The sequence below is a fragment of the Cherax quadricarinatus genome, chromosome 45 (genome assembly GCF_038502225.1).
Source record: "Cherax quadricarinatus isolate ZL_2023a chromosome 45, ASM3850222v1, whole genome shotgun sequence".
In the NCBI taxonomy this organism is placed as follows: domain Eukaryota; kingdom Metazoa; phylum Arthropoda; class Malacostraca; order Decapoda; family Parastacidae; genus Cherax; species Cherax quadricarinatus.
In genome coordinates this window covers 21267551-21331184 of record NC_091336.1, presented here as the reverse complement: position 1 = coordinate 21331184, position 63634 = coordinate 21267551, and the positions used below count along the sequence as shown (strand labels likewise).

General features: G+C 38.0%; 2 protein-coding genes across 6 annotated transcripts; one reads left to right on the top strand and one right to left on the bottom strand.

The window, feature by feature from the left end:
• Positions 1-5893: 5893 nt before the first annotated feature.
• On the bottom strand, positions 5894-41122 carry LOC128694900 (facilitated trehalose transporter Tret1-2 homolog). 5 transcript variants are annotated; one of them, XM_053785263.2, is made up of 11 exons: positions 40970-41122; positions 38675-38802; positions 32734-32833; positions 27791-28039; positions 25940-26068; positions 24010-24219; positions 22201-22397; positions 19431-19581; positions 18062-18205; positions 16664-16767; positions 5894-15076 (listed from the first exon to the last, which is right to left on the bottom strand). In XM_053785263.2, the coding sequence occupies exons 2-11, from the start codon at positions 38768-38770 to the stop codon at positions 14900-14902; spliced, it is 1557 nt and encodes a 518-aa protein (XP_053641238.1). In that variant the 5' UTR covers positions 38771-38802; positions 40970-41122; the 3' UTR covers positions 5894-14899. The 5 variants fall into 5 exon arrangements, with proteins under 5 accessions (XP_053641238.1, XP_053641236.1, XP_053641235.1 ...); XM_053785261.2 differs by having other exon boundaries at positions 38675-38815; positions 40970-41112; XM_053785260.2 differs by lacking the exon at positions 40970-41122 and adding an exon at positions 40888-40961 and having other exon boundaries at positions 38675-38815.
• Positions 41123-43150: 2028 nt separating this feature from the next.
• Positions 43151-60547, top strand: Edc3 (Enhancer of mRNA-decapping protein 3). Its single transcript, XM_053785266.2, has 7 exons — positions 43151-43269; positions 45645-45848; positions 46498-46836; positions 50704-50932; positions 52472-52640; positions 52843-52996; positions 59827-60547. Exons 2-7 carry the CDS (start codon positions 45685-45687, stop codon positions 60410-60412), a joined length of 1641 nt encoding a protein of 546 aa, XP_053641241.1. The 5' UTR covers positions 43151-43269; positions 45645-45684; the 3' UTR covers positions 60413-60547.
• The last annotated feature ends 3087 nt before the right edge of the window (positions 60548-63634 follow it).

Here is a 63634-nt window from a genome sequence, read left to right as displayed (position 1 = left end):
GTTTAACGTGGCCCGGTGGCCTGGTGGCTAAAGCTCCCGCTTCACACACGGAGGGCCCGGGCTCGATTCCCGGCGGGTGGAAACATTTCGACACGTTTCCTTACACCTATTGTCCTGTTCACCTAGCAGCAAATAGGTACCTGGGTGTTAGTCGACTGGTGTGGTCGCATCCTGGGGGACAAGATTAAGGACCTCAATGGAAATAAGTTAGACAGTCCTCGATGACACACTGACTTTCTTGGGTTATCCTGGGTGGCTAACCCTCCGGGGTTAAAAATCCGAACGAAATCTTATCTTATCTTAACGTAAGTGTAAATAATCCAAAAAAGTCAAAGTGACTTAATTCCAATTTGGGTTCCTGAATTTGTCTGACTTTTTTTTTTTTAGGTTATTCTAGGTAATTTATACATATGTTACTATTATTGTGCCCACTGCCCACGAACGAGTAGTATTGACCAATAATGAGTTTTCGCCCACCATGAGGCAGGCCAAAGCAGTATGGGTTCGAGTCCTTGGCTAGTAGCAGAGTTGTTATATGTTACTATGTATGATAATTGTACTCATTTATACCTGTACCTAAATAACTTACTAAAGCTACTATGTGGGGAATTAAATATATGTGTAAGACCTGGGTATCTTTATTTGAAGGCGTTTCGCCAACCAGTGGCTGCTTGAAGTATAATTCCTCACCTTGTTGGTATTATAATAATACCACCGTATAGGTAATAAATATTTAGTACAAAATGAGTATCTTATTTCCATTGTGGTCCTGTGGTCCTCTTGCCCAGAATGGGACACACAACAGTCAGCTACAGATGCATAAGGTTTAATTAATAATACATGCTCCAAGTATCCACACTGATAAAAGGATTAAGTAATTCTAGGTATATATATACTAATATATTTAAACTCATCTTTGTATATACACTGCTGCCATCAGCAGATACACATCAAGAAAGACATATTCCAGTCATATTCCATTATGCAGGATGAAATACATAGTGTTGAAATCTGTCGACCTGAGTTGGGAGACTTCATTAGGATAAATAATTAGATATTACAAAGACCCAAGTGGAAATAAGCCACTTTGTCTGACTTTTTTGGGTTATCCTAAGCAATTTGCACATATGGTACTAGTATGATAATTATAGTTATGTGTACCAGTATCTAAATAAATTTGCTTATTTTTTCATTATGGTATCTTCGGCTACAGGAACTCATAGGCTTCGATCCAGAGGAGCAGGAGTTGCTATTACATGGAAAATGCTTTTTCACCCAATGGAAATAAGTCACTCTGTCTGACTTTCTTGGATTATCCTAGGTTCTCTACACATATGCTGCTATGCATGATAATTCTATGTAACTGTATTTGTGTATACCTGAATAAACTTACTTACTTACCAATCACATGCATAAGAAAAATTGAATATTTAAAGAGAGATCTTCATCATAAGAGAGCGAGGGCAACATAAATTACATATAGAAGACAGGACATATGGTGAGAGAAAAATTTGGACAACATAATATATCGAACTGTAAGTACGTTTATTCAGGTATAGGTACACATAAATAGTTACATAAATTATCATACATAGCAGCATATGTGTAGATTTAGATACTGGTACACATAGCTATAATTATCATACTAGTACCATATGTGCAAATTGCTTAGGATAACCCAAAAAAATCAAAGTGGCTTATTTCCACTTGGGTCTTTGTAATATCTTATTATTTATCAAGCTGGCACTGGACAAGCACCTAAAGTCGGTTCCTGACCAACCGGGCTGTGGCTCGTACGTTGGTTTGCGTGCAGCCAGCATCAACAGCCTGGTTGATCAGACTCTGATCCACCAGGAGGCCTGGTCACAGACCGGGCCGCGGGGGCGTTGACCCCCGGAACTCTCTCCAGGTAAACTCCAGGTAGCCCACAAAACTCAAAGTGACTTATTTCCATTGGGGTCCTTGCGCATACAATAACATGGAAATAAGTAACTTATTTGACAATTTTTTGGGTCATTCTAGGTAATTTACTGTGTTACTAGGTATATTAATTGTACTTATGTACCTGTAACTAAATAAACTTAATGATCGCTTCCATGGTTTGTGTGCGTCAGTGTGCGCTCAACACTGTTAGCTTAACACCAATGCGAAGGGACGCTTGAAACGAACATTTTCAAAACGAACATTAGAACTATAATAATAGTTGGGTTACTTGACTTAATGTCTTCTTCTAAGGTGCTATTAAAACATTCAGCAATTTTAAAATAAGCATTATTTTGACGCAAATGTAAAAAAGTTTTTAATTTTTAGGTCATTATTCCATTCTGACCTGATTGATTTCCCTGAGCGAAACTTACTGAAATGAAACAAAAGAAAAGAGAAAATTTCTCTCCATAGAATACGAGACTTCAATTGAGGGGAAACTTGTATATTTTTAAGCACGCACACTTGTATACATCATAATATCTTTACTTCTAAAATAGTACAGAATACAAGTGATATAGGGTTAGTTGATAAAAAATTAGTTGAAGCTTGCCCGAAATGGCAGAAAACATGCGTAGTTCCTTTGTATAAAGGCAAAGGGGACAAAAGAAAGTGCAAAAAATGATTGAGGAATAAGTCTATTTAGTATACCTGGTCAAGTGTATGGTAGAGTTATTATTGAAAGAATTAAGAGTAGGATAACAGGTGAACAAGGAAGCTTGAGGAAATGTAGGGGGTGTGTAGACCAAGTGTTTACAGTGAAACATAGCTGAACAGTATTTAGATAAGGGTAAAGCGATTTTTGTGGCATTTATGGATTTGGAAAGGGCGTATGAAGGTATGGTATAGGAGGTAGGTTATTGAGAACTGAAAAGTTTTTACGAGGATAGTGAGGCTCAGGTTAGAGTATGTAGGTGAGAGGGAGATTATTTCCCAGTAAAATTAGGCCTTGGACAAGGATGTGTGATGTTACCATGGTTCAATATATTTATAGATGGTATTGTAAGAGAAGTGAATTGCTCGGGTGTTGGTAAGAGGTTTGAGGTTAAAAGAAAGAGGACTCTAACATAAAGTGGGAGTTGTCACAGTTGCTTTTTGCTAATGACACTGTGCTTTTGGGAGATTCTGAAGAGAAGTTGCAGAGGTTGGTGGATGAGTTTGGTAGGGTATGTAAAAGAAAATTAAAAGTGAATATAGGAAAGAGTAAGGTGATGATAACAAAAAAAAATTAGGTGAAAAATTGGACATCAAATTGGAGGGAGTATGGAGGAGGTGAATGTATTCAGATATTTGGGAGTTGACATGTCAGCGGATGGATTTATGAAAGATGAGGTGAATCATAGAATTGATGAGGGGAAAAAGGTGAGCAGTGCACTTAGGAGTCTGTGGAGACGAAGAACTTTGTCCATGGAAGCAAAAAGGGGGAATGTGTAAGAGTATTGTTATACTAATGATCTTTTATGGGTGTGAAACATGGATGATGAATGTTGCAACAAGGAAAAGGCTGGAGGCAGTGGAGATGTCATGTCTGAGGGCAATGTGTGGTGTGAATATAATGCAGGGAATTCATTGTTTGAAAATTAGAAGGAGGTGCAGGATTACCAAAGCTATTATCCAGAGGGCTGAGGAGGGGTTGAGGTGGTTTGGACATGTAGAGAGGTTGGAACAAAATAGAACGACTTCAAGAGTTTATAAATCTGTAGTGGAGAGAAGGCGGGGTAGGGGTCGGCCTAGGAAAGGTTGGAGGAAGGGGGTAAAGAAGGTTTTGTATGCGAGGGGCTTGGACTTCCAACAAGCATGCATGAGTGCATTAGATAGGAGCAAATGGAGACAAATGGCTTTTAGGACTTGACATGCTGTTGGAGTGTGAGCAAGGTAACATTTATAAAGGGATTCAGGGAAACCGGCAGGCCGGACTTGAGTCCTGGAGATGGGAAGTACAGTGTTTGCATTCTGAAGGAGGGAGTATTAATGTTGCAGTTTTATAACTGTAGTGTAAGTGCACATTTGGCAAGGCAGTGGAGTGAATGATGATAAAAGTTTTTCTCTTTTGGGCTACCCTGCCTTGGTGGGAAATGGCCGATAATTAGTGGCTTTATTTTGTGTCTATTATTGTACTAATAAATTTATGTACATTATTTGTACAGTTCAGAGTAATAAACGCTATTACACCCTCTCCTCACTTAGCGATGTACTTGTTTACTGACGACTCGGACTTATGATGGGCTCTCTGACCAGTATGCATACCTAAATAATGTGTTTTAGAGCTGATTTCCTCTATTCTATTTACTACTGAAGAGAGGCTGTATTATTATTATTATTGCTACTACTCTTGCCACTATTATTACTCTTACATCTAGCATTAATTATGTAGCTATAGCATTTCGTAGTTAAAACACAAATGTTGTGTGTGGCACATAAATCGGTTTTCAGTTTAAACTGTTAATAAATTTTTTTTTTTTTACTTCAATCAACCATAAGAGGATTTATATCATAATGCTTTTTAATTCTCCATTATAAGTTCATATTTTTCCTAGTAGTACAAACTATTTTTTTCGTAGGGGTCCCTTGTATATTATTATAATAATCAAAGCTATCGCTAAACCACCAGTCACACAGCACTGCAGGTCCCTTGTATAGCAAACATTCATGTACATACCTATTATTGTAAGTTGATCCTCTCTTTAGTGTTAATGCAAATAACTCATTTAATCTTATTCCTAGTATATCTCCTTTTATTGCAATTGATTTTCACACAGTTGAGTTACTTAGCTGTTTTAACTTTTAAGGTTTAAATAATATATTGTAAGGACCCCAATGAAAATAAGTCACTCTGCCTGACTTTTTTTTGAGAGTTACCCTAGGTAATTTACACATATGTTACACATGTATGATAATTTGTGTAACTGTATTTATGTGTACTTGTACCTAAATAAACTTACCATGTCTGGTAGGTACCTTTTGCTACTCCTTAAATCCGGCCCTGCGCCCCATTTTCCAAAACCTCTCCCACTCTCTAATGCTTTTCCAAACCCCTCCCTCTTACACCCACCCCACTCTCCAAAACATCCAAATCCCTCTCACACCTCTTCTGTTCCTCTCCCAGATTTTTCTCTCACCCTGAAGGATGCCTAAAGGACACTTTCGGGGGTATGGGGGGGGGATGATGATGATGCCCCTGCAACCCAGTTCCAGATCAGACTTCTTGATGGACCAAGGCCTGATCAACCAGGCTATTATTGCAGAATGCACACAGTTGAACGTATGAACCATAGATCAGCTGATCAGGAACTGACCTAGGAACTTATCTGCCATACTCTCACAGAATCCTCAAACTCCTCCAGAACACTTCCAAAACCTACCAGTGGAGTATGTTTTTTGATTGGGGATACTTTTTTTATATAACCCATATTAACTACTGAGATTTTATACCTCAATCTTGGAATCTTCACAAAAAAATCTTTAGACAAATGCAAAAAAAAAGTTTGCTGCTGATCATGTACAGAAAAGAAAGGATTAAAAACTTGAGAGCAAAGGGTCAGATGACCAAACATTGATGTTGTGTATTTCCTAAGTTCTTGATAAAACTATTTAAAGCTGTATGGTAATGTGGTACATATTTTTTTTAACACATTGGCCATTTTCACTGAGTGCAGGGTGACCCAAAAAAGAAGAAACACTTTCATCACTCACTCCATCACTGTCTTGCCAGAGCCATGCCAATACTGCAGTTCAGAAACTGTAACATATCTCCACCTCTCCTTCGGAGTGCGGCACTGTACTTCCCACTTCCGGCTAACCGGTTTCCCTGAATCCCTTCATCAATGTTACCTTGCTCACAAATCTACAGGTATATTTATTAGCTACTAATTATCAATTAATCCTGCAAGGATGTTATGAAACTCTCAGGAAAAAACATACAATTTTTATTATCAACCATCACAAAAAAGTCGTACATTTGGTGATTTTAAAGAGAGATTGTGTGAAATTTGACTACAGGGAACTTACTGAAATAAAAGACAGTTACTGCTGTTTCATGATCATAATAGTAAGAAAATATTGGAAAGGCAGACATTTTAACCCTTTGACTGTTTTGGTCGTATATATACGTCTTATGAGCCACCGTGTTTGACGTATATACAGTATACTGAAAAATTCTAGCGGCTTCAAATCAAGCGGGAGAAAGCTGGTAGGCCCACATGTGAGAGAATGGGTGTATTTTCGTATAGTATTTATGGTTGTATTCTCGTTTTCTTGGTCTCATTTGATAGAATGGAAAACATATTATAGAAATAGAGGTGATTTTGATTGGTTTTACTGTGAAAAGAACCTTGAAATGGAGCTCAAATTAGGGGAAATGTTTGATTTTTGCTGTTGTTCAAAAGTAAACAAATGATGTCATTGTCCAATAAATGTCCAACTAGCCATTCTAATAAGCAGTCATGAATGCATTGACATTATTTATACAATTAGTATTACAATATTGCAGTAGTCTGCATAACAATAAATCTTCTATTTTTTGTTTGAATAAAAATTCAAAATAGAAAGCAAGAGTAATATCAGAGGGGCCTGGAGACATGACTGATGAACAAAGAAAATGTTATTTTAGAGCCAGGAATGTCTGCATTGTTCATTCTGGACCCTGTTTTGAAATTGGCATATTTTTAATTTGCGTGAAATTGGCCAGATTGCAAATTTCTGACCACGTTCTTGGGTAGTTGAAATCAGTAAATGGGCAGTTGTCAGCATAGTTGCTGATCCCTGTGTGGTATAGCATATCAGTATCATCCATGTGCTTTAGATAGGAGATCCCTAGGCCTGTGACTGTTTGTGTGACGTCACGGGATGCAGCTTGAGTGTCAGGCGAGCTACCTCGGTCTCAGTCGGCGTTTGACATAGGCTAGGACAGGCTGAGGCTGGGCTCCATCTCCCATCATCACAGTCTGACAATATATCGTTACCATCCAACCAGTGTGTCTACCTTCAACCCTCGATATCTCCATTTAAGAACCCCTACGATAGAGTTTCTTGTACTCAATCAATAGAACAAATGGAGTTCCAAAGAAACAGCTATGAGTTTGGTTGACTGGAACAATGGAATTAGTTGAATATAGGGCTCAAAGTGTGCAAAATCGCCGATTCGTAAATATCGCCAAGGTCGCTAACTTTGCGAGAGCATAATTCCCTAAGTTTTCCAACAAATTTCATTCTTTTGGTGTCATTACCATTGGGAAAAGATTCTGTATCATTTCACAAGAAAAAATAATTTTTTTTTTTCAAAAATTTTTCGACACCAGGAGACACCTCAGGAATTGGGGTTGCGACAGTCAAGGGGTTAAAAGATGTCCTAGAATAAAATGGAATACTGTATATGGAATGTATGCAAAAATGTAGCACATTTCAGGAGTTAAAAAAAAAAATAGTTTCAGTACTTTTATCAGAGAATATTATACTGAATAATAAATAGTTAGATGAGTACATTATATTTATTATTATGTCCCTTGCTTTATACAGTAGATGTGTTTCAGGCCCATGACCCCTGTAGTAATCTTAATCAGCTCAGTACTTAATTTTTAATTACAGAAAGCTTCATTATGGCTTGTAAACCTCATTTACTGCATAGGCAAATTTATATAGCTAATAGGGAATTAATGGCAGAAACCTAGCATTGAAGGTAGAAGGTGCAGTATGATGATACTGAAAGATGGGTGACAGGACACAAGTGCATATACTTAGGATATCTTTATTGGTCATATTTCAGTCCTGGGACCTTCATCGGTCCAAATTATTTGGACCAAAATATATCCTAGACATATAAACTAGTGTACTATCATTCAAACAGGGCATTATGTATCACAAATTTGCATAAGGCAAGGGATTACTGTATGTCTTAAATGATATACAACACCGGCACAAACACTGGTATGTACAGTATGTATACACGTGTTGAATGAATCTCCATACTGACTTAGCCATCACTAAGTAAATGAATGGCATTTTATTTGTACTATATCATATTTTGCTAAAAAAAATATTCTTATTTTGATAAACCATAAAAAATATGATAGTTTCCTTGATGGCCTCAATTTGGCAAGAAACTATGATTTTATTTTTTAATCTGTCTCTGGGTCAAAAAATTCTGATAGTGAAATTTTTTCACATCTTTGGTTATTGTTAGTGATGATTTATGTCTTAATTTTCTCCTTGACGTTTTCTTTTTTTAAGTGTATTTATTTTGGCAGAGACAGTGGTCACTTGGTCAACATATGGTAGTATAATTTTTTCTTTGGCTAGTAATTGTTCAAGAAATGTGGATATGATATAAAGTATAAAATTGGACATGGTAATATTCATCCAATTTTTTTTCAGTCTATTTAATTAAATTTATTTATTTTAAGCATGATCTATTTGGAGAATGTGTAGCATGTTCATATTTTTTTGGTAGAAGAAAAAATATTTTTATTTACACTATTTGTTTGAGGATCAAATCTATTGAGGCTTTGTATAAAAATAGCTATATGACCTGTCTAATTATTATTAATTTTTTTGCCAACAAGTTCCATAAGCCAAAAATTCCTTACATTGGAAGATGCTGATACTTCTTTATTTTGGATAAAAAATTATCACTGTATATGTAAAATGGAATCATAGCCATACAGTTTAAAAAATCAAATATTAAAAAAATGTACCACAAAAAAATTATTATTCAGAGAGATATTAGACATGTTATAGATAACTACTTAAAACTTTAATTTTTAATTTTTTTAATTCATTAAAAAATTCTCTGCAACAGTTTTCACTTGGGCAATAAAAGTTTTCCAAGGACATTAATATCTACTACAACATATAAGTAAAAGAGTTTTGTATAACCTCTTAATTCAGATAAGCACAGACTGTGTAGTTCTTTGATAAACACAAACATCAATGCTTATACCCAGAATGCTAGTTAAGTATGTATGATAATCTCTTTATTCCAGTAAGCACAGACAGTGTGGTTCAGTGATAAACATCAGAACATTAATGCACCTACCCAGGATGCTAGTTAAGTATGCATGATAATCTCTTTATTGAGATAAGCATAGATATCATAGTACGAAGATTACTATCTGAACCAAGAGATCCCCCACCAGTATAAAAACTCAGAATAAATATATATCCAAATTTTATATAGAAACCATCTCTAACTATATACTGTATATAGAGTATACCCTCTCACAACACACAAATTATAGTCCTGAAAATTGATTCACAATTTAAATTCATATGTAAGATTAAGGCTATAGTAAGTGGAAAATAGGGTTACTCTTCATACACCTCCAACTTCTTACCACTGTACTAGGTACAAATTACTATGGTATAACTTACATTACAGTCTGGAAGTGCTTTCCTCTTGATATCAGGTGTGAAAATAGTTAATGTGGGATTACTGGGATGTAGTGGATGGCTGTGATTCTTTGGGCTATTGTGGATGCAGAGTTGTACTGACTCTGTAATGCATGTGTGTGTTTTATCCTGCAGTATTTTATAGCACTAACAAAAAAGCTTTATGTCATACAGATAACTGCTTTTTTTAAAGCTTTCAAACCATCCAGCAGTAAATATACAAAGAGTCTTATGGCATGATATGCCTTTGTACCTTTTTTTTTTTTTAACATTTTGGCTGTTTCCCACCGAGGCAGGGTGACCCAAAAGAAAGAAAAACCCAAAAAGAAAGAAAAAAACTTTCATTATTATTCAACACTTTCACATCACTCACACATAATCACTGTCTTTGCAGAGGCACCCAGATTCGACAGCTTAGATAGTCACTCCAAACTGCCAATATCCCAAACCCCTCCTTTAAAGTGCAGGCATTGTATGCACAGTGGACCCTCGGCTAACGATATTAATCCATTCCAGAGAGCTCATTGTTAGATGAAATTATCGTTAGCCGAATTAATTTTCCCCATAAGAAATAGTGGAAATCCAATTAATCCGTTCCAGACAGCCAAAAGTATTAAAAAAAAGTAATTTTTTTTATGAAATATACATTTTCTTACAAAGAAAGCAATGAGACATGCACAATAACTATATAAATAAATGTTAAAATGACACTTACCTTTATTAAAGAGTATTGATGAGTGATGAGAGACAGTTTTTCTGGAACACACTGCGATTTTCAGAGTGATACATGAGTGAAGGCTTCACTTTGCAATCCCCACTAGCATTATAACAAAACATGAAAGTTAGCCTGTCTTTCATAGGCTTGTGTCCTGGGAGTGCCTTTTCCTCCTGAGTAATATAGGTCCTGTTTGGCATTTTCTTCCAGAACAGGACTGTTATGTCACAATTAACACTTGGGGTTGGAATTTTTCAGCTTTGCCATGCCTTATCACACTGTGTATGCCACTATGATTCTTAAATCACTCAAACCAACCTTTGCTGGCCTTAAATTCACCAATATGAGCACTAGTTCCAGGCATTTTTTTTTCCTGTTCACCTGGGTGTTAGTTGACTGTGTGGGTCACATCCTGGGGAACAAGATTAAGGACTCCCAATGGAAATAAGTTAGACAGTCCTCGATGACTCACTGACTTTCTTGGGTTAGCCTGGGTGGCTAACCCTCTGTGGTTAATTGTTTCTCGGTAATTGTTTCTCGCTAAGCCACACCAACAACACTCTCTCCACATCTTCGAGTAGTACAGCTGATGGTGGTGGAGAAACAGCTGACGGTGGCGCAGCAGCAGCTGACCGTGGTGCAGCAGCAGCTGACTGTGGTACAGCAGCAGCATCAGCTGACCATGGTACAGCAGCAGCATCAGCTGACCATGGTACAGCAGCAGCAGCAGCTGGCTGTGGTACAGCAGCAGCAGCAGCTGACAGTGGTGCAGCAGCAGCTGACCGTGGTACAGTAGCAGCTGACCATGGTACAGCAGCAGCAGCAGCTGGCCGTGGTAGAGCAGCAGCAGCAGCTGATGGTGGTACAGCAGCAGCTGACGGTGGTGCAGCAGCAGCTGACCATGGTACGATAGTATTTCTCACCCTTTTTACCACAGGGTTGGTACCAGAAGCTTTCTTTGGGCCCATGGTGGCTTATTTAGCAGTTACAAGCACTAAAAATAATGGAATAATACAAAATGTATCGAATGTATGCATGGAACCGGCTACCTTGGCTTGTAAACAATGATGGCAGGGCAGCTGAGGTGCTCAGGCTGGACGTACAGGTTCGGGACGAATCACGTTGGATGAGTTTTTCATCGTTGGCCGGGCCAAAATTTTTACGCTTAAATGCTTCTTTAGGTGGATTTAACATTAGACGATGCTTTCGTTAGCTGAGGGTCTACTGTGCTTCCCATTTCCAGGACTCAAGTCCAGCTAACCAGTTTCCCTGAATCTCTTCACAAAATATTACCCTGCTCACACTCCAACAGCTCGTCAGGTCCCAAAATCCATTCATCTCCATTCACTCCTATCTAACATGCTCATGCACGCTTGCTGGAAATCCTTATTAGAATTAAATGAGGCCCCTATTTTTTTTCCGAATCTATAAATTAAAACTTTTCTGTCTTGTTTAGCTTTAGCAACCCCCTAGTATTATCTTGTTTACATGACAATCTGTACTACATAATGTACATGCACTCATTTCTAACTTTATGAGTGGTTAAATTATTGCCACAAAACTCTTGGGCAGTTTCCATTACACATGCATCACCTATAAACATCTAACACTTCTACAATCTTCAACAAAATCATCAATCCAAGCATATTCTTTTTCTTAACATGACCAGCATCCCTAGTATTCCTCCTGCTTGCCACGATTAATATCCAGAGACTAAAGAGAGTGATGAAAACATCAAAAATAGACTGAGAAAGACAGAATGAGGCACAAGATGCTCCCAGAATGCAAAAGTTGTGAACCGAGTTGCCAACGGGTGTGGAGGAGTTGTGCATCCCAGCGTCTGGTACCCAAATTTTGTGTACAGCTTATTGCTACAGCATGTAGTACCAATATTTTGCACACTGATTGATTCTTTAATACATTTTGGTGCATGTCGAGATTAATCTTTTCAAATAAGTTGCTACAAAATCACACAATGTGAAACTGTGTCATGGGAGAGTTTACTGTGTATGTGTGTGCACAGTATATGTATATGTATGTATATATACCCATGGACATACCAACATCTACAGCACAAACACACACAATGGAAATAAGTCACTTTGACTTTATTGGGTTACCCTAGGTAATTTACACATACGTTACTATGATAATTGTACTTATGTGTACCTGTACCTAAATAAGCTTACTCACATACACACACTAACACACACACACACATACTAACACACATACTAACACACACATACTAACACACACACACACAAGACCTAGTAGCAATCAGTGAAGAGGTGGGGCCAGAAGCTATGACTTGATCCCTGCAACCACCAATAGGTGAGTACAAATAGGTGAGTATGTACATACGCACGCACGCGCGCACGTGCACACACACACGTATGTGCATACTAACACACAAAACACACAGAAACATACAAATGCACATGCACACAAATATTCACAGAAGTAGGTCCCCGACTTACAATGTTTCATCTTTGGCACTCTAGCGCTCTGAAACCGATTACTGTAATTACTTTCGGGATTACTTCAGGTCGCTGAATGTGGAGAATGCAGCAGCATAAAATGTTGTTAGTTAACATTGCTGCAATGCACAGTTCATTCACACTTCCCATTAGCTGATTTTATTAACATTTATCTAGAAAAATAACCATGCATCATAAATGGAAAATGCAGTTGTTGAAACGATGCCAAAGTGCCACAGAAATTGAAATCTATGAACTCTGACACAAAGCTGAACCTAAAAAAATGATCACTATAATAATCATACACAATACCAATAAGTTCATGAATGAGACACATATGCAACACTTTGGTATTTTTATTTCTGAAATATTTAAAAAATAAAGATACCAAACTGTTACGTATGAATGATGGTCATCATAAAAAAAATGATATATGGAGGTGAAAAACATTCACCTACATGTAAGGGGTAAACTGCTTTACCACTACTAGTACTATATCATGAAGGATAGAGAGCCTTTTTTAGAATATCCTAAATGTTCTGTACCGATGCATTTCATGCTCATTTGCGCAACATTCACTGGTCTTTCAAACAAGATGGAGAAAATGTGATGGTACAGGAAGGTGACAAGCCTAAGGAAAGAATGCCTCTCACCCTTATGTTGATACAGAAAAAGTTCCAAGTAGTATCTATACGAGAACAGTGGTGCTAACAATGACCCAAAATTTACTACAAGCTGTGGCTGATTCACTAAGCTTAAGGCAAGAGCAAATCTGCATAATGTTAAAGTGAGAGGTAAAGCTGTTAGTGCTAATGTTAAAGCAGATGAATTTGTGAAAGTATTTGTTGATAATATTAAAGTTCGTAACTACAATGCTCATCAAATATTTATTGTAGACGAGACTGGAATTTTCTAGAAAAAAAAAAAAAGTGCCTGACTGGGAATATATTTTATCTTGTAATTAAGTCAGCTTAAAAAAAAGTAAGGAACATCACTTCAAGTGAGCCAGACAACATCAACATTTTGTTAGGTAAAATACACAAGTGCAACTAATGTGACATTTTATTGTGGCAACGTTTTGCTCTCCAGGAGCTTTGTCAATCTGTAACAAACCATACATGGACACAGAGTATATATAGGCAAAGTAGTAGTGGTAGTAGTAATACATGTGGTAGTAAAAGTCAACTTGCACATGAGTTAAAAAGGTTATTAAAGCTTGGGTAGCATAAAAATAGGTTGGGCAAATATTTCCGTTAGTGGGTTGGATTTGAGAAGGCCTGTTTCAGTGTTCCTCCTTTTTTATGTTCTTATGTAGTGTCAGCAGCAGCAGCAATATGATGGCAGGGTTTATTGTTGTGAGGAGGATTCTTGCTAATACTTCAGAGATGATGAAGCTGCCTTTATTTTGCTTGTGTTAGAAATAGCGATTAATGATGATTCAAGGCATTTATATCAGCGGAAATTAGGTTCTTTGATCACCAGTTGGGCATCATTGAACTTCATGAGGTGATTGGTGGAATTCCGGTGTTGTATGCAGGCGTTGTTCAAGTTATTGTTCCTACACTGAAAAAGGCCTTTTCAAATCTATCCCACTAACAGAAATATTTGCTCAACCTATTTTTATGCTACCCAAGCTTTAAAAACCCTTTTAACTCATGTACAAGTTAACTTTAACTACCACATATATTACTACTAACACCACAACTACTTCTACAATGATTATTTTGTGCCTCACACCTCACTTTAGCCTATATATACCCTCTGTGTCCATGTATGGTTTGTAATGGCTTGACAAAGCTCCTGGAGAGTGAAACATTGCCACAATAAAATGTCACATTAGTTGCACTTGTGTCCTTTTACCTAACATATTGTTAGTATGACTTAAGACTTAAGAGTTTTGAGACTCTATGACCGCGGGTTCAATCCCGGCCGGGGGTATGGTTTATATTGTTAGTAATTCTACTAACATTAATACAACATCAACATTCAAGGTGTTTAACTAACAATAATAAATTATTTAAATAATGTTTTTTATAATTTTTTAGTAAAAAAGGAACAATACCATACTAAAAATAAGATATTTGGTAAACATTCTAGATACAGAACATTATGGCTTGAGACTGTAATTCTCATTATAATATGGGGTGTTTATGGGAAAATAGGTTTCAAGTTCCAGTCAACTTATAAAAATTTTTCAAAAAGTGAATTTACATCCTGAGTCGGGGACCTGCTGTTTGCAAAATTTATTATAAATTTTTTTAAGAAAAAACAATATAAAATTTAAAAATTAACATAATGTATTTTTACATAATAACAACCGGGTGTTAATAACATAACCTTAAAGCTCATTTTCAAGAGGATTTGAATTTCTTGAAGGAGGAGGAGCACCAAAGTGTGCACTTATTTCTTCCAATGTCTTGCCCTTCGTCTCTGGTACAAGAGTCACGCAGAATATAAGGTTGACAACACATACACTAGAATAGAACCAATACACTCCGTGTATCTTTAACGCAGACTGTGGGGAGAGTAAAGCAAAGCATCAATATAAAAAAAATAAAATCCTAACATTCTTATTTATTTCTAAAGATAAACTAACAATTACCTGGTTACCGTGTGTGATGTAAAAGCAAAGTAATACAATCTTTCCCCACTTAACGATGGAGTTTTGTTCCTAAGACCACGTCGGTTAATGAATTCATTGCTAAGCAAGAAGCATACTATAATGGTAGTGGGTTTGTGTCAACCATCTTTGATATTGTTTTAATGTCACTTTTGCACTAATAACATTTCTGGTATATTTTTAAATGTTTATACAGTAGTGTACTGTATACTGTAATGAACAGAATAGAGGAAATCAGCTCTAACATACACTATTTAGGTATGCATACTGGTCTAAGAGCCTGTTGTAAGTTTGAGTCGTCGGTAAATGAGTACGCCGCTAAGTGAGGAGAGGCTGTAATATGTAATGACTAGTAATTTAAATTTCTAAATACATGCTATTCTCCAATTTATAACACAGTGCTTGGGGTTATGTGGCTGGTGGCCTGGTAGGCAACACTCTTGCTTCACGCACTGAGCGTCTGTGGTTCAATTCCCGGCAAGGGTGGAAACATTGGTCGGTTCCTTACACCTGTTGTCCTGTTCACCTAACAAGAAAGTAAGTATCTGGGTGTTAGTCAACTGGTGTGGGTCGCATCTGGGAGACAAGATTGAGGGCCCCAATGAAAATAAGACAGACAGACCCTCGATGACACACTACCTTTCTTGGGTTATCCTGGGTGGTTAACCCTTCAGGGTAAAAAATGTGAACAAAATTTTCTCTCTCTTATGACATATCCAGCACTGCCAGATATGAACAGCCCATTTGTTATTTTATTACTGTCAGGTATTTACAGTATATATAAATTCTGATTTATTTAGGTTAGGTTAAAAGTAAGCCTAACATGACCCAATCAAAAACTAAGAGCTATTACTATTTAATTACAAATCAGATCATGCACAAATTAATGCTCTATAACACATGCAAAAACAAGCATTATTTGTGAGACATTACTGACTAGCTACTCAAAATATGTCTTCAACAAGAAAAAACTTGATAACTTAGACACATGTGCAACTCTTGGGTATCTTTATTAAGGAAACGTTTCGCCACACAGTGGCTTCATCAGTCCATACACAGGAGAAACTTGAAGAACAGGAGGAGAATGAGGTAATCAGTCCCTCAACCTTGAGTCGATGTGGTCAGTCCATCAATCTTGAATAGATTTCTTCGCTTGCCTAACCCTTGGGCACGACCTACTTCCACATTGGGCAAATGTGACACCACCTACGTCTGCTGCACCTCTCCTGCCTACGGTTTATAAGCTGCTTCTCCGCTCATATGCCGTATTCTATTCAAGATTGATGGACTGTCCACTTCGACTCAAAGTTGAGGGACTGATTACCTCATTCTCTTCCTGTTCTTCATGTTTCTCCTGTGTATGGACTGATGAAGCCACTGTGTGGCGAAACGTTTCCTTAATAAAGATACCCAAGAGTTGCACGTGTCTAATTTATCAATGTGTTGGTTCTGTGAACCATTCATCTACAAGAAAAAACTTACCTGTAGTGGAACAAATGTTAAGGTCATCACAAATGAAGCACTCCAGTTGAACATGGTAGAAAAACTTGCAGCTGCTTCCTTCACATTAGGGGAAAACAGTTCACCTATCAAAAATATAATACACAGCATAAATATGGAGACAAATGGCACAAAGTCATTCAGGGGTGAAAAGGGATTTCAGAGAAAAACTTTATTACAATGTTTAAGTTTGTCCTACAGGTAAGAGATCTCACTAAAGCTCCTCTCTACAAATGTGTCTTTTTCACCACCAACATAATATGTTTGCCTCACCTACACAGGAGAACCACTAGTAAAATAATCAACAATTTAACTGAGTGCTCTCAGAGCCTTGAAATAATCACAGTTAAGGATCGTATGAGGTAGATAGTGATGTAAGCCATCAAATGGTGATTCAAATACTACACTTTAAGCAGGAAAACACATTTTTTTCAACATTTCAGCCACAGTGGAAATTAATGAAGTACAGAAAACCTTCAGTCTAATAGACAAATAGGAGAGAGAGAAAATGGTGGATAGGGATGAGATTATTCTGACATGACTGTAACACTTAGGGACAATTTTGTAGTAGTGGTTGTTGTGATACTGTATGAAGCACTGGCAATTTTGCAATCAATGGACTTTGTCTATTGTTTCCTTATCAGCTGATACAGCAGATTTTTCTTATGCATTTCCAAAGTCTGTTAAATTGAGGTCCAATAAACCAAGGGTTGATTGAGCCCCACTGTGATTGAAACATTATAAAGCAAAGGTTTTTTACTACTTGTAGAATATATGATTTACCAGTGATAATATGGCCTTTGTAAATTGTGAAGCACAGGTACTGACACACTTGTTCTCTTAAATAAATACACATACATATGCACACAGTGCTTTCACTCTAAAGGAGGGATAAGGATACTGCTGTTCAGACTGAATGGATGACAGTGAATGTGCTTTCCCTATTTTGATTACCCTACTTTGGTGGGAGATGGTCAGTGTTAAAAAAATGGATATACACATTTAAACAGACAATGAATATATGACAGCAAATAGATATCTATTACTAAATTTAAAAGGAAAACCTTTGGTTTTTCTTTTTAGGTCACCCTGTCTCTGTGGGATACAGCCAGTTCGTTGAAAACAAAAAAGTGCGTACTGTATATCCTATTTTACTGTAATATGCTATATTACTCAGTTAATATATGATAGCGCAAACATGTTATCAAGCTTTTATATTCATTTGAAAATGAAAAAAGCTATGATTCACTTTACAGTGATTTTTGCTCTAAAGCAGTACCCTAACAAGCTGTATAAGAAGGGCCTGCCTGTATCTAAACAGGCATTTTATACAAATTTACCAACTTGATTTGGGCAAAACAGTTTCCAAGTGTTATTTACCTATCATGAGCCAAGGAATGGGGCCGTAACCAATTGAGAAAGCTGTTACAAAGATGATGAGTGAAGTGAGAGGTAGCCAACCCAAGTTGTCTATGGCCCATGTCTTGTCAATCATCTTCTCATAGAAAAATTCACCCAGTGCAACTGAAAAATATAAGAAATAGTACATACAGTATATTATTATTATTATTATTATTATTATATTCATGGGGTGAGCAAAATCAAAAAGGGTCAAATAGCACATGGTAGTAAAGAAATGATGTGCATTCATGTACGTTGCTTTATGCAACAGATCACAATTACAGAGTATGGGGTATAACTGACATGAAAAAGTTTTCATCTACACTAGATTTTTTGCACTAGCTTTCTCATTAACACATTAATAACTTGCACCCTCCTGACCTTTTCCACACATTGATCAACAAACTAGCCATGGGAACTCCAGAAAAGGACATTCTTACCCTCTTGCTCAATACACAAATACCTCGTGGGTTACTTTTGTATTGTTCCAATTGTGGTATTGTACCTTTCTATTCTCTTGCTCAAATCAGATACACCCATCAAAGAAAAAGTGATCATTTATGGTGAATGATCCTTGCTAAATGTTCCTCCTGAAGAAATGTGTGATATACTAAAAGTGTTCTATTTATATTTCTCACCAGAATAACAAACCACTGGGAAGAAATCATAAACCCTCTCCTTCATCTACTGTGCAATTAGGACAAGTCATGCTCTTTTGACATAATCATACGAGGCAAACAAAATGAATGACCATCCCTTTCTTCCTGTCTTAAGGAGGTAGCAGATCTTCTGAAGTTCAAAGTAATATGTAGCCTGATGCTTGTGAATCTTATCACTGGCCTGAGGGATGTTCATTACGGGGAGGGGGAGTGTGGGGGTTACACAGAAACACTGTTTGACCCTTTAGAGATACTGACTAATGACAAGCACAGTTTTATGTTAACAATTAAGAGAGAGAAAAAGGCTGTCTATTAATAGTACAACCAACAATTGAATGAAAAACAAAAATTACATACATGAAATGAATGAATGTTGCTTCAACTGCCATACACAAAATAAGTAGAAGGTAAAAACAATAACAGAAAAATACAGAACAAACAATCAATACAGATATGTGGGTAACAGCAGTTTTTAAAGTGCAGTATGAAATTTAAAAATTTACATCACACCAAAGTTATAATGATTACAGAGAAAACATTCCCCTTAAAGCAGTTTGTCAATACCCAAATGCAGCCAACCTATTTATCACCCGTCAAGCTGTATTTAATTTATACAATAGATGATTATTACAGAATAGCTTATAGCAGCTAGTGAAAACCATAATTAAAACAAAGTAATGCTAACTGACCAATAGAGAGAGCCATGACTGATGACGAAACAATCAATAGCAACTTTCTGCCAGCCTTATCCATAAGCACAGTAGCCAAAAACGTTGCAGCCACTTGCACGAGACCAATGATGATGGAGCTCATGTTATCAGAAATTTTTGATCCCGAATCCTGGTGAATTACATTTCATTATTAGCAGCTGGTGTCTGATTCAGGTAAGCAATGCTACAAACTTCAATTCTGGTGGGTACATATAAAGCAACACATAATTTGACTAAAATATTATAGTATAAAAACTTGTTAATATAAAGTGCACTTATAATGCATTATATCTAATGCTACCTACTGCAAAATACAGGAGGGCTCCACTTTATGGCGCTTCGCTTTACGGTGTTTCGCTATTGCAGTGGTTTTCAATAATACCCATTCTTCATTTATTCAGAATTCCTACAATACAATATATTCACCACTCACTATATGCTAAGAATGAAAATATTTTAATGTCAGTAATGTGTGTACTGTATATGTATTTTTTTAGGCCTAGCTCGATTGCTCACTTAATAAATGAAAGTGTAAACATGTTTATATGCTTTTGAAAGTAAAAAAGGTTATGTTTCACTTTACTATGATTTTTGCTTTACAGCAATAACCCAGACCCTAGCCTGCTTTATATATTTATATATATTTATTTGTAGATGAATGGTTCAGAGAACCGACATGTTGATAAATTAGACACATGTGAAACTCTTGGGTATCAATAAAGATACCCAAGAGTTGCACATGTGTCTAATTTATCATATATATTTATATATACATGTATATGTAATATACATACATATCAAATATATTTATTTTCAACAAGTTGGCCATCTCCCACCGAGGCAGGGTGACTCAAAAAGAAAGAAAATCTCCAAAAAGGAAATACTTTCATCATCATTCAACACTTTCACCTCACTCACACATAATCACTGTCTTTGCAGAGGCACCCAGATACAACAGTTTAGAAGCATATATAACATACCCCTCCAAACTGCCAATATCCCAAACCCCTAATCAAATCAAAATAAAACTTTACCATTACCTCAATGTATAGTCTATATAAAAGTAGCTACTTAACAAGTTATATTTATACACAGAAAAGCCTTAAAATACATACATACATACTCTTTGAACATAATTTTATCTACATTTCACTAAAAGATATCAAGCCCTCTATTAGCTAAGGGCGAGTCCAAGACTAGATGTATTTTGGTCACTGTGCAATTTGATAAAGGTATCCCAATATTCCACAACCCTAGTACCTTGTGCCTCTGTGCACGTGGCTGGAATAGTAAAGTGTGGCATCAGTTGATAATGGTTAACCCTCTGACTATTTCTGACGTATATATACATCTTACAAGCCAGTGATTTTGGCGTATTTATACTCCAAAATTCTAGCGGCTTCAAATCAAGTGGGAGAAAGTTGGTAGGCCCATGTGTGAGAGAATGGGTCTGTGTGGTCAGTGTGAGCAGTATAAAAAAAATCTTGCAGCACGCAGCGCATAATGAGAAAAAAAAAAAAAAATCCGACCATGTTTTTGGATTAAAACACCGAATTTGAGGTGTATTTTTGTATAGTATTTATGGTTGTATTCTCATTTTCTTGGTCTCATTTGATAGAATGGAAGATTTATTACAGAACTAAAGATGATTTTGATTGGTTTCATGATGAAGAGGACCTTGAAATTAAGCTCAAAGTAGCAGAAATGTTCGATTTTTGCTGATATTCAAGAGTAAACAAATGACGTCATTGTCCAATAAGTGTCCAACTAGCCATTCTAATATGAAGTAATTATTTATACAATTATTACAATACTGCAGCAGTCTGCATAACAGTAAGTCTTTCATTTTTTGTGTTTACCTAGACCTGTGAGTAAAAATTCAAAACAGAAAGCAAGAGTAATATACGAGGGGCCTGGAGATGTGACTGATGAACTGAGAAAGTGTTATTTTAGTGCATTGTTTATTCAGGACCCTATTTTGAAATTGGCACCTTTTTTAATTTGCGTGAAATTGGCCAAACTGCCAATTTTTGACCACTTTATTGGTTAGTTGAAATCAGTAAATGAGTGGTTTCTTTTACTCAATTGGTATAACAAATGGAGTTCTAAAGAAATAGCTATGAGTTTGGTCGACTGGAACAATGGAATTGACTGAAAATAGGGCTCAAAGTGGGCGAAATCGCCGATGCACAAATATCACCAAGATCACTATCTTTGCGAGAGCGTAATTCCGTAAGTTTTCAATGAAATTTCGTACTTTTGGTGTCATTACCATCAGGAAAAGATTCTCTATCATTTTATAAGAAAAATAACTTTTTTTTTAAATTCTTCGACACTGAGAACAAGTTTGTGAGCAGGGGTCTCAACAGTCAAAGGGTTAAATATTAGTGTTAAAGATTTGAAGGAGATCAGAATACTGTGATATAATCATATTCAATATGAATAATCTAACTCATCATGCACAATAATACTTTTCAAAGCAATCTGACTTAAAGTCAGTTCCTGATCAGCCGGGCTGTGGCTCGTACGTTGGTTTGTGTGCAGCCAGCAGCAACAGCCTGGTTGATCAGGCTCTGATCCACCAGGAGGCCTGGTCACAGACCGGGCCGGGGGGGCGTTGACCCCCGGAACTCTCTCCAGGTAAACTCCAGGTAAGCTACTTTTGCAGTCACTGATATTTCTCTATATGCTTTTAAATACATTTTCTTATATAACCTAGATGCTCTTGATATTATTGCATTATACTCACATGAAATATTGTGGTTAAATTGAAGAGAACAGGATTAATTCCTGAAAACTGCTGGAAGAACATAAGGGAGAGTGAGATCATGAGGGGCTTGAAAATGTATGGTTTCGTGAGGATCCTAATGGATGCCTTGTTGCGTCGAGCATCTTCCAGGGACTGCCGCATCATGTCTAACTCTGTCTGAATGTTGCCATCCTTACCTGTGAAGTGACAGTATGCAATGAAATTAATTCAGAAGGCCATCTGAACTGTGATGTCAACATGCTTCTGGCAAGACAGGTATTGGATGAATGACTATGAATGCATATTTTTTCTTTTTTTTTGAGGTCACCCTACCTTGATGGGAGATGGCTGGTGTATGAAAAAATCCTCCCTTTGTATACTTCTTTTAATATTTTTTACTTTTAACTCATGAACCATTTCTCACCAGAGCAGAGCAACCCAAAGAAAAAAAATACATTCTCCATTTCTTAGTCTCTTGCTGCCGTTCCAGAAGGGCACAGACATTGAAGTTTCATTTTAAAAAATCAACAGCAAAATTTTCACATAACTCTTTATATGCAAGTGCTGTCTTTTCTATATCCAAACCTTATGAATGCTAGGCTTCTCTGAATACTGTACTACTCACACTTACACAGCATACCAAATCCAAAGGATTTACCACCTTTCTTTCTGATCTAACACACACATGCATATTAGACAGTGAATTTACATAGAGTAAACCCTCAGTTTAATGGACCATGATTTAAAGCACTAGAAATATGGGACGAAATTCACTGGGTTAATTCATCTAGAAACAATGGACAAAATTAACTGATGACAGAACTGTTAGTGCCACTATTACCATAAAACAATCACATCTCTATCCTCCACAATTGCCATTATTTGCCATCTGCTTCTCCCTATTCATCTGTTAAATCGAGGATTTACTGTATTCTGCATTATGTACAGTAAATGACTTTCCATAAAAAAAGCAGTAAACTAAGGACTGAAGCCACGCAAATTTCTTGAAAGGCGATAAATGTGCAAGTTTATCGTTAGGTACATGTATTTTAAATAATAATGTGAATAAGACAAAGCATATTTTATAAAGTTACTTTAGGTGTTGGGTTTTCAAAAAAAAAAAAAAGGTAGTTTTTTGAAAAATCAGGTATCCTAAGTGTCTTATAGGATACGTGTGCAAAGCTTTCAACATAAAGTTGGTTTTCCTTGCTATTTATGCAGATTCACTGTACTGTATCCCCAAGGGATACGTTTTGAGGACCTGCTGTGGATACTGAAAGCGTAGATAGTAGCAAACCCTATATATAAGTCCTATACATACTTATTATAAGTTTAACTGATAAATTATGCACAACAAGCGGAGAAATATCACTTTTCACTGATGGGAAGCACTTCATGGCTTCTCTTAGGCTTTGAAGTACTGCCAGCTTCTCTACTTTTGCATTTTGGGACCATTGTTATGCACAATTAAGAGGTGTTTTTGGGCCACAGTAAACTGTGGATAACTGAAACTGCAGATACCGAGTCAGTGGATATGGATGGGGGGGTTCTACTGCCTATGCATTATCTATTATTCAATGTTCCATTTCTACTGTCAATTTTGCATGTTTATTATACATTTTCTGTATGCAATCAATGTGGTTTGCAAACTGTGTTGAAGATTCTTATTATGCAGAATTAAGCACTGACGGCCTGATTAAGCTTATTACAGTTCCTGTGGGCCTGGAAAGCATCTACTGCATAGACCCAGAGACAACTCTACCATATTATGCTACATGTGATAACAAGTCAGGGTGTTATTTCCATTACCTCTGAAGAACTGAAGGGCTGCTGCAGCTTGCTCCTCTTTTCCTTTGGAGAGGAGAAAACTTGGAGATTCTTTGGCAAAGAACATAAGCACGCAGTAGATAACAGGGGGAATTATGCATAATCCTGCAAGTACCCGCCAAGTTGAAACTAGTGCTCCTAGTAAATAAGAATACATCACACCAATTGTCACCATCAATTGGAATCCACTTCCTGTAAGTAAAAACAGAAAACACCATTACCTTAAAAAAGTTTTACTTACTACAAACTCTTAATAATACATTCCCAATTTAAATAAATCCATGTCTGGTGTGACTGCAGAAAATTTAGAGACAGAAATTAGAAGACTGTGGGGTTACCATAGAATAATTGACAGAGAAAGGGATATTGAGGTGGTTTTGGCATGAAGAGAGGATGGAGCAGAATAGGGTGACGAAGAAGAGGTAGGGATTGCTCCAGGAAGGGTTGGAGGGAGGAGGAGAAAGGCTTCTGTGAGTGTGTTAAATCAGATTCAGTGGAGAAAAGTGGCATTTATGATTTAACATGTTGCTGAGTGTAGGGATTCAGGGAAAAACAATGAGCCAGACTTAAGTCCTGGAGGTAGGAGGTATGGAGCCTGCATTCTGAAGGAGGGGTGAGGGTATTATAGCTCAAAGGGTCATTTGAATTATATCAGGGCACTTCCTACAAGACAACTATTGAATAAGTAACGGTGAAGATTTTTTTTTTTTTTTTTTTTTGGGGGGGGGGGGAGGGGGGTGAATGGCAGTCATCTTATCTTAGTGGGAGATGGCCAAATTTTACAAAAATATTTACAATATTTTTAACACAAATTATGGGTATTCTGCCGAAATGCTGTGCCTAATTTATTCCTGCATTCATAGATGGTATCATTATTCCATTTCATATAAAATAAATCATGTACCAATCATGACTGCATAAGGTTAATCAAGGAATTTTTTTTCCCAATTGCTATGCCAGTACTGTTTAGCTATACAGAGATAATACTGAACTGAATAATTCAGTCTATAAGGATGGAAAGGAGTGGCTGATTATAAAAAAAAAAAAAGAGTAATGATGGGTTGTGAGAATCTTGTGATGATTATGACCCTTTCCCTTAAGAATGAATGAAGAGACTGAAACTAAACTGAGGGTCAACAAGAGGCATATAAGAAACTGCATGGTCAGCAGTCATTACAACTCTGGAAAATCAACAGCTATATAGGTGGCCCGGTGGCCTGCTCCCGCTTCACACACGGAGGGCCCGGGTTCGATTCCCGGCGGGTGGAAACATTTCTACAAGTTTCCTTACACCTGTTGTCTGTTCACCTAGCAGCAAATAGGTACCTGGGTGTTAGTCGACTGGTGTGGGTCACATCCTGGGGGACAAGATTAAGGACCCCAATGGAAATAAGTTAGACAGTCCTCAATGACGCATTGACTTTCTTGGGTTATCCTGGGTGGCTAACCCTCCAGGGTTAAAAATCCGAACGATATCTTATCTTATCTTATAAGAGATTAGGAAGCACAGTGCCAGCACTCTCCTTGTAGGGTGCCAGTACAGTGTCAGCATTGTATTTGGAGGGTCTTTTAAACTGTAATATACTATATGCATTCCTGGAAAAACAGCATTTGAATGAGTAATGGTGAATGTTTTTCCTTTTTTTTGGGATGCTACCTTGTGGGAAATAACCTGCTGTAAAAATAAAATAATAAAATAATATGAAGACAATATCAATATACACTTTTAAAGATAAATATTTTTTGGGGGGTTATTGATAACTTACATATGCTTGCAGAAACCATGTTAACAGAAAAACAATGGAGATTCAAAGTACGTACTAGAAGTGGGATACCTTTGTTAGACTGAAGCACCACAGACCAGTTTGAGAATGAACTCTCACTCTTCAGATGGAATGAATAAGTGACTCACCTAGAGTTCCTCTCACGTCAGCTGAAGCATACTCTCCAATGTAAGTGGGAACGATAAGTGAAGTGATACCAGTACAGAGTCCTGTTATAATGCGTCCAGTCATCAGCATGCCAAAGTTCCGAGCGAAGGCTGAAAACACAATCACCAATTTGCTATTCACAATAACATAATTATTCAACATTAATTTTGCTCCCTTTCCAGTGCATGAGGGTTAATAAACTTGAAACCATAACAAAGTAAATATAAAAAAATACAGGAACAGCACACAAAATAACGTTGCTGTAATGTAATAACCAGTCATTTAAGAAAACAAACACTAATTATAATAATAAATATTCAAATTATTGAAACCCAATTTTTACATTTGGTGTAAATAATTACAGCTGACATGTTAAAAAAAGCACTAAAAAAATATTCAGGAAAATCAAGTGTCTAATATCTTGCACGTATAACATATAGGTGAACAGTATCTAGATAAGGGTAAAGAGGTTTTTGTGGCATTCATGGATTTGGAAAAGGCATATGACAGGGTGGATAGGGGGGCAATGTGGCAGATGTTGCAAATGTATGAAACAGGAGGTAGGTTATCGAAATCTGTGAAAAGTTTTTACGAGGATAGTGTAGGAAAGAGGGAGATTATTTCCCAGTAAAAGCAGGCCTTATACAAGGATGTGTGATATCACCGTGGTTGTTCAATATATTTATAGATGGGGTTGTAAGAGAAGTGAATGCTCGGGTGTTGGCAAGAGGTGAGGGGTTAAAAGATAAAGAATCTAACACAATGTGGGAGTTGTCACATTTGCTCTTTGCTGATCACACTGTGCTTTTGGGAGATTCTGAAGAGAAGTTGCAGAGGTTGGTGGATGAGTTTCGTAGGGAATGTAAAAGAAGAAAATTAAAAGTGAATATAGGAAAGAGTAAGGCGATGAGGATAAAAAATTAGGTAATGGAAGTTTGAATATCAGATTGGAGGGAGAGAGTATGGAGGAGGTCAATGTATTCAGATATTTAGGAGTGAACATGTCAGCAAATGGGTCTATGAAAGATGAGGTGACTCACAGAATTGATGAAGGATAAAAGGCAAGTGGTACACTGAGGAGTCTGTGGAGACAAAGAACTTTGTCCATGGAAATAAAGAGAGGAATATATGAGAGTATAGTTATACTAATGCTCTTATATGGGTGCAAAGCATGGGTGGTGAATGTTGCAACAAGGAGAAGGCTGGAGGCAGTGGAGATGTTGCATCTGAGGGCAATGTGTGGTGTAAATATAATGCAGAGAATTCGTAGTTTGAAAATTAGGAGGAGGTGTGGGATTACCAAAACTATTACCCCAAGGGCTGAGGAAGGGTTGAGGTGGTTCAGACATGTAGAGAGAATGGAACGAAACAGAATGACTTCGAATGTATAAATCTGTAGTGGAGGGAAGGCGGGTTAGAGGTCAGCCTAGGAAAGGTTGGAGGGAGGGGTAAAGGTTTTGTCTGCAAGGGGCTTGGACTTCCAGCAAGCATGCGTCAGCATTTTAGACAGGAGTGAATGAAGACAAATGGTTTTTATGACTTAATGTGCTGTTTGAGTGTGAGCAGGGTTAATATTTATGAAGGGATTCAGGGAAACCAGCAGGCTGGACTTAAGTACTGGAGATGGGAAGTACAGTGCCTCCACTCTGAAGGAGGGGTGTTAATGTTGCAGCTTTATAACTATAGCGTAAGCACACCTCTGGCAAGACAGTGATGGAGTGAATGATTATGAAAGTTTTTCTTCTTCAGGCCATCTTACCTTGGTGGGAAACGGCCTATGTGTTAATAAAATAAATATGACAAATATTGCAAAAATAATCAGCCGTACATACCAATAAGAAGCCATCCACCAATGAAGGGCACCGAGGAAGCCAGCATAGTGCCCCGTCTACCTAGAATGTTAAGACATATGCCACCGACAGGACCTCCTACTAGTGCTCCTAAGTTCATTGAGGATGAGAACCACATATTTTCTTCACTGGTCAGATGTAGTGACCCACTCGTTGAGTTGGACGTCAGTTGAGCACCAGCTGGAGAGGAGTAACCCAAGACAGTCCCAGCAGCCAGGGCACCCATGGTAGCTGATGATGTATCATTATTAGTTGGAAAATTGAGGAATCCATATATTTCAAGCATTAAAAAATAAAGTCTAAAGACTTCTTAATGGTTACACTGCATGCATTTCAACATTCAAACTTGCAGTTAACTTTTTTTACCAAAGCATACATTTCAATTTACTTATGGTAGCTCAGAGCTATATTGATTAAAATACTATATCATTATTTAAAGTAATGATAAGTAACCATCACTGGTGGATAACCACTGTCAATTTAAATAATTCAAAACATGTGGCTATTACAGTCGAGATGGCCAATTATTATTATTATTATTATTATAATATTTATTATTTTTATTATCACACCGGCCGATTCCCACCAAGGCAGGGTGGCCCGAAAAAGAAAAACTTTCACCATCATTCACTCCATCACTGTCTTGCCAGAAGGGTGCTTTACACTACAGTTTTTAAACTGCAACATTAACACCCCTCCTTCAGAGTGCAGGCACTGTACTTCCCATCTCCAGGACTCAAGTCCGGCCTGCCGGTTTCCCTGAATCCCTTCATAAATGTTACTTTGCTCACACTCCAACAGCACGTCAAGTATTAAAAACCATTTGTCTCCATTCACTCCTATCAAACACGCTCACGCATGCCTGCTGGAAGTCCAAGCCCCTCGCACACAAAACCTCCTTTACCCCCTCCCTCCAACCCTTCCTAGGCCGACCCCTACCCCGCCTTCCTTCCACTACAGACTGATACACTCTTGAAGTCATTCTGTTTCGCTCCATTCTCTCTACATGTCCGAACCACCTCAACAACCCTTCCTCAGCCCTCTGGACAACAGTTTTGGTAATCCCGCACCTCCTCCTAACTTCCAAACTACGAATTCTCTGCATTATATTCACACCACACATTGCCCTCAGACATGACATCTCCACTGCCTCCAGCCTTCTCCTCGCTGCAACATTCATCACCCACGCTTCACACCCATATAAGAGCGTTGGTAAAACTATACTCTCATACATTCCCCTCTTTGCCTCCAAGGACAAAGTTCTTTGTCTCCACAGACTCCTAAGTGCACCACTCACTCTTTTTCCCTCATCAATTCTATGATTCACCTCATCTTTCATAGACCCATCCGCTGACACGTCCACTCCCAAATATCTGAATACGTTCACCTCCTCCATACTCTCTCCCTCCAATCTGATATTCAATCTTTCATCACCTAATCTTTTTGTTATCCTCATAACCTTACTCTTTCCTGTATTCACCTTTAATTTTCTTCTTTTGCACACCCTACCAAATTCATCCACCAATCTCTGCAACTTCTCTTCAGAATCTCCCAAGAGCACAGTGTCATCGGCAAAGAGCAGCTGTGACAACTCCCACTTTGTGTGTGATTCTTTATCTTTTAACTCCACGCCTCTTGTGGTTGTTTAATATATTTATAGATGGGGTTACTTCTCTTACAACCCCATCTATAAATATATTAAACAACCACAGTGACATCACACATCCTTGTCTAAGGCCTACTTTTACAGGGAAATTATTTCCCAGTAAAAGTAGGCCTTAGACAAGGATGTGTGATGTCACCGTGGTTGTTTAATATATTTATAGATGGGGTTGTAAGAGAAGTAAATGCGAGGGTCTTGGCAAGAGGCGTGGAGTTAAAAGATAAAGAATCACACATAAAGTGGGAGTTGTCACAGTTGCTCTTTGCTGATGACACTGTGCTCTTGGGAGATTCTGAAGAGAAGTTGCAGAGATTGGTGGATGAATTTGGTAGGGTGTGCAAAAGAAGAAAATTAAAAGTGAATACAGGAAAGAGTAAGGTTATGAGGATAACAAAAAGATTAGATGATGAAAGATTGGATATCAGATTGGAGGGAGAGAGTATGGAGGAGGTGAATGTATTCAGATATTTGGGAGTGGACGTGTCAGCGGATGGGTCTATGAAAGATGAGGTGAATCATAGAATTGATGAGGGGAAAAGGGTGAGTGGTGCACTTAGGAGTCTGTGGAGACAAAGAACTTTGTCCTTGGAGGCAAAGAGGGGAATGTATGAGAGTATAGTTTTACCAACGCTCTTATATGGGTGTGAAGCATGGGTGATGAATGTTGCAGCGAGGAGAAGGCTGGAGGCAGTGGAGATGTCATGTCTGAGGGCAATGTGTGATGTGAATATAATGCAGAGAATTCGTAGTTTGGAAGTTAGGAGGAGGTGCGGGATTACCAAAACTGTTGTCCAGAGGGCTGAGGAAGGGTTGTTGAGGTGGTTCGGACATGTAGAGAGAATGGAGCGAAACAGAATGACTTCAAGAGTGTATCAGTCTGTAGTGGAAGGAAGGCGGGGTAGGGGTCGGCCTAGGAAAGGTTGGAGGGAGGGGGTAAAGGAGGTTTTGTGTGCGAGGGGCTTGGACTTCCAGCAGGCATGCGTGAGCGTGTTTGATAGGAGTGAATGGAGACAAATGGTTTTTAATACTCGACGTGCTGTTGGAGTGTGAGCAAAGTAACATTTATGAAGGGGTTCAGGGAAACTGGCAGGCCGGACTTGAGTCCTGGAGATGGGAAGTACAGTGCCTGCACTCTGAAGGAGGGGTGTTAATGTTGCAGTTTAAAAACTGTAGTGTAAAGCACCCTTCTGGCAAGACAGTGATGGAGTGAATGATGGTGAAAGTTTTTCTTTTTCGGGCCACCCTGCCTTGGTAGGAATTGGCCAAAAATATTCTGAAAAATAAAGGTTTTGAGTGTTAGTGACATGAGCATCGAGCAGGCTTGTGTGAGCACATTGGATCAGAGTGAACAGAGACAAGGGGCTCTATGACAACATGCTGTTGGAGTGTGAGCAAGGTAATATTTATGAAGGGATTCTGGGAACCTGGGTAGCAAGCCTTTAACCCTGGAGGTGGTAAGAATAGTGCCTGCACTCCATGGTCCTGTAACAGGATAAAATGAGGGACACCTACTGTACTGTACGTATATTGTGTATTAAGGTATGTGCAGTACCATACTTAGAGTAGGAGATGAGAATAAGTTCATGTGTAAGGAATGAAAGATGTCAGTCAAAATGGAAGGAATGTATTTAGATACTTGGAAGTGCACGTGTCAGCATATGGGCATATGAAATATATATGAGGTGAATTACGAGACACAAGAATATTTTAGAAAAGCTTATTTAAAAATAAGTAAAATCTCCAGATGTGCTATATCCAGATAATAATATAGGCTGGCCATCACTAATCTAGCAATCAGTAATCCGGTTCCATCAGTAATCCGGCACTAATTCTGGCTAGCATAATTTCAAATTTCTGGGGTTGCAACACCAACCTGCCATTACTGTTTGGTGGAGTTACTTGCTGCACAAGCCATTCCAATCTCTTTTTCTCCATTTATTGTTATAACTTGCTCACTTTTAGCCCTAGCCATGATTCCAATGAATAAAAAGAATGCTTCTTGTTATGTAAAGCACATACACCCTACATTGTCCATAAAAGATAAGGTGGCTTGGAAGCCACTGTCAGTCGTCATAAGCTCAGCTCACTCAGATAAGCTGTGACCAGTAAATTTGGGCCTACATATGAGATAACAGGTCTGTGTGGTAAGTGTACACTATATAAAAAATCTTGCAGCACGCAGTGCATAATGAGAAAAATAGGCACCTGTGTTTTTGGTGTGAAACAGCAACTTTGTGGTGTATTTTCATATGGTTTGTATGGTTGTATTCTCATTTTTTTGGTCTCATTTGATAGAATGGAAGATATACTGCAGAAATAGATATAATTTTGATTGGTTTCACACCAGAAAGTATTCTAAAATTGAGCTCAAAGTAGCAGAAATGTTTGATTTTTGTTGATGTTCAGGAGGAAACAAATGATGTCACCGTCCAATACATGTCCAACTGGTCAGTCTAATATGCAGTCATGAATGGGTTGACATTATTTATGCAGTTATTACAATAATGCAGTAGTCTGCATAATAGTAAATCTTCTATTTTTTTGTGTGAATAAAAATTCAAAATGGAAAACAAGTGTAATATAAGAGGGGCCTGGAGACGTGGCTAATGAACAAAGAAAATGATGCTTTACTGCTAGAAATGTCTGCACTGTTTATTCTAGACCTTATTTTGAAATTGGCATCTATTGAAATTTGTGTGAAATAGGCCAAATTACCAATTTCTGACCACTTTACTGGGTAGTTGAAATGGGTAAATGGCCAGTTTCTTGTATTCAATCAACAGACAGAAGGAATACTAGCGAAATAGCTATAAGTTTGGTAGACAGAAATAATGGAATGGGCCAAAAATAAGGTGTAAAGTAGTGGAAATCTCCGGTGTGTAAATATCGCCATTGGATTAAGTGTATTCCAACCTAATCGGGCGGCGGAGAGGTTCCGATGATGCCGGATTAGTGATGGCCAACCTGTAATATATTACCTCTTGCTGCTAACATTTCAAACATTTCACGGCCACGCTAGCTGGAGATTCGTCTGTAAAAACTTGCATTTGTGGTCACAGTGGTGCCTGTGCTAACCTTCCTATGGTGTAGAAATATACCTAGTTGGATGAATCTTATTGTGGCTAGCTGGTCTAGTGGCTAACGCGACGGGCTGGAGTTTTGAGACTCTATGACCGCGGGTTCAATCCCGGCCGGGGGTATGGTTTATTTCAAACTTTTGAATGGCTAGCCTGTAAATTCAATCACCTTACAGTTAACCAACCTGCAAAACCAGTGAGATACTGAGCAGTACGGCCTCTTGAACGGCGTCCTACAAGTGCTGCTGTTTCCCTTGTGTCTTCCATACTGTCTGACAAATTCGCCTAGGGAGCAAATACACAAATCAGCTTAACTACAAAGGTTTTAGATAATCAAGCATTTTTCATCATATATATATTGTATATGTATATATACGCAGTAATACCCAGGTTTTCATCCTTAATTCGTTCCAGAAGGTCGGCCGAAATCCGAAATGGACGAAAACCGAAGTAATATTTCCCATAAGAAATAATGTAAATCCAATTAATCTGTTCCAGACACCCAAAAATATTAACAAAAACTATAGTTTTACATACAGAAAACAATGAGAAATAAATAAAAAGCATAAATTTTAATGGATAGATAAACATTTAAATCAGTTTTATCTTTATTGAAGGCTGTTGGTGGCATATTCTTTGCGAGATCCGCATACAACTGCCTTGCCTTTTCACAAATTATCACCCCCACAACACTATCTCCCACTAACTGTTTTTCGTTGATCCACACCAACAACTTCTCAACATCTCTGATTGTTTGCCATCACTACCACCCACTACCACCATCACTACCACCCTCTACCATCATCACTACCACCCTCTACCACCATCACTACCACCCTCTACCATCATCACTACCACCCTCTACCACCATCACTACCACCCTCTACCACAATCACTACCACCCTCTACCTTTGTAGAGGGTGGTAGTGATATTTCTTCACAAAACTTTGCAACTCATTCTACAAGTTCTTTCTTGAATTCTATCGTGTTTCTCACCTTCTTTACCAAAGGGCTTGCACGCTGAACTTTCTTTGGCCCAAGGTGGCTTATTTCACAGTCACAATCAATAAAAAAGCACAAAAAACAATGGATGAACATGCGGAGTATTGCTAACTAAATGAGAGACGGAGGCAGACTGAGTCTGATACGTGTGAGAAGCTGCATCCCGGGGGTGGGGGGGGGGGACAAGTCTGATACAGATGATTTCCAAGCGGATGTAGGAAACCCGGGGGAAAATTTCGTCAACGAAAAAGCTCGAAATCCAAATTGTACAATTTCCGCACCGGATGAAAACTGGAACACTGGGGGTCCTCTGTGTGTGTGTGTGTGTGTGTGTGTGTACTCACCTAGTTGAGGTTGCGGGGGTCGAGTCCGTGTGTGTGTGTGTGTGTGTGTGGGAAGTACAATGCCTGCACTTTAAAGGAGGGGTTTTGGGATATTGGCAGTTTGGAGGGATATGTTGTGTATCTTTATACGTATATGCTTCTAAACTGTTGTATTCTGAGCACCTCTGCAAAAACAGTGATAATGTGTGAGTGTGGTGAAAGTGTTGAATGATGATGAAAGTATTTTCTTTTTGGGGATTTTCTTTCTTTTTTAGGTCACCCTGCCTCGGTGGGAGACGGCCGTCTTGTTGAAAAAAAAAAATAAAAAATATATATTTTATTATTATTATTATCACACTGGCCGATTCCCACCAAGGCAGGGTGGCCCGAAAAAGAAAAACTTTCACCATCATTCACTCCATCACTGTCTTGCCAGAAGGGTGCTTTACACTACAGTTTTTAAACTGCAACATTAACACCCCTCCTTCAGAGTGCAGGCACTGTACTTCCCATCTCCAGGACTCAAGTCCGGCCTGCCGGTTTCCCTGAATCCCTTCATAAATGTTACTTTGCTCACACTCCAACAGCACGTCAAGTATTAAAAACCATTTGTCTCCATTCACTCCTATCAAACACGCATAACGATTACCTCCGAATGCAACCAATTATGTAAGTGTATTTATGTAAGTGCGTTTGTACATGTATGTTTGGGGGTCTGAAATGGACTAATCTACTTCACAATATTTCTTATGGGAACAAATTCGGTCAGTACTGGCACCTGAACATACTTCTGGAGTGAAAAAATATCGTTAACCGGGGGTCCACTGTATATATATATATATATACTGTGGACCCTCAGCTAACGATATTAATCTGTTCCTGAAAGCTCATCGTTAGCTGAAATTATCGTTTTGCTGAATTAATTTTCCCCATAAGAAATAATGTAAATCAAATTAATCCATGCAAGACACCCCAAAGTATGAAACAAAAATTTTTTTTACCACATGAAATATTAATTTTAATACACACAAACTGACACTTACCTTTATTGAAGATCTGGTGATGACTGATGGGATGGGAGGAGGGGAGAGTGTGGAAGTTGTTAATGTTTAGAAGGGGAATCCCCTTCCATTAGGACTTGAGGTATCGAGTCCTTTTTCGGGGTTACTTCCCTTCTTCTTTTAATGCCACTAGGTCCAGCTTGAGAGTCACTGGACCTCTGTCGCACAACAAATCTGTCCATAGAGGTCTGTACCTCCCGTTCCTTTAAGATTTGCCTAAAATTGGCCACAACATTGTCATTGTAATAGTCACCAGCACGGCTTGCAATAGCTGTATTAGGGTGATTTTCATCCATAAAGGTTTGCAGTTCAACCCACTTTGCACACATTTCCTTAATCTTTGAAGTAGGCACAATGGATTCCACAACTGGCATACGCATCTCAGGGTTAGCCCCAAACCCTTCAAAACCTTTCTTAATTTCCATACTAATTATCACTCTTTTTATTACAGGGTTGGCACTAGAAGCTTTCTTGGGGCCCATGGTGACTTATTTTGCAGGTACAATCACTAAAAATGCTGTGATAATATGAAATGTTCCAATTGTATGCGTGGATGCGACTGCACTGGCTGGCTTGTAAACACTGGCACCCACGAGACAACTGAGGTGTGCTCAGGCCACATTTGGACGCGTCTCGAACGAATCGCGTTGGGTGAGTTTTTTAGTGTTAGCTGAGGCAAAATTTTTGTGTTAAAATGTATCGTTAGCTGGATTTAACGTTAGCTGATGCCATCGTTAGCTGAGGGTCCACTGTGTGAAAAAAAAATTTTTTTACCACATGAAATGTTAATTTTAATACACACAAACTGAAAAAGGCATGCACAATTAAATGACACTTACTTTTATTGAAGATCTGGTGATGATTGATGGGATGGGAGGAGGGGAGAGCATTATCTTCTTACTGTTTAGAAGGGGAATCCCCTTCCATTAGGACTTGAGGTAGCAAGTCCTTTTCTGGGGTTACTTCCCTTCTTCTTTTAATGCCACTAGGACCAGCTTCAGAGTCACTGGACCTCTGTCGCACAACAAATCTGTCCATAGAGCTCTGTACCTCCCGTTTCTTCAAGACTTTCCTAAAATGGGCCATAACATTGTCATTGAAATAGTCACAAGCACGGCTTGCAACAGCTGTGTCCGGGTGATTTTCATCTATAAAGGTTTGCAGTTCAAACCACTCTGCACACATTTCCTTAATCTTTGAAGTAGGCACAATGGATTCCACAACTGGCATAGGCTTCTCAGGGTTAGCCCCAAACCCTTCAAAATCTTTCTTAATTTCCATACTAATTCTCACCCTTTTTACCACAGGGTTGGCACTAGAAGCTTTCTTGGGGCCCATGGTCACTTATTTTCCAGAAACACCACCGAAAACACTGTAATAATACGAAATATTCCGAGTGTATGCTTGGATGTTACCGCGGAGGCTGGCTGGTAAACAATGGGACGGCCGGCACATGTGAGGGCACATTGGACGCGTCTCGGACGAAAATCGGTATGCGGGTTTTTAATCGGTATGCGGGGCAAAAATTTTGCGATAAAAGTAATCGTTATGCGGAAAAATCGCTATGCGATGCCATCGTTATGCGGGGGTCCACTGTATATATATATATATATATATATATATATATATATATATATATATATATATATATATATATATATATATATATATATATATATATATATATATATATATATATATATATATGTCGTGCCGAATAGGCAGAACTTGCTATCTTGGTTTAAATAGCAACGCTCATCTTGCCATATAGGACAAGCGAAAATTTGTGTATGCAATAATTTCGCCAAAATCATTCTGAACCTAACGAAAAAAGTATATTTGATTGTGTTTGTTTAGTACTAAATTATTGTAAACGTATTTAAAATATATTTAGTTGGGTTAGGCTAAAATACATTGCTCTTGTTATAATAAGGTTAGGTAAGTTTTCTAAGATTCTTTTGATGCAAAATTAAATTTTTTTTACATTAGCATTAAAGAAAAAAATATATCTTTAAACGTATAATAGAAAATTTTAGAAAGGACTTAATTTTAAATGAGTTCTTGCTAATTGACCAGTTTTACATATTCAGCACGACATACATACATACATACATACATACATACATACATATATATATATATATATATATATATATATATATATATATATATATATATATATATATATATATATATATATATATATATATATATATATATATATATATATATATACACAGTGGACCCCCGCTTAACGATCACCTCCCAATGCGACCAATTATGTAAGTGTATCTATGTAAGTGCGTTTGTACGTGTATGTTTGGGGGTCTGAAATGGACTAATCTACTTCACAATATTCCTTATGGGAACAAATTCGGTCAGTACTGGCACCTGAACCTACTTCTGGAATGAAAAAATATCGTTAACCGGGGGTCCACTGTATATATGGTAGATGGAAAATATCATGACCATAATTCGTTCCAGAACTCTGGTCACCACCCGATTCTGTTGTGACCCAAATCTAATTTCCCCATTGGATTGTATGTACATACGATTAATCCATTCAAGACCCCTACAAACTGTAAGTAAATTTTTTTTTTTTTTTAAGATTTTTAAGTGCAAAAATAGTTAGTTAAACCACAGAATGCACAGTGTAAACTAAATGTAAAAATCTTGAATAACACTGAGAAAATCATGAACAACAGAGAAAACTAACAGTACACTAGTCCTAAGAGTTTTAAGGGGCGTCTAATGGCGGAGCAGTGAACTTCATTATTTATTGTCCGATTTTTTTCATTTCTGGTGTACGTTAAGAAGCATCTTTCCATCATACATAGCCCAACAAGCAACTGAGAAAAAAAAATATTTACCAAAAATCATATATGGCAAACCCTAGCCCAGTACTGGCACTGTGAGAAGCTGTTTCGGCACTACCTGCTGATAAAACATTACTTTATCACGGTCGTAATTACAGGAAGTGGGGGAAATTGGAGCGTGCAAAAAAAAAAAATGGACCGGAATGTGAAAATTGGCACGGCTGTGTTTATTTGGCACCCGATTATGTGTTCACAACCAGATGGAAAAATTTGGTGATTTTTTTTGGTCGTGAACTGATTTGTTCATGTTTGGAAGCGCTTGTGACCAGAGGTTCCACTGTATATATACACATACACATATACAGCCTCTCCTCACTTACCAACGTACTCGTTTACTGAAGACTCGGACTTATGACAGGCTCTCTGACCAGTATGCATACCTATATAATGTATATAAGAGCGATTTCTTCTATTCTGTTTATTACAATATACAGTACACTACTGTATAAACATTTAAAAATATACCAGAAATGTTATAAATGGTGCAAAGGTGACATTAAAATAATATCAAAGATGGTTGACACATACCCACTGCCATTATAGTATGCTCTTCACTTAGCAACGACTTCGTTTACCGACATGGTCTTAGGAATGGAACTTCATCGTTAAGTGAGGAGAGGCTGTATATATGTATCCCATCTATCAGAATTAATATGGAACATGTTTCAAGGCAAGAATACACATGTCAACTAAAAGAGAATGAACCAGAAAGAACAACAAGTAGAAACAATCTGTATAAAGATCCATCCATGTTTAATTTTTACTATCCATGCAGGATTCATATACAGTACCTGTTCACTGATCAGTGTTCATGACACTTATGACACAACACAGAAGAGAATGTCTTGTTAAGGTTACACTCACCTGTGGCTGCTGTACCTCTGCAGCAATCAGTGGTTGTTCCACCTCGTCCTCTCCTCCCCAAGGGCTCCACTCCCCTTCACTTTCAACATCAACCATATCAGTACTATAACAATGGGCTACCTCCTTATCTGTGAACAACAACTGAGATGAGATTAACTTTAGAATTAAGTGATCAATAAATTCACCACATATATATATAAGCTCAAAAAATAATGTTACTTGTAATATTATGACCAAATGCAACATATGGTCAGTCATATTACTGTAATTATTTGAACAATTAATTTGTTAATATGGCTGTTTCTGCATGAGTAATAGTTAATAGAAGGATGGAGTGCAACCATGATTTGGCACATGGAGAATATGGATATGGAAAATGGAATAAACTACAAGTAACAACTAATATAACAAATACGGAAGAAGACTGACAATGACTTGTACAGATAAAGCATTAAGTACGTAGCAGAGAGGTGTTAAGAGTTATGTAAGTTCAGGAATATATGAAGCAGATTTGTTTTTAGTCATAAAGCCTCATGGTGGGACATGAGTAATTTAATATAGATAACATACAAAATGAAACATGACTCAGAGGATTGTTTAGGACAAACCACAGATAAACTTCGAGTGGCATTTTGGATGGAATGTAGGAATTCAGAGGAAAAAACAATAGAGCAGTGATAGAGAAGTAATAAGGAGAAAATTATGAGAGCAGTGTCCTCTAGGGTTCAACAGGTACATATATACTTTCTTGAACAATTTACTAATGGTTTTACAAGGTTTACTTTTTCACGTAATTTCGAGGGCACATACATATTATGAGCATCCATGTACTATATAGTATAGTCACTAGATTTATCCTAGGCTAACTCGATAAAGTCAAACAATTTGGTTAGTAAGTTTATTTAGGTATCATACAGAGTTTAACATACATGCAAATTTCCAGGGATAACCCAAAAAAAGTCAAAGCAACTTATTTCCATGGTAAACATGATGAACATGGTAAAAGGTACTAAGAACAGTATATAAAGAATTTGTAGCATTTATGCTCACATACAAAGAGAAAATTTATATACAACTAGTAGTGGCCTCAGCTCACAACTGAAGGACCTGGGTTAGGTCTCCAGATGAGTGGAAACGATAGGAATGTTTCCTTAACCCTGACTCATGGAATCGTAATAACATAATTGCTATGGGATCAAACTTCCACCTATTCTGTGATTTCTTAACTCTGTTCCCTTATTTGTTCACCTAGAAGTAGGCACCGGGGTACTAGCAGACTGTTATGGAGCTGCATCCTGGGAAAGAAGAAAATTAAAGAACCCCAATGGAAATAAGACAGTTCTCAATCACTCACTAACTTATTGAATTATCCAGGATTACTAACCCTCAGTCAAGTATAATATGTTTAGTAAGCAAATAGATTTATTTAGGTTCAGGTACACATAAGTATATAATGCGCATGCATGCTAGTGAGTTTCTTTTGTGATTAACAATATTTTATTACATGTAAACTATATTTTTATGCTGCATAAAGAAATAATTTGTGGGGGATATTATTATTATTATTATTATTATTATAATCATGGGGAAGCGCTAAATCCATAGGATTATACAGCGCCTGTTGGGTAGGATGGAAGGTATTCAGGCTTAATTCAGGGAACTGGAGCACAGATCCAATTCCCTAGATCAAGAGCTAACCAGCATCAAGGAACCTCCCTTGAGGGGATTTTGGGGGATAACCCCCCCCCCCCAAAAAAAAAGTCAGACATTATTTCAGATACACCCGTTGCTTATTATTATTACATTACATTCGTGGGTGTGTTCTAAGGTAAGGAGTAGCTCCAGTTCTTCGGAACAAGAGCCCTTTACCTCCCCCTTCAGGGATACGCCTCCCTGAACATGGTAGCCAACACAATGACACGTGGCTGCCTATAAACCTTATTTACCTACAATCACACATTTTTGGGATGATTACAATGGTCTTACAGAATAACATGTGTAAATTACCTATAATAACCCCCCCCCAAATTAAAATTGATTTCCGCTGGAGTCGTTGTAATACTACGTGACAACAGCCTATTTGATACAGTAAAGATGCACTATAGATATATTATCTCAAAAGATATCTTTGACAATAGAGTGTTATGCCACCCACTGCTCTAATACCCACTAACAAGGCAATTACAGCAGTAAAAAAGGCAGTATTAAGTTACCAATAAGGAAGATATAGCCACGTCTTAAGTCTGGCAGCCAGACACAATACGTGGGATAAATATTTACGTCTGGGATACCAACCTAAAACTTTTAAAATTGTACACTGCTTCGGTTTTCAGTAATATCTTCTATGGTAGCAGTGTGCACAAAAAATAACTATATGTTTTATGGTGTAGGTGGCTTGTACGTAACGCTAAATGTGAAGTAATGCCTGAGTTCCACCGAGGAGCAATCTTCAATTAAGTCAAGGACCCCAATGCTAAACTCACAAACTAGTATTTAGTCACTTAGTCATAATACCAACTTACCTCATAATTTGTAATATTTTAAATTTAAGAATTAATCGAAGTCTGCCCGAAATGCCTAGCCATGCTAGGTGTTCTAGTGGTACACTCTGTAATTATTATTTTACTACATGTAAACCATACAATAACCAAATTCTGTAAACTCAGCATTGTAATCCTTATAGAGAAAAAACTTTGAAGTCACTTTGGCTTTTTTTGGGTTATCATAGGTAATCCACACATATGCTACTTCTTTCTTCTTTCAACAAACCGGCCGTATCCCACCGAGGCAGGGTGACCCAAAAAGAAAAACAAAAGTTTCTCTTTTCAAATTTAATAATTTATACAGGAGAAGGGGTTACTAGCCCCTTGCTCCCGGCATTTTAGTCGCCTCTTACAACACGCATGGCTTACGGAGGAAGAATTCTGTTCCACGTCCCCATGGAGATAAGAGGAAATAAACAAGAACAAGAACTAGTAAGAAAATAGAAGAAAACCCAGAGGGGTGTGTATATATATGCTTGTACATGTATGTGTAGTGTCACCTAAGTGTAAGTAGAAGTAGCGAGATATACCTGAAATCTTACATATGCTACTATGTATGGTAATTTATGTAAATGTATTTATGTATACCTGTACCTGAATAAACTTACTTAGCCATGTAGAAGAGGTTTAGTAAGTTTATTTGGGTAAAGGTACAAATAAATACAGTTACACAAATTATCATGCATAGTGATATATGTAAATTACCTAGGATAACAAAAAAAAGTCAAACAAAATGACTTATTTGACTTAAAAATGCTTAAGTTTATTTAGGTACAGATATAAGTACAAGTATCATTCCTAGTAATATATGTGTAAATTGCCCAGGGTAACCCAGAAGTCAGACAAAGTGACTTATTGCCAATGATGTCCTTGTGATATATTATTACTTTAAATCCTAGCTGTTATTATTATTATAATCAAGGGGGAAGCGCTAAGCCCGAAGGATTATACAGCGCCTGGGGAGGGGGAAGGCATTCAGGGTTAATTCGGGGAACTGGAGCACAGATCCAAAAATCCTAGCTGTTTGTTAGAAGAAAAATATTATTTCTCATTGAGGCTGATGAAATAATTTACTTCTACCATTATATAGGAGCTAGTAGCGTACAATATACAATCATGGATCAAGAGCCCGTCACTAGTTTCCCATAACTGAAGGAAATAAATTTTTGATAAAAATAAAATAAAGATGTGATGTCATGGCTCACGAACGTGACGTCATAACTTCATGGCTCACGAACGTGACGTCATAACTTCATGGCTCACGAACGTGACGTCATAACTTCATGGCTCACGAACGTGACGTCATAACTTCATGGCTCACGAACGTGACGTCATAACTTCATGGCTCACGAACGTGACGTCATAACTTCATGGCTCACGAACGTGACGTCATACCTCTATGGTTCACGAACGTGACGTCATAATTTCATGGCTCACGAACGTGACGTCATAACTTCATGGCTCACGAACGTGACGTCATAACTTCATGGCTCACGGACGTGACGTCATAACTTCATGGCTCACGAACGTGACGTCATAACTCCATGGCTCACGAACGTGACGTCATAACTTCATGGCTCACGAACGTGACGTCATAACTTCATGGCTCACGAACGTGACGTCATAACTTCATGGCTCACGAACGTAACGTCATAACTCCATGGCTCACGAACGTGACGTCATAACGTCATGGCTCACGAACGTGACGTCATAACTCCATGGCTCACGAACGTGACGTCATAACTCCATGGCTCACGAACGTGACGTCATAACTCCATGGCTCACGAACGTGACGTCATAACTCCATGGCTCACGAACGTGACGTCATAACTCCATGGCTCACGAACGTGACGTCATAACTCCATGGCTCACGAACGTGACGTCATAACTCCATGGCTCACGAACGTGACGTCATAACTTCATGGCTCACGAACGTGACGTCATAACTTCATGGCTCACGAACGCTTCTCAAACGTAAATAAAGAACACTAATGGCTGCTTAAGTTGATCCTTTTTGACATTTTCTCCGGTGTATTACTGATTAATCGTCTGGTGAGTCAAGTCACGTATTTTTGAAGCTTATTTTGAACTTTTTCATATATTGTTTGCTTCGGTTTATATATATATTGTTTGTTTCTAACGGAAATGCGGGGAATTTCACCCCTCACAGACCCCAATGTAGTTCAGTGTTATTATTATTGTATTTAAGGGGAAAGCGTTAAACCCATAGGGGTCATACAGCGCTTTGGGGAGTGGGAGGTAATATGGTTCGGTCCAAGGAAGTGGAGAGCAGATCCAGTTCCTTGGATCAGGATCCCTCCCCAGCACCACTTTTGAGGGGCATTATGTTATGCATTGTTGACAATTCTTTATAATAAATAAGTAAATAAATATTTATTTATTGTGGTAGACAATGGTTAATTTTTTTTTACTCCCCCCCCCTCCCTCTCCCAATAAAACAGATGATATATTATTTTGTTCAAAATGTAAGTTGAAGAAAGTCAGTAACTTTAAAATTACTGTGTAATGAGGAACCTGAATGGAAATAGGTCACATTCCATGGACGGAAATGTCTATCAGGAGGGTGTTCCAGGGGTCAACGCCCCTGTGGTCTAGTCCATGACGAGGCCTAAGAGTAATGTTGTTATAAGTGGCCCGGTGGCCTGGTGGCTAAAGCTCCCGTTTCACACACGGAGGGCCCGGGTTTGATTCCTGGCGGATGGAGACATTTCGACACGTTTCCTTACACCTGTTGTCCTGTTCACCTAGCAGCAAATAGGTACATGGGTGTTAGTCGACTGGTGTGGGTCGCATCCTGGGGGACAAGATTAAGGACCCCAATGGAAATAAGTTAGACAGTCCCCGATGACGCACTGACTTTCTTGGGTTATCCTGGGTGGCTAACCCTCTGTGGTTAAAAATCCGAATGAAATCTTACCTTATCTTATCTTATCTTCCTAATTGCAGGTTATTTGTGAAATCTCTGTTGGTCACATTGATAGTATTTGTTTATCCTGTGTTACATTTTACAAAATTCAATATATAAAGCCTTTTCAAAAGTTTAAAATTATGTAAGAGACCTGAATGAAAACCTATTTAACCCACCTCAACAGCTCTTCCTTGTTAAATGAGACATTTGGGTATCTTTATTTTGGAAACGCAGCGCTGTATAGCCCTTGTGGCTTAGCGCTTCTTTTTGATTATAATAATAATAATAATATTCTGGAAACGTTTTGCCAACCATTGATTTCATTTGTCCAATATCGAGAACAGTAGATGATGAGGAATTTGAGGCAATTAGCCCCTCAGTCTGGAGTTGATGTGTTTAGTCCATCTTGATAAAAGTACAGAATATGAATAGAGAAATAGTTTTCTAAACCCACCAGGCTCTGGTGGCCTGGTGGCTAACGCTCTCGCTTCACACGGCGAGGGCCTGGGTTTGATTCCCAGCCAGAGTAGAAACATTGGGCATGTTTCTTTCCACCTGTTGTCTATGTTCCCCATCAGTAAAATGGGTACCTGGGTGTTAGTCGACTGGTGTGGGTCGCATCCTGGGACACTGACCTAATTTGCCTGACATGTGGAGCATAACAAGGGGCTTTCTATATAGTAGTGTGTAATTGTTGTTAGCTAGGCCTGTATACCTTGTACATGTACTTGTAGTAAATAAAGATATTATTATTATTATTATACAAGTTATTCCTTGGGATGTGACGCCACTATAATCTACCAACACTCAGGCACCTACTTACTGCTTGGTGAACTGGCAAGGTTAAGTTTATTCCATTAGAATTAAGTAGTAGTAGTAGTGGTTAATAAACATTATTATCTAATACTAATCTCTGGACTGATATCAAGGTAGCACTGTCTAGTGATACAAAATAGGGGCCCAAATAGATGTCAAGCCTTTTGAGGAAATGTAGGAATTTTTTTTTTTTTTTTTTCAACAAGTCGGCCGTCTCCCACCGAGGCAGGGTGACCCAAAAAAGAAAGAAAATCCCCAAAAAGAAAATACTTTCATCATCATTCAACACTTTCACCACACTCACACATTATCACTGCTTTTGCAGAGGTGCTCAGAATACAACAGTTCAGAAGCATATACGTATAAAGATACACAACATATCCCTCCAAAATGCCAATATCCCAAACCCCTCCTTTAAAGTGCAGGCATTGTACTTCCCATTTCCAGGACTCAAGTCCGACTATATGAAAATAACCGGTTTCCCTGAATCCCAGAACACTGTTGTTTTCCTAACTATTAAATTGAATAATCATAATTCAGCTAGTGTTTTATTTATCATGCAGTTGATTATTTGATGTCTTAACAGTATGTGAAACACTCTTTTGCAAGGAGCATCTGAACAGATAATGTATTATCTTTATGTATGTAATGTTGTAACTAAAATTTTTTCTCTAATTTTCAGCTTCAAGGTGAAATTGCTTTCCGTTCAACAGGAGCACAAAATGTGCAGTGAATATGTTGGGTGTGAGGTGTCGGTGGAAGTAGGTGGTGGCTTGGGATGGTACCAGGGACGGGTGGTGAGTGTTAATGCTGAGAGGCAGACTATCACCATTACTCGAGTGCTTCACAATGGTCGCCCAGCTGCTCTTTCAGAAGTTACCATCAAGTAAGTTTTTTAATTTGTGTTAGAGAAATAGAATGATTGTAGAAATGCCTATATGTACTATGTCTCGGTAACTAATTATGGATAGGGTACTTCAAAAAAGAATAAAAGCATGTAGCATCATTTAATTCATTAGAGGCACTATTTGGAGTATGTACTGTAATGTATAAGAAAACTGTAGTCTGTATAAGTTCTAAATTGTGATAGCTGAATAGTAAAGGAACATTAGCTTTCAGAAACTGTAGTGAACAGCTGATAGGTATGGAGAAAGAGAGTACTCTTAATTTTAAGTGTTTTCTATATGCGACAGTGCCAACAATGAGGACAAACTCAGCATCTGATCTTTGATAAAAAATGTCTTAATGCTCTACTTATAAACATAAAATAGATTTGAATTTTTTCATTTTTTTTTATTTTTACATCCATAAATAGTGTTTTAATAAGGGGTTAGTAACTAGTTTACCTGTATAAATTACTAAATGTAGAAAGAAGAAAAAGTTATGAAAGCATTTGTTCTTTTTCAGGTCACCCTGCCTCGGTGGGAGATGGCTGGTGTGTTAAAAGAAAGTGTTTTAATGCATGTTTTGTCATTATTAAAATGTTGTGTTTGCCTATATTATTGGTAGTGCCTTATCTAGACAAATAATTCCAGTGCTGGTGACATCATAGACTTAAAGATCCTGTCACGTCCAAGTGATGGCACTGATGAACAGCAACAAAATGTGAATTCAAAACGAGGACAGCAGCTACAGCAGGTTGTTCAGCCTCAGTCCCTGTCTCAACAGCGGTTACAGAAGCAGCAAGACTGTCCAGAAAGTCAGTGTATATCTTACCAGAAATCATTGAAACATGCTCCATTACAGCAGGCAACAGCTACTGCAGATGTGACCCGGACAGGATGCTCGGTGAATGATGTGCAGCACATTCGACGTAAGCCTCGCACATCTGTAGGCGAAACGCTCGCTCATGGGCCTCATTCTTCGGGGTCCAGGTCAGTTAACAAATACTGTTTGTTATCATTTTTTTGCAGAACATATTATAATTGGACTTATTGTGTACTGTACTCTGGAAGCATTTTGTTGGAGTGAACTGAGATGTAGGCCATTCTTGACAAATTACTTCAATATGGGCAGCAAATATCAATGCATTTTTAAAGCAATGTAGGAAAACCTTGTTTTACTATAAATTGGTGTAGGTTTTAGACATATAGTACACTGATGCATACAGTAAGGTGCAGAAAACCCTCGATACAATGAACCTTAATATAATGACTTATGAAATAATGGGGGTCAAAATCCACTATTTAAATTGTATGTACTTTTAGCTATTTTATTTTTAATGGCGTTGCTGTGCAACCCATTCTCCTGATAGCTATATTACATTTCACTTAGGGTTTATAGCCCATTTTTAAGTTAGGTGAGATTGTTAGAAGAGAAAACTATAAATATAAGATAAAGGATGATAAAGTCTGCTGCACAAACAGAAAATGGGCACCCACTGCATGTGGCTCATGTAAAAGTCACATTTTAATCATTCAAAGTTCCTTCAGCGACCACCCATTTGGATGTTTTTACAACAGTACCGCAATATTTGTGGTACTGTTTAACATGCTCACAGCTGTGCTGTGAGCATGTTGAATTGGAGTGACTACCACACTTAAGTTTTGGAGGAGGAAGATACAGTGCCTGCATTGAAAATAGGATAATGTTTGACTATGATGTTTGTGCCCTTCTAGAAAGGTCACTAAGTAGCATTAAGGTCTTGTAGTACAATTTGTTTGTATGTTTTGAATTGCTAGAACTAGCTGATTGATTTGGCCTTATCATTTTTTTCATCAGTAGTTTGATTTAATGTACTGCCTTAAGTTTATCAGTTGGGATGATACTCTAAACGTATATAGTTTTTTAACACAGTGGCCATATCCCACCAAGGCAGGGTGACCTAAAAAGTAAAATGAAAGTTTTTCTTTGTAAATTTAATAATTTATACATGAGAAGAGGTTACTAGCCCCTTGCTCCCAGCATTTTAGTCACATCTTATGACATGCAAGTCTTACGGAGGAAGAATTCTTCTCCACTTTTTCATGGAGATAAGAGGAAATAAAGAACAAGAACTTTTAAGAAATAGAAGAAAACCCAGATGAGAATGTGTATATATACAAGTGTACATGCATGTGTAGTGTGACCTAAGTGCAAGTAGAAGTAGCAAGATATACCTGGTATTCTGCATGTTTAGGAGAGAAAGAAAAATAAAAAGCACCAGTAATCCTGCCATCATGTAAAATATTTCATTTCATTTCCATTTCACACTCATTTTGTAGGATGGTAGTACCTCCCTGGGTGGTTGCTATCTGCCAACCTACTACCTACATACAGTAGAGCAGAAAAATAATGTAAGGGACCTGGGAGTAATGTCTGAGGATCTCACTTTCAAGGATCACAACAGTGCCATGATCGCACATGCAAAGAAAATGATAGGATGGATAATGAGAACGTTCAAAACGAGAGATGCCAAGCCAATGATGATCCTTTTCAAATCACTTGTTCTCTCTAGTCTGGAATACTGCTGTACATTAACATCTCCATTCAAAGCAGGTGAAATCGCAGATCTAGAGAGTGTACAGAGATCCTTTATTGCACGTATAAGTTCTGTCAAGCACCTTAACTATTGGGAACGCTTGGAAGCACTTGACTTGTACTCGTTGGAACGCAGGAGGGAGAGATATATCATAATCTGCACTTGTAAAATCCTGGAAGGAATGGTCCCAAATCTGCACACAGAAATCACTCTCTACGAAAGTAAAAGACTGGGCAGGCGATGCAAAATGCCCCCAATAAAAAGTAGGGGCGCCATTGGTACACTAAGGGAAAACACCATAAGTATCCGGGGCCCAAGACTGTTCAACAGCCTCCCATCAAGCATTAGGGGAATTGCCAATAACCCCCTGGCTGCCTTCAAGAGAGAGCTGGACAGATACCTAAAGTCAGTGCCGGATCAGCCGGGCTGTGGCTCGTACGTTGGACTGCGTGCGGCCAGCAGTAACAGCCTAGTTGATCAGGCCCTGATCCATCGGGAGGCCTGGTCATGGACCGGGTTGCGGGGGTGTTGATCCCCAGAATAACCTCCAGGTAACCTAGATGTTACTGTATATGCATTGTATATTCTTGGATAGCAAAATCCTATATACCTTATACCCTCCATTTTTTTTTTATTTTATTAACACATCTGCCGTTTCCCACCATGGTAGGGTGGCCCAAAAATGAAAAACTTTCACTATCATTCACTCCATCACTGTCTTGCCAGAGGTGTGCTTACACTACAGTTATAAAACAGTAACATTAACACCCTTCCTTCATAGTGCAGGCACTGTACTTCCTCCATTTTATCTGTATTGTATCAGCTATGGTGTAGGAGCTATTAGTTTAATCATATATTCAACACCTTCATTTGTAATTTTTGTAAACAAGTAAAGGGATTAGTTTACTTCAGCATAACATAGGAACCCACCTTCTTATATTGGGGGAGGATTGCACACTAAACTGAATGGGACCATCCATTTCAGGGACTCACAATTTAGAATCAAATGTGTATGTCATACACCTTAATCCTTGCAGTTGATTTAGAGGGAAAAATATTTTGTTGCAGCACCCTTTTAGTAAGAATCTTGATCCACTTTTTTTTTTTTTTATCAAATTTTATGTTTTTAGTACATCTATTGTACTTGCTTCAGAGCAAGTCTTTTTATGAAGAAATCTTATTTGGTCAGCAAATGTAGTTTGGTTTTGCTTATTATTGAGAATGTTGCAATTCAGAGGATCATCTAAACTGTGATGTCAGCATACTTCTGGCAAGACATTGATCAAGTGAATGATGGTGATTGTGTTTCCTCTGGTGATAAGTTCCAGCTGCTTAGGTATGGAACGAATGAAGAACTCAAAAGGAGCACTACTGTATATACAAAACTCAAGAGGGTCACCAAATAGAATGTAAGGAACATGTAAAAGACCTAGGAATAATTATGTCAGCGGACCTTTCTTTTAAAGACCATAACAAGACCAAGATCACGACAGCCAGGAAGATGACTGGGTGGGTATTGAGAACTTTCAAAACAAGGGAAACAATGCCGATGGTGACACTCTTCAAATCGGTAGTGCTCCCTCACTTAGAATATTGCTCAGTGCTGACAGCCCCATTCAGGGCAGGAGAAATATCGGAGCTGGAACAAATACAGAGATCGTTTACTGCTCACATTGAGCCAGTAAAGCATCTAAACTACTGGGAACGCCTGCAAGTCTTGAACATGTACTCATTGGAGCAGAGGAGAGAGAGGTACATGATAATATATACCTGGAAGGTACTCGAGGGCTTGGTCCCAAATCTGCACACTGCCATAACAACATACTGGAATGAGAGATATGGGAGGAAGTGTAAAAATAAACCCAGTGAGGAGCAGGGGTGCAGTGGGGACAATAAGGGAACACTGTATCAACATCCGGGGTCCCAGACTTTTCAACATCTTACCAGAAGATATCATAAACACTGCTGGAACAAGTGTTGAAGTCTTCAAGAGGAAACTAGACAGGTATCTTCACCAGATGCCAGATCAACCAGGCTGTGATGGATATGTGGGGCAGCGGACTTCCAGCAGCAACAGCCTGGTTGACTAGGCGAGCACCAGACGAGCCTGACCCATGGCCAGGCTCAGAGAGTAGATATACTCTTGAAATTCTTCAAAGGTATATCAAAGGTAAAGGTATATCTGTTTGGGGGTCACCCTGCCTCGATTGAAGATGGCCGTTGTGTTTAAAGAAAAAATGAAAATTTTTGTATTGTTAATGTTTCCCTTCTTTCTTTAAAGAGAATCTGCTGGTGAATGGCAACGAATGAACCAAGCCACATCAACAGTACAGGAATACAGCTCTCCTCGGCGTAATGACAGATACAGCAATGATACATCACGAACCCCTGGGAAAAAAGAAAGACTGAGGCGGGCTCGGGATGAAACTACCTTTGGTACCCCTATTGATGATGATATGCTTACTACAGAGTTTGATTTTGAAAAGAATCTTGCTCTCTTTGACAAACAGGTAAAGATTATTGTATCAAAGTTTAGAAACCATATGTTTGTCACTATTCTTTAGAACTTACTTGCAAGAAATGCTTTTATTTTGTTATCCTTGCATTAAAAGGCCTCAAGGTCTAGTTTATACCCCTATCCTACTCCTTGGTGTATTTGAATACTCAAGTCACTTGTAATACCTACCTTGGTGGGAGACAGCTGGCTTGTTAATGAAATGCATATACGTACTTTCTTTCAACATACCAGCCGTATCCCACCGAGGCGGGGTGGCCCAAAAGGAAAAATGAAAGTTTCTCCTTTTAAATTTAGTAATATATACAGGAGAAGGGGTTACTAGGCCCTTGCTCCCAGAATTTTAGTCGCCGCTTACGGAGGAAGAACTCTGCTCCACTTCCCCATGGAGAAAATATATATATGTATGCTAGAAAGGTGTTGAAAAGGTGTTGAAACCATAGTTGCTGTAAAAGAGCTGTAGTATACATGCCTGAAAAATTTAAGACTTAATAGAGATTACAATTTTACCATGTGATATCATAGTCATTTCTCAATAAGCATCATCCTTCCATAAAAAATGAAAATGTTCATATGAGCTTTTTCATTAATTTTTGAATTACAGTAGAATATAGACCATAGAAAGTTTTTATACCTGTCACAAATTATCCTTAACAACAGTATTAGATAGTGATTTTGTTATAAAATGTGAATTTTTTATTAACTGTGTAGATATGAAAGTATGTAGGTAGTAGGTTGGTAGACAGCAACCGCCCAGGGAGGTACTACCGTCCTGCCAAGTGAGTGTAAAACGAAAGCCTGTAATTGTTTTACATGATGGTAGGATTGCTGGTGTCTTTTGTTTGTTTTATAAACCTGCAAGATTTCAGGTACATCTTGCTACTACTTCTTACACTTAGGTCACACTACACATACATTTTTTTTTTTTTTTTTTCAACAAGTTGGCCATCTCCCACCGAGGCAGGGTGACCCAAAAAAGAAAGAAAATCCCCAAAAAGAAAATACTTTCATCATCATTCAACACTTTCACCACACTCACACACTTTAGAATGAAGCATTTCCATTTTGACATTTAGTGACAAACTTCTTTCCTCAGAGACTTAAACTTCCTGCAACTTTTTCCCTTCACTACTTCAAAAATAATTTGTACTTAGGAAATGTACGACAAGGGTACAGTCCATCCTGGACCATTGTTAAGTCACGAGTCACAGTTGTAACTTGACAGTTGTCCAGAATGGAGCGAAATGCTATCATAAGTTTCCTCTCCTTTATATGGGTTGCTTGTGAATTGTTCTAGCTAGAGTACTGTGATTTTTTATTCATTCTGCCTTCTTCATTTGTCTTTTACTTCATCTTGTATAGACCCCAGAGTAAATGCACATGTAATTTACCACAGTATGCTATATTCACTCTCCACACTTTTAATTTTTGTCTCCATATCTTTTTTTTTCCTAGTCCTACAATTATTTTTTATCACATTGCTCTTTTTCTGAAATATAATGATTTACAATATTATATTACTGTACTTACACAGGCTGTAATGGAGGAAATTCAGAGTTTGAAACCAGATGTTATACGCCAGGCTGACCGCTATGCTGAGAAAAATTATAGGTGTGACGAGAACGTTTTGCCCTCGAAACCACCAGTAAAAAGGCAAATCATTGTTCCCACATCAGGTGCTGCTGAGGTTATATATGCTAATGGTTAGTAATTAATTTTGTATATTATTGTTATGTTGTAATGTTGCTCACACCTTACAAAAAAAAAAAAAAGATTGGATATGACTATTACCTCAGACAGAAATACTGAGCTATTTGTGAAACATTTTATATTTTATCAGTTTACTATAACCAATTTATATATGTTTGTGTGTGTAATTAATGTAGAAAATACTCTGATTTCCAGATAGTGGACTACTTGTACCTTCTGTAACCAGTGAGCTCCGTGCTGCCCTCCTATCCACAGCAAATCAACATGGCCTCACAAACTCTCGCCAGCTGGAGATGATTGGACGAGCTGCTACTGAGATCATACTTTCTCTTAGTGGTGGTAGCCACAGGTAACACTGGCCTTTAATTTTATGTCCTGTATTAATTTTTCTTATGTCCACACCATTTCATTTTGTACAGTAACATATACAATCAGCATGTGCATTCTCACGAATATCTATATGCCGTGCATTAACAGAAATTTGTGAGTGACTCTACCCATTGCTCCATGAAATTGTGACTTTTATTCTTTTTGGATCCTTTAGGTAAGTGTCTCATTCTTTGTATATAATAATGATCTATACTAACCCTTTACCTTCTATGTTCTTTTTCCTTTTCTTCCTTGTTTTTGGTTTCCCTTCTTCAGTTTTTACATTTTCTTGATTCATATCCACTCATGACCATCAACTTTTTGTTATCCTTTCTCTGCATATGTTCAGATAATTAACTTAATTGCTCTTTTTTTTCTACCCTGCTGTTTATTTCTTGTACACTACTGTCTCACATCCTTTGCCCTTATTGTACCCTTTTCTTAACATTATGTTGTAGACAGTCTTCGATTACGTGGTAATGTTGGCACACATTTAGCAAGACTGTGATGTGTGAGTCACCATGAGTGTTTTCCTTCTTGTTTGGGTCACCCTGCCTTGGTGGGAGACAGCCGGTGTGTTAAAAAAAATTCTTTCGTGCACCAAAATAGCATTAAATACAGCATGCCTTTTCATTAAGTTTCAGTATACAGTGGACCCCCGCCTTACAAACTCATTGCGTTAGGTTAAATCTGCTATACGAAGCATTTGAACGCAAAAAATTTTGCCTCGCCTCACGATAAAAAACTCGCCTTACGTGATTCGTCCAAGACGCGTCCCATGTGTGGCCTCAGCTGCCCCGTGGGTGCCAGTGTTTACAAGCCAGCCAATGTGGTTGCATCTAAGCATACATTCGATACATTTCATATTATCACAGTGTTTTTAGTGCTTGTAACTGCAAAATAAGTCACCATGGACCAACCCTGTGGTAAAAAGAGTGAAAATTACTATGGAAATGAAGAAAGAGATAATTGCTAAGTACGAAAGTGGAGTGTGTGTCTTGGAGCTGGCCAGGTTGTATACCAAACCCCAATCAACCATTGCTACTATCTTGGCCAACAAAACGGCAATCAAGGAAGCTGTTCTTGCAAAAGGTGCAAGTTTGTTTTCGAAACAGAGATCACAAGTGATAGAAGATGTTGAGAGACTGTTATTGGCGTGGATAAACGAAAAACAGATAGCAGGAGATGGCATCTCTCAAGTGATCATATGGGAAAAGGCTAGGAAGTTGCATGACGATTTAACTAGAAAAATGCCTGCAGCTAGTGGTGATGTGAGTGAATTTAAGGCATGGTGATAAGGCATGGTGAGGCTGCCAGTTCGGACCAATAAGCGGCTGAAAAATATGTGAAGGAATTCAAGGAGTACATAGGCAGTGAAGAACTGAAACCTGAACAAGTGTTTAATTGCTACGAAACAGGCCTGTTTTGGAAGAAAATGCCAAGCAGGACCTACATTACTCAGGAAGAAAAGGCACTCCCAGGACATAAGCCTATGAAAGACAGGCTTACTCTTTTGATGTGTGCTAATGCTAGTGGTGATTGCAAAGTGAAGCCTTTATTGGTGTATCACTCTGAAACTCCCAGAGCGTTCAGGCAAAACAATGTCCTCAAGGCTAATTTGTGTGTGCTGTGGAGGGCAAACAGTAAGGCATGGATCACTAGGGACTTTTTCTATGATTGGTTACACCATGCATTTGCCCCCACTGTGAAAAATTACCTAATGGAAAAGAAACTGGACCTTAACCCTTTGAGGGTTTCGGACGTACTAGTACGTCTTACGCGCAGGGATTTTTGACGTACTAGCACGCATAAATTCTAGCGCCGTCAAATCTCGCGGGAAAAGGCTGGTAGGCCTCCATATGAAAGAATGGGTCTATGTGGTCAGTGTGCATGGTATAAAAAAAATCCTGCAGCACACAGTGCATAATGAGAAAAAAAAAAAACTTTGACCGTTTTTTTGGAATAAAACAGTGACTTTGCACTGTATTTTCGTATGGTATTTATTGTTGTATTCTAGTTTTCTTGGTCTCATTTTATAGAAGGGAAGGCATATCACAGAAATTGAGATGATTTTGACTGGTTTTACAATGAAAAGTACCTTGAAATTGAGCTCCAAGTAGCAGAAATGTTCGATTTTTACCAAAGTTCAAAAGTAAACAAATCATGCCAAGCGTCCAATACACATCAACTGGTGAGTCTAATATTCTTTTGCAAGTGCGCCAATATGATTTATATCATTTTTTACACTAATGCAGTAGTCTGCATAACAGTAAATCTTCTATTTTTTGTGAGAATAAAAATTCAAAGTGGAAAGCAAAAGAATGTAAGAGGGGCCTTGAGACGTGACTAATGAACAGAGGAAATGTCATTTTAGTGCCAGGAATGTATTTCTTGTTTGTTCTGGACCCTATTCAGAAATTGGCATTTTTTGAAATTTGTGTGAAATTGGCAAAATTGCTAAATTCTGACCACTGTATTGGACAGTTGAAAATGGTAAATGGGTGGTTTCTTGCACTTATTCAATAGAAAAAATGTAGCTTTAGCGAAATATTCATGTTTTTTGTCGACTAGTACAGTGGAATTGGTCGAAAATGGGGCTCAAAGTGGGCAAAATCGCCGATGCGTAAACATCGCCGAGACCGCTAACTTCGCAAGAGCATAATTCCGTAAGTTTTCCATCAAATCTCATAATTTTGGTGTCATTATGATCGGGAAAAGATTCTCTATCTTTTCATAAGAAATTTTTTTTTTTTTTTTTTTTTTAAATTTGGCAGACCCTGAGAACGAGTTTCTGAGAGGGCCTGTCGACCCTCAAAGGGTTAAGTGCCTCCTGGTATTAGACAATGCTCCTGGTCATCCTGCAGACTTGGCAGAGCGACTTTCTCGGGACATGAGCTTCATTAAGGTCAAGTTTTTGCCTCCTAATACCACTCCTCTCCTGCAGCCCATGGACCATCAGGTCATTTCAAATTTCAAAAAACTCTACACAAAAGCTATGTTTCAAAAGTGCTTTGAAGTGACCTCAGACACTCGATTGACTCTAAGAGAGTTTTGGAAAGATCACTTTAGTATCCTCAGTTGTGTAAACCTTATAGGTAAGGCTTGGGAAGGAGTGACTAAGAGGACCTTGAACTCTGCTTGGAAGAAACTGTGGCCACAATGTGTAGAAGAAAGGGATTTTGAAGGGTTTGGGGGCTAACCCTGAGAAGCGTATGCCAGTTGTGGAATCCATTGTGGTATTAGGGAAGTCCTTGGGGTTGGAGGTTAGTGGGGAGGATGTGGAAGAGTTGGTGGAGGAGGACAATGAAGAACTAACCACTGATGAGCTGCAAGATCATCTTCAACAGCAAGAGGCCAGACCTGAGGAAACTGTTTCAGAGGAGAGGAGAGAGAAATTGAGGAAGTTGCCTACTTCAAAGATTAAGGAAATGTGTGCAAAGTGAGTTGAACTGCAGACTTTACGGATGAAAATCACTGACACAGCTACTGCAAGCCGTGTTGGCAACCTGTACAATGACAGTGTTATAGCCCATTTTAGGAAAGTTTTAAAGGAACAGGAGGTACAGAGCTCTATGGACAGATTTGTTGTGTGACAGAGGTCCAGTGACTCTCAAGCTGGTCCTAGTGGCATTAAAAGAAGGGAAGTAACCCCGGAAAAGGGCTTGCTACCTCAAGTCCTAATAGAAGGGGATTCCCTTTCTAAACAATAGCTTCCACACTCTCCCCTCCTCCCATCCCATCAATCATCACCAGGTCTTCAGTAAAGGTGAGTGTCATGTATTCTATTCTTAGTAGAGTAGTAATTGTGCATGTCTTCTTCAGTTTGTGTGTATTAAAATTAATATTTCATGTGGTAAAAATTTTTTTTTTCATACTTTGGGGTGTCAGGAACGGATTAATTTGATTTCCATTATTTCTCGTGGGGAAAATTAATTCAGCTGACAATAATTTCGGCTTACGATGAGCTGTCAGGAACGGATTAATATCGTAAGGCGGGTATTTTGGACCTTGCAGAAAAATATTAAAAAATTTCCATAGTTATTTAGAAGGCAAGGTGACCCAAAGAAGGAAACACATTTACCACCATTTATTACATGTCAGTCCAAAAAATTGAATCCGACCTCCCTTTCCTTGCACTGAACCTGATTACCTTATATTCCTAAAGTTGTATGTCCCCTATAGGTTTAGCACTTCTTTCATGATTTTTTTTTTTTTTTTTTTAACAAGTCAGCCATCTCCCACTGTGGCAGGGTGACCCAAAAAGAAAGAAAATCCCCAAAAAGAAAATACTTTCATCATCATTCAACACTTTCACCTCACTCACACATAATCACTGGATTTGCAGAAGTGCTCAGAATACAACAGTTTAGAAGCATATATGTACAAAGATACACAACATATCCCTCCAAACTGCCAATATCCCAAACCCCTCCTTTAAAGTGCAGGCATTGTACTTCCCATTCCCATCTATAAATATATTAAACAACCATGGTGACATTACACATCCCTGTCTAAGACCTACTTTTACTGGGAAGTAGTCTCCCTCTCTTCTACACACCCTAACCTGAGTCTCATTATCCTCATAAAAACTCTTTACAGCATTTAGTAACTTGCCACCTATTCCATATACTTGCAACATCTGCCACATTGCTCCCCTATCCACTCTATCATATGCCTTTTCTAAATCCATAAATGCAATGAAAACTTCCCTATCTTTATCTAAAATTTGTACACATATATGCTTCAATGTAAACACTTGATCTACACATCCCCTACCCACTCTAAAGCCTCCTTGCTCATCCGAAATCCTACTTTGTCTTACCTCAAATTCTTTCAGTAATAACCCTACTAAACACTTTTCCTGGTATACTCCCTAAACTTATTCCTCTATAATTTTTACAGTCACTTTTGTCCCCCTTCCCTTTATATAAAGGAACTATACAAGCTCTTTGCCAATCCCTAGGTACCGTCCCCTCTTTCATACATTTATTAAACAAAAATACCAACCACTCCAACACTATATCCCCCCTGCTTTTAATATTTCTGTCATGACCCCGTTGGTTCCAGCTGCTTTACCCCCTTTCATTCTACATAATGCCTCACGCACCTCCCCCACACTCACGTCCTGCTCTTCTTCACTCCTAAAAGATGTTATACCCAGGGCCGGATTACTGCATTGGCAAACTAGGCATTTGCCTAGGGCCCCGCACATTTGGGGGCCCCGCGGTCCAAGGGGTTCAGGGGCTCATCCAAGACTGCGCACATGGTGCAAGTGCAAAGGGGTCCCTACCTAAAAAGTTCAAGTGTTTGGAGAGTAAAATTGATTTTTAAAAATTAATCAAAACAAAAATAAATAATGAAATAAAATAAAATAAAAATAAATAAACCTAACCATAGATGGCAACACTCAAAACACCTTTGTTTACATCAGAACATCTGTGTTTTCCCGCTAATGGGTGAGTATGGGAGATTCCTCTCCAATTTTCTGTAGTAATTACACGTTATCTAGACTTGTACTGTGACAAATTAACTGAGGTGTTGTTGATAGACATTGATGTGTATGGATAAATGTTTGTTTTCGCCTCTAAATGTTAAGGGAGGTACCTGACAGGGCTACTTGATCAGTAAAGATGCATTTTAGTAAAAATGATAATAATGGTCAGTGATTTATAAAGGGAATAATAGTGCTGTAGTGGTTATGCTGAATATAATAGGTACATGATGTCACTACTTTAATAGCCTAATCTAGTAATACTATGCTGTCTTGAGTTTATTCTCTTTAAAATGCATGATTTAACAAGATAGTTATAATGGCTGTTGGTAAATGGTTTTGGTTGTCTTGATGTACTTTCCCTATTAAATTAAATCTAAATAGCCAGAATGTATTTAATTAGACCTTAAACAGGCTCACATCGACCCCCCCCCAAGCTGGAAGGGGTCGCTTCACTTACCTGTAACTCAAAGGGGCCCCGCCAATCTGAGTAGCCTAGAGCCCGGAGACTTCTTAATCCGGCCCTGGTTATACTTTCCTGACCAGTGCATGAAATTACCGCCTCCTTTTCTTCATCGACATTTAAAGGTTCCTCAAAATATTCCCTCCATCTACCCAATACCTCCAGCTCCCCATCTACTAACTCCCCTACTCTGTTTTTAACTGACAAATCCATTCGTTCCCTAGGCTTTCTTAACTTGTTTATCTCACTCCAAAATTTTTTCTTATTTTCATCAAAATTTCTTGACAGTGCCTCTCCCACTCTATCATCTGCTCTCCTTTTGCACTCTCTCACCACTCTCTTCACCTTTCTTTTACTCTCCATATACTTCTGCTTTGTAAAAACCTCTCATAAGCTACATTTTTCTCTCTTATCACACCCTTTACTTCATCATTCCATTAATCACTCCTCTTTCCTCCTGCACCCACCCTCTTATAGCCATAAACTTTTTCCCCACATACTAATACTGCATTTTTGAAACTATTCCAACCCTCTTCAATCCCCCCACTACTCATACTTGCACTAGTCCATTTTTCTGCCAATAGTTGCTTATATCTCACCCTAACTTGTATTTCTTTATTTCCTCTTATTTCCGTGGGGAACTGGAACAGAATTCTTCCTTTGTAAGCAATGCGTGTCATAAGAGGTGGCTGAAATGCTGATAGCAAGGGGCTAGTAACCCCTTCTCTTGTATTCATTACTAAATTTAAGAAGACGACTTACGTTTTTCTTTTTTTGGTCACCCTGCCTTGGAGAATGATGTTTAGATAAGATTAGCTAGATATAAACCTATTGATCATTTTTTTTTTTTTTACAGGTTGGGGACAGGTAATAGCCAGCAGCCTCCAATTGTAGTATTGCTTTGTGGTTGCCATTTACAAGGTGCAGCTGGTGTTAATACTGCCCGACACTTAGAAAGTCATGGAGTGCAGACTGTTGTAGTCACCAATCAGATGTCTGTTTCACCTCCACCTCCTCTACTACTTACTCATGAGCTGCAGCTCTATAACCTCACCAATGGCCGTACAACATCTGATCCCCGAGGCATTGTGCCCACTCTTGATCTGATAGTTGATGCTCGACTGGATCACAGTGGACGGGCGGGTGAGGGTGGATCTGGTCAAGCCTGGTTAAACTTGACTTCTGCTTGGGCATCATCATGTCGTGCACCTATTTTTGCCCTAGACCCACCTAGTGACCTGGCAGCAATACCATCGACTCAGCCGCCATTACCTGCGCGTGTTCTTCTATGTCCTGCTCTTCCATTAGCATACACTCCTGCTCGTGGGAAAGTGTACCTTATGAACTTGCCCATACCCCAACAAACATTTCGAGCTGTAGGCATAAAGTATGTGTCCCCATTTGGAGCCAAGTTGGTTATTCCACTTCATCCTTGTGAGTAATATGGAATACAGTCGATCATCTAAGAGATTTTGCTGAATGATCTGAGCATTTATTTATTGTTGAAGTACATTTTCATCTTGTTAGTACTGTTTTTGTAATATATGGTATATATATATATACATAATATTAATCAGTATTGAACTATATTTTTACAAAAAGTTATAATAAATTATAAAATATTATTATTATTATTAAAGTACTGTAATCACTACTTTATGTAATGCAAAGCATGCTTATGATCTGAGTCTTAGAGAGAGGGTGACATGATTTTCCCTTGTATAGTATGCAAGTAAACCCTCGCTCTATTCGGTCTTGATTTAACGGACTTGTGAAATAGTGGACGAAATCCATTGAATAAATAGCATTTTTAACTCCTTGCTTTTCAATGTTTATGGCAATATAACTGTAAAGTGTGTGTGTACTATTGTATTAAGTATACAGTAGAATACTTTAAGGAGTTTTCTGATATTTTTTAACATTATTCTGATTTAGCAAACACTTGGAAAGTCCCTCGTATTAGTCCGTTTTATTGAGAGTTTACTGCACCTTCTTCGATTTTTATTATAATTAAACTTAAATTTCTCAGCAAAATAGCTATCGTCATCTCTGTACAAGGAAATAGTGTTATTTTCACCCCTTCGTAGAATATGATGTACAGTACATTGAAACTTGGTACAACTGTTGTTTAATAACTTGAAGCAAAGTTTCGAGTAGTTAGCACATGATTAATACTGTATCTCGAAAAGTCATCTGTAATTAATACCGATCTGTATACAGTACAATAAGATTTTTTTGTTGTTGAAAATATTGGAGATGACTTTGAAAATTTATTATTACATTATATCAAATTAAATGCTTTGACAATCTATTATATGATGATTTTAGTAGAATTTCATGTCATGTAATAGTTAAAAGCTGTAATCTGTGTTAGCTATTTATACTAATAGCTAAATATCATGATGTAATGTCTGTCAGAAATCACCAAATATTAAAAGTTACTATTAACTTTATAAAAATATTTTAATAGTCATGTGTATTCTTCAGAAAGTAATAAAGTAAAAATGTTTTATTTACAAGTCGTTTTATTTATCACTACATTTTACAACATTTTCTTATTATGTATTATCCATTACTTTTTATTATTACAGATCATTATTGTTGTTAGTTTATAACACAATGGCCATCTCCCACTGAGGTGCCAATGACCCATTTAGGTTTAACACTCCCTATGAATATAATAATAAACATGACCTTGTTGTACAGACTGCAGAGTTGTGGTTGTGTGCTTTCCTGTGAATATGAAAACATTTATACAATGTTATGTCATACATCTAGAGAAAATCTACAAATTTCTTTTTAGTTTTTTCATTTGAAAATTTTCCTATAGTAGTTTGTTGATCAACATATCACATTCTGATGACCACTGATTAGGCAAGTGTAAGAGTAATATTTTGGTCTTGAAATCCATTTTTGTTAGGGATTTTTTTTCACAGTCACTGGGATTGTCCATTACTTTTGCATGGGGTCTTGCACCATCCTGCTGCATACATTGCTGCTGTCTTCGAAGATCACATTTCTACCCTAATTCTTTCTAGAACTGTCACAACAGGGACAGCCCCAGAAGTTCATATAGGAGGAGTTAGGGATGGCAATCTGCTTGAAAGACAGTGTTAGGGGACCTGTCTTCAAGAATTATTATTATATTTTGAAGCAGCATTATGAATATTATTTTTATTTGGGGGAGCTGATGGAACTCTAGAGAGGCTTCAGCACCTCTTTGGTGCTACCACTGTGTCTCAATAGGAAGAATGGTCAGTGATGTTGACTTGTAAAACAAGTTACCTTAAGAATATTCTATGGTTAATTGATAATCTTTATTGAGTTCTGGGTTTCTAGCCTTAACTGTCTCTGTTACCGCTGCTCTGTGGTGCTGTAGAACCCTTGAGGGTTTAGTACCTTCTGATGAATATAGTCATAATAACGATGATGATAATATAATAAATACTTAACTGCTTTGTAAATATAAATTACTGCTTTTCATGAATATGCCTGGTAATATAGCATTTTTTGTGAATATAATATAGTGCTTTTAGTAAATATAATGAAGTGCTGTTTGTGGCCATAATGTAGCAATGTGAATATAATGTAACACTGTGAATAATGTAATGTAGAGATTTCTGTGAATATAGTAATTTTTTTAACACCTTGGCCTTTTCACACCAAGGCAGGGTGACCTGAAAAAGAAAAACACTTTCACCTTCACTCATTTCATCACTGTCTTGCCAGAGGCATGCCAGTACTACAGTTCAAAAAGTGTAACATATCTCTATCCCTCTTTCAGAGTGCAGGCTCTGTAATAATAATAATAATAATAATAATAATAATAATAATAAGCATGTTTACTGTGCTTGCCTTCCTCTTTAAAAGTATTCTTCAACATACATTCTCTGACATATTACCTTTCAATGGAGTTCCTAGTTGAGGTGAAAAGCTCTTGGTCTGAGGAATTGGAACTTATTGAGCCTGAATACCTGCCCTAATGCACCCCTTGTCTTTGGGCCAAAATATATATATTTCCCCATTCATTCTCTTCATGGGTGGCTGTCTTGATACCAGTGAAGGGCTCTTAATGCAAGGAATTAGATCTAATCTGAATGTTTCTGACCATTTGTGGGGGTTAGCACTTCTCACGCAATTCTGGATTTAATGAAAGAATGTTGTTTTGCCACAGATTTGGTCCATTACATCTAAGAACTGTTAGATCCATTGATATTAACCCTTAAACTGTCCAAATGTAGATCTACGTTCAATTGCGTAGTGCTCCAAACGTAGATCTATGTTTTTTTTTACATGCTTTCAAATGGAGAAAATAAAGGTCAGAATGCTACGCACATGAACATAGATCTACGTTTGGACAGTTTACGGGTTAAAATGAAGCTTTACTGATAATAATTCTCCATTCATCACTACAATATTTGTTACTACTACTACTGCTACTCATAAAACAAGTTGTCTCTGACAGTCCAGCTTTTGGTGCTGACTCTGCCTCTGCACTGCTACACTGCTTGTTGCTGCATGACCCTCATGGGTTTAGCACTTAGTTTTGACTGCAATAACAATAACAGTTTGTGGCACCCGTGACCCAAACGGATTTAGTGGTTTTTTAATGTAATAATTACACATCACCTGTGAATTCCCTCTTTCTACCACCACCCTCTCCT

Coding starts and splice junctions, on each gene's coding strand:
- LOC128694900 (XM_053785263.2), bottom strand. CDS start 38,770: ATGGTTGATGTTGAAAGTGAAGGGGAGTGGAGCCCTTGGGGAGGAGAG. Junction 19,582..22,200: donor ATTTAACCACAATATTTCAT/GTGAGTATAATG, acceptor GTAATTCACCAG/GATTCGGGATCAAAAATTTC. Junction 15,077..16,663: donor TAACATTTGTTCCACTACAG/GTAAGTTTTTTC, acceptor CTCTCCCCACAG/TCTGCGTTAAAGATACACGG.
- Edc3 (XM_053785266.2), top strand. CDS start 45,685: ATGTGCAGTGAATATGTTGGGTGTGAGGTGTCGGTGGAAGTAGGTGGT. Junction 45,849..46,497: donor CTTTCAGAAGTTACCATCAA/GTAAGTTTTTTA, acceptor AAATAATTCCAG/TGCTGGTGACATCATAGACT. Junction 52,641..52,842: donor TGAGGTTATATATGCTAATG/GTTAGTAATTAA, acceptor TCTGATTTCCAG/ATAGTGGACTACTTGTACCT.